The 63618-nt window shown below is 48.5% G+C and overlaps 1 protein-coding gene across 1 annotated transcript; it reads right to left on the reverse strand.

Annotated features, from left to right (window-relative positions):
- Positions 1 to 4615: 4615 nt before the first annotated feature.
- LOC141073459 (prostasin-like) lies at positions 4616 to 56636 on the reverse strand. Its single transcript, XM_073560691.1, has 5 exons — positions 56470 to 56636; positions 44766 to 44970; positions 32006 to 32286; positions 17407 to 17555; positions 4616 to 11610 (listed from the first exon to the last, which is right to left on the reverse strand). Exons 1-5 carry the CDS (start codon positions 56501 to 56503, stop codon positions 11380 to 11382), a joined length of 900 nt encoding a protein of 299 aa, XP_073416792.1. The 5' UTR covers positions 56504 to 56636; the 3' UTR covers positions 4616 to 11379.
- Positions 56637 to 63618: the final 6982 nt, after the last annotated feature.

Below are 63618 nucleotides of genomic sequence, written 5' to 3' on the forward strand. Positions count from 1 at the left end.
ACGTGCAGCAGCAGGTCCAAGTGTTCTGGGCTGCTGGCACGGGGAATGAAGAGAAGGAGACTGACAAGACTGACAACCTAACCTTCCAGAAGAGAGATAGAACAGATCGGAATGAAGGAGAATAGAAGGACGGTGGGAAGCAGGTTGAGAAAGAGAGCAAACCCTTCCAGTCCAGAGCGCAAAGGCCGGGATCCGGTCCCCGAGGTTGATTGGATCTTTATGTCTGACAACAGACACCGGAGGAGTAGTGAGCCGCTAACGCCTTGCTCACCTCTTAGACTTGGGACTCAACAGCACTTGGATAGTGAGCCGAGACGCAGAGTGGAGTCCCCGAAGCAGGCTACAGCTGTCTGTCATACAAGTAGAGACTAGGAACACCTAGAGAGAGGCATTCCAGGGTAACTAAGTACTGGAGTGCTTCGCACCTAAAGGCGCATTGGAGGAGTCGTTCAGTAAGGTACATGTTGGCGGAGTGTGGAAGGGAGAATCCTATCCTGCCTGGAGTTTGGCTGGAGCCCTGACCTGGAGAACACAGTACGGAGGAAGGTGGTTGTGTGAACTGCAAACAGTGAGTAAAGCTTTGGAACCGCACACCCTGGTGTCCTCCAGTTATTCCGCACCATTACATCAAGTACCTGTACCTAAACCATCTACGCCTCCCCCGCCATTACTTCATCTACACTGCCCTGGGACTACAGCTTCGCCTGTGGGGAGCTTTACCACCTCTGCTGCACACACCATCAGTCCCAGCGGATCTGCACGCAGTGTTGGTGTAACATCACACTTGCCAAACACCACAGGTGGCGTCACAAACTATTATAAACTTCCACCATTTACATTGGGCACCCAGGGCCACGGACCGGGTCACCGCTGCTGTGACACATTCCTCCCTTACGCCGGCCTGATACTGAGTACCCCACAGCCCTGGGACTGGGGGCGACCCAATTTTGGCGTCACGAACAGGATGACGAGATCCGATGCCATCGGGTTCTGTGTGCCTTGGATTTACAACTTCTGAAAATTTGCAAAAGACCAAATTTAATAGACTGTTACATGAATCTCAAATATGGCCGCGGGCGCGGAGAAGAAGGGCGTGAAGAGATGGGAGGTCCTAAGAAAAGACTGCGAACAGTATTGGGCCTTCCCTGCCTGAATTACTATGTGACGGATGTATGGCCCACCCCCCGAGGGGTTCGTATACTGGCTTGGTATGGCTGGAAGAAGACGCCACCCCCGGAATGAGGGGCAGAGGAAGCCAGTGGATAGCAGAAGGGCAGAGCAAGGAGAAGAACGACAGAACGCCATGATGAAAAAAGAGAAGTCAGCTGAACAGGAGGGGAAGAAGACACTCGCCTCCAGGCCGCCCCTGCGGAGGCTCCGGCCACTGATTCACCCGCAGCTGCGCCCGCCACCACCTCATCCCCGATATTGCCATTGGGTGAGTCCCGTTCGGAGAAGGTATATGAGGGCGCTGGAGCAGACGGGAGGCCCGAGACCGCGTTCCCGTCTGGACCGGACGCGGCTGCACCGGCCCCCACCGATGACCCCGGCCGAAGCCAGCCTCGCCCCGGCCCGGGCCCGGCGGAGGTCCATCCCTTCTACCTCTCCGGGAGCTGCAGCCGCAGCCATTCCCCAACAGATACCAGAGCCGGAACTGCGGCGGGAAGCGCCAGGTATGATTACTACCCCTGGTCTGACCCTGGTTTTGGGAGCAGAACCCACAGATCGAAACGGGCCCACTGACCTTCACCGAAGAGCCCCAGTTGCAGTACCCATGGGGGGGGATGATCAAGTTGTTCCTGGCTGGCAGCCTCAGGCTGAAGCACTATCCCCTGAACTTCCCATGGAACTGGAAGGACCCATATACCCGCAGACAGTAGAAATCTCCATGGCCCTTTCCCTGGGCCCCACCGATCCCTATCCCTCTCTATGGGAAGTTGAGTACATGCGCTTGGCAAGGAATCAGCGGGATCAGGAAGAACTCGATTTCTTGGTGGCAGAACAGCCAGCCCCAGTTAGCATGTCACTTCTACCCCAAGAAGAAGATACCCAAAGCGTTATATCTGGTGATGATTCCAGTACCAGAACCCCAGGAGGGGATCACCAGTAAACAAATAAATAGAAAGAAACATATAAATCTCGTTACCCAGGATGGTCATTTGCACCAGTTGTGCCTTTGCTATTTTTGTTATCATGTTGCCCAGTTTTTGATTGGCAGTGTTGTTTTGAAATAGTACTGTGGAGATCATAGATGCTGATTGGTCCCAAACTTTGTTTGTAAATAGTTTGCACCCCTTTGGGTGCTCTTTCTTGGTTTTACATTTGGAACCCTTTGCGAAGATAATGTTTTACATATAGACACTTTGCGAAGATGATGTTTTTGAATGGATACTTTTCGAAGAATGATGGCTTCCTCAAGGGACACTGCAAGAAATCCCGGCTGGGGGCAGTGTTCAACACCTTACAAGAATTTGTGAATGTTTTATGATAAAGTATTTGATAATATTGTGTCTTATGAAAAGTAAATGTCTTTTATAGAATATTTTGATACAGAGAATTAGAATAGAATGTTAAACTTGAATAAAGAATGTGAGAATTGAATAAAGAATAAAGAATTGAAAGTGACAGGTGACAGGTCAAGTGCAGATGGTCAGTGTCTTGCGTCCAGTAGAAAGAGAATAACAGTAGAGAGAAAGAGAAAGCGAATAATTGATAGAAAATGTGTTGAGTATAGCACTTTGAATCCAGAATTGCACTTAAGTAAATTGCTTGATACTAAGATAGGAAGTTAGCCTGTTTGTAACGTTTAAGAAATGTGCCTCCTACATTAGGAAGATTAGATAAGTATTGGTAAACAGCATTTAAAAATTTTTTGTGTGTTCCTGTATTGTACTTTTGTTGTCTTGCAGCCCGCAGACATGCTGTGTTTAACGGGGGGGTATGTGGTGCCCCTGAGGCTTCAGTCGCCACAAAGGTACTGCACCTTCTCCTAAGGTGTAGTGCCCCACCATCCAGGTAAGGTGGGAAATCCTGACCACACTCCACACCTGCATTCCACACACAGGAGAGTTCAGTGGAGCCACCTAACAGCTTCAGGCTGGGGGTTAGCAGAGCACCCCTTGTGGAACCCTGCTTCATAACACGAGATGTGCTGGGAGGCGGGTGGAGTAAGATGATACAAAAGAGTGGGGACAGTGAGGATTAGTAGGTCAGTTGGTGTAGAGAGAGAAGAGAGTAAGATGGATGTTTGAAGGACGTGCAGCAGCAGGTCCCAGTGATCTGGGCTGCTGGCACGGGGAAGGAAGAGAAGGAGACTGACAAGACTGATAACCTAACTTTCCAAAAGAGAGATAGAACAGATCGGAACAAAGTACAATAGAAGGACGGTGGGAAGCAGGTTGAGAAAGAGAGAAAACCCTTCCAGTCCAGAGCGCAAAGGCCGGGGCCTGGTCCCCGAGGTTGATTGGATCTTTATGTCCGGCAACAGACACCGGAGGAGTAGTGAGCCGCTAACGCCTTGCTCCCCTCATAGACTTGGAACACAACAGCACTTGGATAGTGAGCCGGGACGCAGTGAGGAGTCCCCGAAGCAGGCTACAGCTGTCTGTCATACAAGTAGAGACTAGGAACACCTAGAGAGAGGCATTCCAGGGTAACTAAGTACTGGAGTGCTTCGCACCTAAAGGCGCATTGGAGGAGTTGTTCAGTAAGGTACACGTTGGCGGAGTGTGGAAAGGAGAATCCTATCTTGCCTGGAGGTTGGCTGGAGCCCTGACCTGGAGAACACAGTACGGAGGCAGGCAGTTGTGTGAACTGCAAACAGTGAGTAAAGCTTTGGAACCGCATACTCTGGTGTTCTCCAGTTATTCCGCACCGTTACATCAAGTACCTGTACCTACACCATCTACGCCTCCCCCGCCATTACTTCATCTACACTGCCCTGGGACTACAGCTCCGCCTGTGGGGAACTTTACAACCTCTGCTGCACACACCATCAGTCCCAGTGGATCTGCATGCAGCATTGGCGTAACATCACACTTGCCAAACACCACAGGTGGCGTCACGAACTATTATAAACTTCCACCATTTACATTGGGCACCCAGGGCCATGGACCGGGTCACCGCTGCTGTGACACATTCCTCCCTGACGCCGGCCCGGTACCGAGTACCCCACAGCCCTGGGGCTGGGGGCGACCCAGATAATTTTTGGATTGTTTTAAAATTTACAAAAACATGGAATCCGGTTGATTTGCTATGTTTTCAAGTGGGTTGGTGAGCAGAACTGGGTTACCATCTTTTTCTATGGTGAGGCCACTTTATTAAAGTTGTGTTTTTATTAAAGGGTTTGAAATGGGTTTGATGCAGTTCCAGGAGACCTCAGATTGTTACACATGTTCTTTCAGGGCAATTGCAATTTGTGGCAATCTAATTTTTTTAATTGAGGCAGGCAAATGCAAATCTTAAGAGACATAATCACCTTCAATACTGGGATTTATCACTTACTAGTAGAGATATAGGTATTTTTGTTCTGTCCTCACTGAATAAGGCAGACTTTATTTGCAGTTATACAGATCAGCTAAACCGCTATACCGGGGTCCAATAAGGAGACTGTAGGTTGAGTCTGTGCTTTTATTGAACTTGATATATTGTAGCGGTGAAACTACAAGCAAAACATAATATATACAATCAGTCAGTATAGGGTACATCAGGAATACATATTATACATAGTACACGGTGAATGAACATTTATACACTAGTAGCTGACCAGGGGCAGGACTAACTAAACCAGGCTAATATAGGACAGGGATTAGCTACAGAAAGCATGATTACATACCGGCGATGCAATCGCAAGGGGAGAGGAAAAGATGAGATGCTTCCAGGATGCAGGCTGAGTGAAAATGGTGAGGAAGATGGGGGCTGAACTAACCATAATGCTTTGTAAATGCTACCAGAATGCACTGCAAAGCTACCAGGATGCACTGCAAAGCTTACCAGAATGCACTGCAAATGGAGGGAAAGATTCAGGCATCAAAGTGAAAGTAAAACACCACAATAAGACTGCTGTTATGACTCTGGTCACTAGAGGGAGCCAAAAACACTGCAAACAATACAGTCTATGTACATTTAGATTTCTCCATATTTTCACCAGTAATCACTGTGAATATAAACAAAGAGATGTTCAGAGATTAGGAATTAGATGTCGGAGATAGAACAATTTTATTGTCCTGCATATTTGCACGGTGACTCCGGAGGTCTCCTCTGGTATGAATGCTGTTTGGCTAGAACATGGCATTACTATCTGTGGTATGGTGGATGTGCAATGGCCCATTCTCCTGGTATTTACACCAGAGTCCAGTATTTCCAGTCCTAGGATTATCACATCATAGCCAGGAACTAATAGCGTAGGGTCCATAGAGCACAGCCAAGAGGTGGCACAATCTACCTCGATTGGGGGCGTCCTTGATGGTGGGGCTCATTTTTATGTCTGCTCTATTGTGATTCTCCATGTCCATTGCTCTCTCCATTAACCCTTCTGGTATGTGATCCCCGATGGCTACCCCTTCTCCTAGACTCATCTAAGTCTTCAGATAACCTATCTTTGCTCACAGTCTTCCCAGTCCTTGATGATGACCACTCTGCCGGATTTGGTTGTTTCACAGCATTTATGCGTTATTGCTTTTGGATCTTTATCAGAACTTTCTAGAGGTCTACATAAGACTCGGACCTTCTTTATTTTAAGGCAACGCTTATTACATGGATGAGGCAATCAGTGATACATTGCGTCTGTAGATCTGATAAAGAAACAGGATGTTTAGATAATAAGGAATCAGTCTCGTCTGCTGTAATAAAAAGGATTTCCTGGGACTGAGACATTGTTGGCCTTAGGACAGGTAGTCAATGTCAGATATGTGGGTGATCCACCCCTTGTACCTCCTACTAACCAGCTAGGATCGGGTCCCACAGCCACCAGAAGAACACAGTGTATAAAGTGGGAACATCACAGTGCCATCATTTATGTAGTGGCCATTCTCGGTACTGCACTGACCTCCTATTGAAGTGGTGCAGTACCAAGAATGGCCACTACACAGTATATGGCACTGTGCTGTTTCCACTCTGTAATAATAATAATAAATAATAATAAATTTTATTTCTATAGCGCTGACATATTCCGCAGCACTTTACATTTCAGAGGGGATTTGTACAGACAATAGACATTACAGCATAACAATAGTCACATAGATTATAACAAATACCAAGAGGAGTGAGGGCCCTGCTCGCAAGCTTACAGTCTATGAGGAAAGAGGGAGACACGAAAGGTGGGTGGTAACAGTTGCCCTGATTGTATGGACCAGCCATAATGTTAAGTGTGTAACAGTACAGACACAGAGGGCTAATGGATGCATAAAGCATGTGGGAACATGATGCGGGAAATCTGGTTATGGTAAAACTTTTGGCTGTGCCACACAGGGATAGATTAGGTTAATGTGTTGAGGTGATAGGCCAGTCTGAATAAATGCGTTTTCAGGGCACGCTTAAAATTGTGGGGATTGGGGACTAATCGTATTGACCTGGGAAGTGCATTCCAAAGAATTGGCACAGCACGTGTAAAGTCTTGGAGACTGGAGTGGGAGGTTCTGATTATTGAGGATGCTAACCTCAGGACATCAGCAGAACGGAGGGCGCGGGTAGGATGGTATACTGAAACAAGGGAGGAGATGTAGGGTGGTACTGAGCCATGGAGGGCTTTGTGGGTGAGGGTAATAAGTTTGTACTGGATTCTGGAGTGGATGGGTAGCCAGTGTAATGACTGGCACAAGGTAGAGGCATCGGTGTAACGATTGGTGAGGAATATGATCCTGGCTGCAGCATTCAGGACAGATTGGAGGGGGGAGAGTTTGGTAAGAGGGAGACCGATTAGAAGAGAGTTACAATCGTCGAGACGAGAATGAATAAGAGAAACAGTAAGAGTTCTTGCGGAGTCAAAAGTAAGAAAAGGTCGAATTCTAGAAATGTTTTTGAGGTGCAGATGACAAGAGCGAGCCAGTGATCGAATGTGGGGGGCAAAGGAAAGCTCGGAATCAAGTATGACCCCAAGACAACGGGCATGTTGCTGGGGAGTAATAGTGGAACCACACACAGAAATGGCAATGTCGGGTACAGGTACATTAGTAGAGGGAGGAAATACCAGGAGTTCAGTCTTTGACAGGTTCAGTTTCAGATATAGTGAGGACATGATGTTAGACACAGCGTTTAGACAATCACCGGTGTTTTCTAGAAAGGCTGGCGTGATGTCAGGAGAAGAAGCGTATAATTGGGTGTCGTCAGCATAGAGATGGTACTGGAAACCAAATCTGCTGATTGTTTGACCAATAGGGGCAGTGTACAAGGAGAAGAGGAGGGGGCCTAGAACCGATCCTTGAGGAAGCCCAACAGTAAGGGGAAGGTGAGAGGAGGAGGAACCGGCAAAAGAAACAGTAAAGAAGCGGTCGGAGAGATAGGAGGAGAACCAGGAGAGAACGGTGTCCTTGAGGCCAATGGAACGGAGCATAGTGAGGAGGAGCTGATGATCCACAGTGTCGAATGCTGCAGAGAGATCCAAGAGAATTAGCATGGAGGAATGACCGTTAGATTTAGCTGTTAGCAGATCATTAGAGACTTTAGTGAGGGCAGTTTCAGTAGAGTGTAAAGAGCGGAAACCAGATTGGAGAGGGTCAAGAAGAGAGTTATCAAAGAGATAAGCGGATAAGACGGGAGTGGACCAGGCGTTCCAGGAGTTTACAGATGAAGGGTAGATTAGAGACAGGTCTATAGTTAGCGGCACAGTTTTGGTCGAGGGATGGTTTTTTAAGTAGTGGATGTATGATGGCATGCTTAAATGAGGAGGGAAAGATACCAGAAGAGAGAGAGAGGTTAAATATTTTAGTTAGGTGAGGGGTGACAGCAGGAGAAAGGGACTGGAGGAGATGTGACGGAAATGGGTCACTGGTGCAAGTGGTTGGGCGAGAAGATGCAATGAGCCTGCTTACTTCTTCTTCTGTGACTGGTTCAAAATCAGAGAGTGAGTTAGATGCAGTGGGGGAGGGAGGACAGTGCATGGTATGAGAGGATTGGGAGATAATTTCCTGTCGGATCTGGTCAATTTTTTTCTTTGAAGTAATTAGCCAGATCGTCAGCTCGAAGCTCCGTGGTTGGGGCCTGTACTCTTGGGTTGAGTAGAGAATGAAAAGTGTCAAAGAGACGTTTCGGGTTATTGGACAGTGAGGTGATGAGGGTGTTGAAATAGGTTTGTTTGGAGAGGTGAAGGGCAGTGTTGTATGTTCGAAGCATAAACTTATAATGGACGAAATCTTCGGGTAGGTTGGATTTTCTCCAGAGACGTTCAGCACACCTAGAGCACCGCTGCAGGAAACGTGTTTGCACCATGTGCCAGGGTTGTCGCCGTCTGCGTTGTGGTGTTCTATTTATAGGGGGTGCAAATTCATCCAGGGCACTTTGAAGTGTTTCATTGTAATGCTTCAATGCGAATCCGGACATGAGAGGGAGGAGATAGGGGCCAATGAAGACCGCAAGTTCTTCATAAGTTTCTGGGTGTTAATGGCCTGTATGTTTCTATAAGTCTGGACAGTGGGGGTGACCTGAGCAGCCTGGCAGTTCTTGATAGAGAATGAAAGAAGGTTGTGGTCAGAGAGCGGGAGAGGGGAGTTTGCAAAATCATCCACTGCACAAAGCCGAGAGAAGACCAAGTCGAGGGAGTTTCCGTCTTCATGCGTTGGAGAATTAGTAAGCTGCGAAAGGCCAAACGAGGAGGTTAGAGATAAAAGGTGAGTAGCAGATGGGGAGAGGGGAAGAGCAATGGGGATGTTGAAATCGCCCATGATGTACAATGTGTACATGGGGGATGTCAGTTGTCGGACCCCCAACCAATGATAGGTCATCAATATCCCAGCCATGGACGACTCTTTAAGATTTAATCGTTATAAAATGAAACCTTTCTAATAAACTTTGGTGGAGATTTATCAAATGCTCAAGATATTTGTTGGCTATTGGTAAGTGGAAAAATTATTTAGATTGAGAGACTGAACCCGGCCCAGCTGGGGGTTTGTTACGTTGTATCTGGTTAATGGTGCAAAAGAGCGAAACAAATTGGGTTTTGTCGGTCCCTTATCTCACGTCTGTGGCCATTCTCACATGCTGATAACCCTCAGGACAGCAGGGATCGTACTTGTTGTTATTATTTGCGTGCGTTCGGTTACATCCACATTTTAGACTTTTTTTGACAAGAACTAAAATTTTCACCGTGTCCAACGGATAAATGTTTTATGCTAAAAAACAAAGAATCTTTCAGAGAAGATCCCTGCGCTGTTCCCATGAAGATCACCAGGGAGCGATACAACGTGTACCATAATAATGGCGCAATGGGCGTGAGGACACTGGGGTGACTACAACCTCCATCATTGTGCTAGAACTTGGAATAAAACTCTGTGAATCGGATTTATTTCTGTATTTAGGTTCTATATTCCGCCTGGAGTGACATCGTTATCATCAAACTGTTACATTGTATCAACTTCACGAAGAACAACGACGTCATAGAATGCTCATGCGTAAAAATGTGGCTAATCGACTCTCAGGATCGGCAGCGGTCACAGATTACTGATGTGACCGTGTGATCCTTACCTGACGGCACCCCTGGCTCTTCTACCGATTAGCCGGCCTGGCGCCATATGATCGATGTGGTGTGATGTACGTGTGATAGCACGCCAGGCTGGCTAATCAGCAGAAGAACCAAAGATACTGTCAGGTAGGAGGCGACTCTCAGGACCGGCAGTGGTCACAGATTACTGATGTGACCGTGTGATCCTTACCTGACGGCACCCCTGGCTCTTCTACTGATTAGCTGGCCTGGCGCCATATGATCGATGTGGTGTGATGTACGTGTGATAGGACGCCAGGCTGGCTAATCAGCAGAAGAACCACAGATACTGTCAGGTAGGAGGCGACTCTCAGGACCGGCAGTGGTCACAGATTACTGATGTCACCGTATGATCCTTACCTGACGGCATCCCTGGCTCTTCTACCGATTAGCCGGCCTGGCGCCATATGATCGATGTGGTGTGATGTACGTGTGCTAGCACGCCAGGCTGGCTAATCAGCAGAAGAACCACAGATACTGTCAGGTAGGAGGCGACTCTCAGGACCGGCAGTGGTCACAGATTACTGATGTCACCGTATGATCCTTACCTGACGGCACCCCTGGCTCTTCTACCAATTAGCCGGCCTGGCGCCATATGATCGATGTGGTGTGATGTACGTGTGCTAGCACGCCAGGCTGGCTAATCAGCAGAAGAACCACAGATACTGTCAGGTAGGAGGTGACTCTCAGGACCGGCAGTGGTCACAGATTACTGATGTCATCGTATGATCCTTACCTGATGGCACCCCTGGCTGTTCTACTGATTAGCCGGCTTGGCGCCATATGATCGATGTGGGGTTATGCACATGTGACATCACGCCACGTCGGCTAATCAGTAGAACCACAGATACCGGCAGGTAGGAGGCGATTCTCAGGGCTACTGCCCAATGGCCACAGATTATGGATGCAGACCGGGTCCTGCAACTCCTTCACACCATCTCTAATGAGGAGATGCAATGTTGACGAAGATGATGAGAAGATACAGAGATGGTGATGAGGAGGAAGACATATTTTAACGAAGCTGATGAGGACGATGATGATGCCAAGGAGACACGATGATGATGATGATCATGAGCAGATACAGAGATGGTGATGAGGAGGAACGGAAGACACACGATGAGGAAGATGAGGACGATGATGATAATGCCAAGGAGAGACAATGGTGAAGATCTATTGAGCTGAATGCACCAGGATTCTGGAATTTGCCTCCCAGAATTTTTCTTTTACAATTTGAACCACATTTATTATGGGATGTCTTTTAGATTCCTTTTGCTCCTTGGTAACGTGGCCTTGATAAAAAAAAAAATTGTGGCCATGTATAAAAGTGTAGTGCAAGACTGTGAGCCAATGATTGCACTAAAATGGTGGCGCACCTTCCTGACACAAATATCGGGAGGGCGCGGTGGTCTCCAGTCTCTTCATGGATGGGTCACATCTTGCAGCCGTCCGTCGACCGCATATTTTTGCACAACCTCATATTGTACATGAAATATTGGACTTTTTGCAGCGGTTTTGGCTCAGATTCTTGAATCTGCCCGCTGTTCGCACAGGATTGATAATTCGTCATGTAAGATTTTGTCTTCTTGTAAATCTTTACCGTCAGTCATTTGCCCGGAGTCGTTACTTAGGACTTTAGGGGGTCACACAGACACAGGTGATTTGTTTTTGGGGTCCTCGTCTAGAATGACTCAGCTGTGCAGTATCAGGGAGACCACGAGGAGCAGCACGGAGACCTCCAGACCGGGGGACGAGGACCTGACATTCTGCCCTAAGTGATGGCTGATCCACGGCTCATAGACTGGAACAGAAGCGTAGATCGACGGGTGGTTGGGAAGGGCGCAGACGGACCCAAAGCTCACGATGCCAACCTGGTACCAGTACCCATTCATTTTACACACCAGCGGACCCCCGGAGTCCCCCTGCAAAGGCAAAAGAAAACCGTGTCATTCACACATTGCATAAAAAGCCATCAGTGACGTAACATCCCAAGAAGAGGAATTAGGGAAAGTGACCACAAGCATATTCTCCGTCCGAGTGCCGTCCATGGCAAAATGGCCAACCCCGGACCGCACTCGGGGGAATGTTATCCAATGGGGCCGTGCAGATGACAGATTTCATTCACCTGCGCCAGTGTCCTCCATGTGTCACAAGAATCTCGCCCGTTCCACTCCGCAGTTATACTAAAGACAGTCAGTTTCCATCTGACGCCGTCTTGCCACCAGCCGTTGCTGCAATTCTTTGGCATTGGATATTGTATTTAATCTTGGACATTTTTGATACCTGAGACTGTATAATAATGGATGTAATACAGACCAAGGTGTATTTCTTGTATATGCTAGTGTCAATTTAGCCTTGGGGGCGGAGATTCTCATGAGAATACCAGAACTAAGAACGAGTCGGGGGAGTAACTGATCCGGGAGACACAGGGAGAATCTGCCGTGTGCCATCAGGTATAAAACACCTGATTACATGTTATACTCAGACCGGGTATAAAAGAAGCGAACACTCCAGCAAGTCCACGGAGATCACAGGAAATCACAAGTGCCGAGTCTGTTCTGTAAACGGAACCGCAGGAACGTCAGTGTCCAAAAGTTTCTAAAGAAATCAGATTTAACAGATTCGCTACAAATTAACTTCGTGAGTCGAATTTCTGATAAAAGCCATTTATTATGTTCTCCAGACCCCAGACCTTCCTCCTCCTGTACAATGACGCCACCTCACTATACAGCAGATAACACAGGATCCACCATTCACAATAGGTGATGTCACAGATCACCTCCTCCTCCTCGTGTACCATAACAGATAACACCTCTATATATAGTAGATAACACAGGATCCACCATTTACAATAGGTGATGTCACAGATCACCTCCTCCTCCTCCTGTACAATGACTGATAACACCTCACTATACAGTAGATAACACAGGATCCACCATTCACAATAGGTGATGTCACAGATCACCTCCTCCTCCTCCTGTACAATGACTGATAACACCTCACTTTACAGTAGATAACACAGGATCCACCATTCACAATAGGTGATGTCACAGATCACCTCCTCCTCCTCCTGTACAATGACTGATAACACCTCACTATACAGTAGATAACACAGGATCCACCATTCACAATAGGTGATGTCACAGATCACCTCCTCCTCCTCCTGTACAATGACTGATAACACCTCACTATACAGTAGATAACACAGGATCCACCATTCACAATAGGTGGTGTCACAGCTCACCTCCTCCTCCTGTACAATGACTGATAACACCTCACTATACAGTAGATAACACAGGATCCACCATTCACAATAGGTGATGTCACAGATCACCTCCTCCTCCTCCTGTACAATGACTGATAACACCTCACTATACAGTAGATAACACAGGATCCACCATTCACAATAGGTGGTGTCACAGCTCACCTCCTCCTCCTGTACAATGACTGATAACACCTCACTATACAGTAGATAACACAGGATCCACCATTCACAATAGGTGATGTCACAGATCACCTCCTCCTCCTCCTGTACAATGACTGATAACACCTCACTATACAGAAGATAACACAGGATCCACCATTCACAATAGGTGATGTCACAGATCACCTCCTCCTCCTCCTGTACAATGACTGATAACACCTCAATATACAGAAGATAACACAGGATCCACCATTCACAATAGGTGATGTCACAGATCACCTCCTCCTCCTCCTGTACAATGACTGATAACACCTCACTATACAGTAGATAACGCGGGATCCACCATTCACAATAGGTAATGTCACAGCTCACCTCCTCCTCCTCCTGTACCATAACAGATAACACCTCTATATATAGTAGATAACACAGGATCCACCATTCACAATAGGTGATGTCACAGCTCACCGCCTCCTCCTCCTGCAGGAAGACCTTGGCACATGCTCATTAGATATTTGCAGAATAACATTTATCATCCCTCCGGCTGGTCGCCCATGATCAGGAATAGCAGCGCATTCTACATGAGAAGCACAGTGGATGATTTATCGAGATCCCGCGCCACCTGTGCTTTTATGTAACGCTGTGTAAACGGTGTGGGATTACGAGCCTCAGAATGTCACGGTGTGGGATTATGAACCGCAGAATGTCACGGTGTGGGATCACGAGCCGCAGAATGTCACGGTGTGGGATAACGAGCTGCAGAATGTCACATGGTGGGTTCATGAGCCGCAGGATGTCACGGTGTGGGATAACGAGCCGCAGAATGTCACATGGTGGGTTTATGAGCCACAGAATGTCACGGTGTGGGATAACGAGCTGCAGAATGTCACGGTGTGGGATCACGAGCTGCAGAATGTCACGGTGCGGGATTATGAGCCGCAGAATGTCACAGTGTGGGATCATGAGCCGCAGAATGTCACGGTGTGGGATCATGAGCCGCAGAATGTCACGGTGTGGGATCACGAGCCGCAGAATGTCACAGTGTGGGATAACGAGCTGCAGAATGTCACGGTGTGGGATCACGAGCTGCAGAATGTCACGGTGTGGGATCATGAGCCGCAGAATGTCACAGTGTGGGATAACGAGCTGCAGAATGTCACGGTGTGGGATCACGAGCTGCAGAATGTCACGGTGTGGGATCACGAGCTGCAGAATGTCACAGTGTGGGATCACGAGCCGCAGAATGTCACAGTGTGGGATAACGAGCTGCAGAATGTCACGGTGTGGGATCACGAGCTGCAGAATGTCACGGTGTGGGATCATGAGCCGCAGAATGTCACGGTGTGGGATCACGAGCCGCAGAATGTCACAGTGTGGGATAACGAGCTGCAGAATGTCACAGTGTGGGATAACGAGCTGCAGAATGTCACGGTGTGGGATCACGAGCCGCAGAATGTCACGGTGTGGGATCATGAGCCGCAGAATGTCACGGTGTGGGATCACGAGGCGCAGAATGTCACAGTGCGGGATAACGAGCTGCAGAATGTCACGGTGTGGGATCACGAGCTGCAGAATGTCACGGTGCGGGATTATGAGCCGCAGAATGTCACAGTGTGGGATCATGAGCCGCAGAATGTCACGGTGTGGGATCATGAGCCGCAGAATGTCACGGTGTGGGATTATGAGCCGCAGAATGTCACGGTGTGGGATCACGAGCTGCAGAATGTCACGGTGTGGGATAACGAGCTGCAGAATGTCACGGTGCGGGATTATGAGCCGCAGAATGTCACAGTGTGGGATCATGAGCCGCAGAATGTCACGGTGTGGGATCACGAGCCGCAGAATGTCACGGTGTGGGATCATGAGCCGCAGAATGTCACAGTGTGGGATCACGAGCCGCAGAATGTCACAGTGTGGGATCACGAGCTGCAGAATGTCACGGTGCGGGATTATGAGCCGCAGAATGTCACGGTGCGGGATTATGAGCCGCAGAATGTCACAGTGTGGGATCATGAGCCGCAGAATGTCACAGTGTGGGTTCATGAGCCGCAGAATGTCACAGTGTGGGATCATGAGCCGCAGAATGTCACAGTGTGGGATCACGAGCTGCAGGATGTCACGGTGCTGGATCACGAGCTGCAGAATGTCACGGTGTGGGATCACGAGCTGCAGAATGTCACGGTGTGGGATAACGAGCTGCAGAATGTCACGGTGTGGGTTCATGAGCCGCAGAATGTCACAGTGTGGGATCATGAGCCGCAGAATGTCACGGTGTGGGATAACGAGCTGCAGAATATCACGGTGCGGGATTATGAGCCCCAGAATGTCACGGTGTGGGACCATGAGCCGCAGAATGTCACAGTGTGAGAATGTCACAGTGTGGGATCATGAGCCGCAGAATGTCACGGTGCGGGATCACGAGCTGCAGAATGTCACAGTGTGGGATAACGAGCTGCAGAATGTCACGGTGCGGGATTATGAACCGCAGAATGTCACAGTGTGGGATCACGAGCTGCAGAATGTCACGGTGTGGGTTCATGAGCCGCAGAATGTCACAGTGTGGGATCACGAGCTGCAGAATGTCACGGTGTGGGTTCATGAGCCGCAGAATGTCACAGTGTGGGATCATGAGCCGCAGAATGTCACGGTGCGGGATTATGAGCCGCAGAATGTCACGGTGTGGGATAACGAGCTGCAGAATGTCACGGTGTGGGTCCATGAGCCGCAGAATGTCACAGTGTGGGATCACGAGCTGCAGAATGTCATGGTATGGGTTCATGAGCCACAGAATGTCACAGTGTGGGATCACGAGCCGCAGAATGTCACGGTGTGGGATAACGAGCTGCAGAATGTCACGGTGTGGGTCCATGAGCCGCAGAATGTCACAGTGTGGGATCACGAGCTGCAGAATGTCATGGTATGGGTTCATGAGCCACAGAATGTCACAGTGTGGGATCACGAGCCGCAGAATGTCACGGTGTGGGATAACGAGCTGCAGAATGACACGGTGCGGGATTATGAACCGCAGAATGTCACGGTGCGGGATCATGAGCCGCAGAATGTCACAGTGTGGGATCACGAGCCGCAGAATGTCACAGTGTGGGATAACGAGCTGCAGAATGTCACGGTGCGGGATTATGAGCCGCAGAATGTCACGGTGTGGGATAACGAGCTGCAGAATGTCACGGTGTGGGATAACGAGCTGCAGAATGTCACTGTGTGGGATCATGAGCCACAGAATGTCACAGTGTGGGATCAAGAGCCGCAGAATGTCACGGTGCGGGAATATGAGCCGCAGAATGTCACAGTGTGGGATCATGAGCCGCAGAATGTCACGGTGTGGGATAACGAGCTGCAGAATGTCACGGTGTGGGATTACGAGCCGCAGAATGTCACAGTGTGGGATCATGAGCCGCAGAATGTCACGGTGTGGGATAACGAGCTGCAGAATGTCACGGTGTGGGATTACGAGACGCAGAATGTCACGGTGCTAGATCACGAGGCGCAGAATTTCGATTACAAGCCACAGCATGTCTCAGTGCGGGATTAAGAACCGCAGAATGTCACGGTGTGGGATCATGAGCCGCAGAATGTCACGGTGCTGGATCACAAGCCGCAGAATGTCACAGTGCGGGATTACGAGTCGCAGAATGTCACGGTGCGGGATCACGAGCCGCAGAATGTCACGGTGCGGGATTACGAGTCGCAGAATGTCACGGTGCGGGATCACGAGCCGCAGAATGTCACGGTGCGGGATCACGAGCCGCAGAATGTCACAGTGCGGGATTACGAGCCGCAGAATGTCACGGTGCGGGATTACGAGTCGCAGAATGTCACGGTGCGGGATCACGAGCCGCAGAATGTCACAGTGTGGGATTACGAGCCGCAGAATGTCACGGTGCGGGATCACGAGCCGCAGAATGTCACAGTGCGGGATTACGAGCCGCAGAATGTCACGGTGCGGGATCACGAGCCGCAGAATGTCACAGTGCGGGATTACGAGCCGCAGAATGTCACGGTGCGGGATTACGAGTCGCAGAATGTCACGGTGCGGGATTACGAGCCGCAGAATGTCACAGTGCGGGATCACGAGCCGCAGAATTTCGATTATGAGCCGCAGAATGTCAGTCTCTGTAGTGGAGGTGCTAATTAGAGTTTTGGAAGCAATAAAAATACACTGACAACAAAAATGGCCACTTTGTTTGAGACATAAAATACAATAAACACAAACAGAAAATAGAGAAGGTTCCAGTGTCCAGAATTTCCCCCCAGGATAAGGACAGATTCTCGGACTCACCGGGCAGGCGTCCCTCTGTCCAGCCGGGTACCCAGCACAGATGTGGTCGCTCTGGAGGATGATACCGGGGTGATAGATCTGGTAACAGGACTCCCTGCTGATCAGCGGAAGCATCACCTGCTGGAGGGTCCTAGGGAACGGCAGACGTCCTACAGGGACACAAATGGTGTATAAAGCACTGATCCGGTGACCCTGGCCAAGACTCGGGTTAGGGATGAAACGCTTCCTAGAACATGGTGCTGTGATGTACAATGTCTGCAAGATATGTTTTCTGTTGCAATGTGCTAACAAATCCTCCATCCTAGGACATTGTAAACTGTCAGTAGTAGGAATTCCTTCCCCCCAGGTTTTATCAACCCTGCCACTTCCTCTGGAAGAGCAGGAATGTTAATTAGCTAGACCATCTTCCTCACACCATTTGGCTTCTCTCAGCTGAAAGAGAAAAAATGCGGGAAAAAGGTCTTTGTTTGAAATAAAACTTTAAGAGCCTGCCCTGCGAAAACCGTACCAAGTAGAGATATGAAAATCATATTTCTGCGATCCGAGCAGACCCAGCTTTGCTGTGGTGCCTGTTGCAAAACTCTCGGATGTCCAGAACCTGAGATATGATTTGCGCCCAAATGGACGGTCATATCGCATAGATGTTTGATGTTTTCTTGATAGGCTCATTACGCTGGGAAACATGATACCACTGATGAGTCCATACCAGCTTCTCCCATAAAGTTATAGCTAATCTAAGTTTTGTAGCCAAAACATAACTCGGATGAGAGAGGAGGGATCAACCCAGAATGCATCTCTCCGTGATGTCACAAAGCAAAGCCTATAAGGCCTTCCCTGGGCAAACCAGCACAGAACAGCTGCAGAGTCCGTGCTGACAAGAACTCAGATGAGTGGAGACGCGCAGCTCCGCCTCCACCCCCCTTAAAGCCACATGGGATGCCAACTGACCACATGTGAGTGTGACTTTCTACCCTTTTAATCCTTTTATTTTATATCTGTACTGTACCTATCTCATGTCTCAATTTTATAGCAACTTTTATCTGTAATCACTGTCCTCTTTCGGAAAATAAATGAAATAATTATTTAGATCTGTCTCCATGCTCTAAGAATCGAACTATACGCCTTTGTTAGATAATCGCTACTAATTCAAGGGGTTTGCCACGGACCCTCTTAATTTAACACTGTGAATTAAGTAACCGTGACTGGTGGCAGTGCGTTGTGCACGGCTATTGCGGCTTGCTGGCAGTCTAGAAGGGTCTTATATTGCTGAATGAGGGGCTGCGGCCACGGCATTGATAATTCCCTTACTGCAGAAGCCTGATTGCCGGTTCACAACAGGCAGCCCGTCCGGCGACCAATTATCCTAGGTGCAGTTCCCTGACTGACCTGAGGGTAAGGGGGGCGCCGGAGAGCTGCGAGTTCCAAAGTGGAACTGAGAAAGTGGGATATACATAAATCCCCGCAGTACTTGGAAGATTGATAGCAGTGGTGGGGCATCCAAATTAAACTCCCCCTGCGGCAAATTGTAGAGCGAGATTAGCTTGCTGGATATTTTTGGTCACATGGTGCCAGTGGTGGGATAACTAAGATAAGCCCCAACGGTGCCTGTGATAGCCGTGTGCCGGCAGTGTGTCTCGTCCCTCCGTCCGCTGATACACCCGTGTCAGTGGTGGGACTGTGACATAGTGGTGACACAGGGTCCGCTGTCCGTCGCGTTTTGGTGGCAGCGGGACCCCCGTTAGTCGCCTCCGTAAGTGGACGAATGGCTGTGGGCTGTTCGTCACATATTGGTGGCAGCGCGGTGGGATAATCCTAGAGCATTAGTGATTTGGTTTGAGCAATCATTCCTCTCACTAAAAACCTGCACGGTTCCTGCGGGAATCCTGCATCATAGGTTTTGGAGAACAGACTTAGTGGTTACTAGTTCTGAGAAATTTGTGTGTACGTACAAGTGTTCCCTCCCATTTCTTTGTTTTTCTTTTCTATCTTTTATTTGGCAACCATGGCTATGTGGGGAGAGTCTTATTATAAGCAGCTTAATAAGGACATCCTGAGGTCCCTGTGCACGTCAAAGCAGATTGATGTCGCCGACAAGACCAAAGCCCAGTTGGTCGCGGCTCTAGTGCAATGGGAAGAGAGCCAGGGCGCAGAAGGCAGCACCAATGCCGATGGTGCAGCCGCAGGGGTCCAGATGGTGCAGACCGCCAGCCGGGAAGTCCTGGACCCCTATCTGTAATTGGCTCTACAGCAACTCCCTGCCGAAGACCATGTTGGACGTCTGCAGCTGATCCAGCAAGCTCAGGAGAGAGCCGAGCGCCAAGCAGAAGCTCAGAGAGCCCATGAGCTGGAGATGCTCCGGGGGGGTGGAATGCCCCCACAGCTCGACGCAGTGAGCCCATCAGCGTCCAGACTCCTAAACCCCGGCCAGAGCATTTTCCCGTGATGGAAAAGGATGGGGACTTGGACACGTTTCTGCGAGCCTTTGAGAAAGCCTGCAGACAGTACCAGCTGCCTAGAGACCAACGGGCAAGGTACTTGACCCCAGGGCTAAAAGGCAAAGCCCTGGAGGCATTTGCTTCTCTTCAGCCAGAAGCCGATGACGACTATGACGCCATAAAGCAGGCGCTGATCGCCAAATACCGGCTGACACCTGAGGTATACCGAAAGAAGTTCCGGCACCTCCAACGTGGCCCACACGATAGCTACAGTGATGTGGTGCAAGGACTCAGGACCCACTTTGACCAGTGGATCCATGGACTGTCCGTTGAAACCTTTGAGCAGCTACGGGACCTGATGATCAAAGACCAGTTCCTGCATCTCTGCCCAGCTGAGGTCCGACAGTTCATCCTGGACCGCGAACCAACGAACGCGGACAAAGCGGCGCAGATCGCCGACAACTACGAGGCCAACCGGAAGCCCGAGACGCGGAGGCCAGTCGCCACCAGCTGGAAAGGGGGTAAGCCAGCAACCAACCCCAATGCCCCAGCTAGCCGTCCCTCCGGAGGCCCTGTCCCTGTTGCCAACAACAGGCCGGCTACTGACAGTCGCCTGTGTCACCACTGCCAGCGGCCTGGTCACTTCTTTTACGCCTGTCCGAATAGGCCGAAGAACCCCCCAGCCAAGGGCCCCGGGCCCAACGCCTCTGTTCTTTTGGTGGGAGGTGTGGTTGGGAGGGCTGACGACAACGTTCAACCTGTTCAGGTGGGGGACCGTCTTGCTACAGGCCTCAAGGACACCGGGGCTGAACATACCCTCATCCGTCCTGGACTGGCGGCCCCTGAAGAGTTTGTTGAGGGGAAAACCCTGACTGTCACCGGGATTGGAGGCACCCGTTGTCCCTTGCCAGTGGCACGAGTTTTTCTTGACTGGGGTGCCGGGAGCGGGTTGAGGGAGGTGGGAGTGTCTGAAAACCTGCCCAATGATGTTTTATTGGGGACTGACTTGGGGAGGATGGTTGCATACTACGTCCCTGACACCCTTCCCCAATCTGATAATAAGGGTAACGTTAACCCTGATGATGAAGAGTTTGTTGAGGGGAAACTGAATGTGTTACCTGCTAATGCCTTGATGAGTAATGATGCAACTAACAACCATTCCTTCCCCAGGTATGATGCTGATGCTGATGTGAATGTACCAAAGCAAACTGATAACCATTCTTCTCCTAGGAAGGATGATGATGATGTTGATGTATCTGTGCCGACTGAACCCGTTAACCCTTTCTTTGAAGCGGTAGATGTGTCCACAGGTACCGAAGTGCTCAGCTCCATCACTCTGCGGAGTGAGACGGCTGAGGAACCCCTGGCAGGAGTAAGCAACGGTGCTCAAGGAAATGGGGAGGTGCATGGGGACCATGAGGAAGGTAATGCCATGTAGCTGACCAGTGCCACCGATGAAGGTAACTGGCCCATAAGTAGCACTGCTCCTGAAGTGTTGGGGGTGGATGGGGAGGTAGAGCCCAAGCCAGCACCGGCTGGTGGGTCTGTAGAAATCCCCAGGGAGACAGCATACCTAGCAGCTGTCACACGCAGTCAGAGTGCCCAGATCGCAGGTAACGCACTGTCTTCTGGACCCTCTGCTGCTACAGGAGAGACTGAACCAGAGGTGAACCCAGAGCCGGTTCCAGAGGGTCCCAGTAAAGGAGGTACCCTGACGTCACTTCTGGCAGCCTCCAGCATGGAATTCCAGGCTGCTCTGCACTCAGATGCCAGCCTGGAGAAATTGAGAGGTCTCGCCGAGACGCCCACCTCCAAGTCTGATAAGGAGAGGGTGTTCTGGGAACGAGGAAGGTTGTACCGGGAGACAGTACCCGGAGATCCTAAAAAGGAGTGGTTGAGGGAAAGACAGCTGCTCGTACCCTATCAGTTCAGAACTGAGTTGTTGCGGATTGCCCATGAGATTCCACTCGCTGGACACTTGGGGATCGGCAAAACAAAGGCACGGCTGTCTCAACACTTCTATTGGCCCAAGATGGGGACAGATGTAACACACTACTGCCGCTCCTGTGCCACCTGTCAAAAAGTTGGTAAGGCGGGGCCTGCTCTTAAGGCTCCCCTTATTCCTTTGCCGGTGATAAAGGAGCCTTTCCAGAGAATCGCGGTGGACATCGTAGGCCCGCTGGCCGTCCCCAGCAGCTCCGGAAAGCGATACATTCTCACAGTGGTAGACTACGCTACCCGGTACCCAGAGGCAGTAGCTCTGTCTTCAACCAGGGCAGATAAGGTGGCTGATGCACTGGTGACCATCTTTTCAAGAGTAGGATTTCCCAGGGAGATGCTTACCGATCAAGGGCCCCAATTCATGTCTCGCCTAATGGAGGCTCTCTGTGAGAAAATGCAGGTGACGCAGCTGGTATCGAGTCCGTATCACCCACAGACTAATGGTTTGTGTGAACGTTTCAACGGTACCCTGCTCCGCATACTGGTTGAGACCCAAGGGCGCGACTGGGAGCGGTACCTCCCACACCTGCTGTTTGCTTACAGAGAAGTTCCGCAGGCCACGACCGGGTTCTCCCCCTTCGAGCTCCTGTATGGCAGGCGAGTCCGGGGACCCCTTGGGTTGATAAGAGAATCCTGGGAAGATGAGCAAAACCCAACAGAAGTGTCCATCGTGGATTATGTCATGTGCTTCCGTGACAAGATGCAGACCTTGACGCAGTTGGTGCATGACAACATGACGCAGGCTCAGGCTGACCAGAAGCGCTGGTACGACCAGAACGCCCGGGAGCGGACCTACCAGGTGGGTCAAAAGGTGTGGGCGCTGGTCCCTGTACCAGCAGATAAGCTTCAGGCAGCCTGGGAAGGCCCATACGTCGTCCACCAACAGCTCAACCCGGTCACCTACGTGGTCACGCTTGACCATGCTCAGGGTAGGCGCAAGGCCTTTCACGTCAACATGCTGAAGGCGCACTACGAACGTGAAGCTTGCGTCCTACCGGTCTGCAATCTGCCAGAGGATGGGGAGGAAGATCCCCTCCTGGACATGCTGGCCCAGGCCAAGGCCAATGGGTCCATTGCGGACATGGAGATAAGTGGTTCGCTCACCGTGTCCCAGCGGTTGCAGTTGATGGCCACCCTGGAACTCTTCCGGCCCGTGTTCACCAACCGTCCTGGGAGGACGGAGTTAGCGGTTCATGAGGTGGACACCGGGAATCACGCCCCATTACGGCGAACACCTTATCGGATCTCTGAAAAGGTGCAACAAGTCATGCGCCAAGAGATCAATGAGATGTTAAGGCTGGGGGTGATTCGACGGTCAAAAAGCGCGTGGGCTTCACCTGTAGTCCTCGTGCCTAAAAAGGATCGAACCACCAGGTTCTGCGTGGACTACAGGGGGCTCAACGCCATCACAACCTCTGATGCCCACCCGATGCCGCGCATCAAGGATCTGCTCGAGCGGTTGACAAACGCCAACTACATATCCATCATGGATTTGAGTCGGGGATACTGGCAGATTCCCCTGAGCCCTGAGGCGCAGGAGAAATCCGCCTTTATCACCCCCTTTGGACTGTACGAGTCCACGGTCATGCCCTTCGGCATGAAGAATGCCCCTGCCACTTTCCAGCGGATGGTCAACCACCTGCTTCGGGGACTGGAGGAGTACGCGGTGGCGTACTTAGACGATATTGCCGTCTTCAGTTCCACCTGGGAGGAACACCTTCAGCACCTCCAGGAGGTGCTCAAGCGTCTTCACCAGGCAGGCCTGACCATCAAGCCGGGGAAGTGCCAGATAGGCATGCACAAGGTCCACTACCTGGGGCACCGGGTAGGCGGGGGTTCCATGAGTCCGGAGCCAGAAAAAGTGGACGCAATCGTGTCCTGGCCCACCCCCAGGACCAAGAAACAGGTGAAGTCCTTCTTGGGCACTGCAGGGTACTATAGGCGGTTCGTACAGGACTATAGCGCCCTTGCCAAACCCTTGACTGACCTCAACAAGCAGAGGCTACCCCAAACAGTCAACTGGACAGATGACTGTGAGGCGGCTTTCCAAGCTTTGAAAGCAGCCCTGTGCAACTCTCCAGTGTTGAGAGCAGTCGACAGCAGTCGCCCGTTTCTGGTACAGACCGACGCCAGCGAGTTTGGCCTCGGTGCTGTGCTTAGCCAGGTCGACTCGGGGGACCAAGAGCACCCCGTGTTGTACCTGAGCCGGAAACTTTTGCCGAGGGAAGTGGCATACTCGACCATCGAGAAGGAGTGTCTGGCCATGGTGTGGGCACTGCAGCGTTTGCAGCCCTACCTGTACGGGCGTGCCTTCACGGTGGTAACTGACCACAACCCTCTGAGCTGGTTGCACACAGTGTCCGGAACCAATGGAAGATTGCTCCGCTGGAGCCTTGCCCTTCAACAGTACGATTTTACTGTAAAACACAGGAAGGGCAGTGAAAACGGCAATGCCGATGGGTTGTCCCGCCGGGGCGAACCCGCTGAGGTGCGCATGGCCGATTACCGAGAGGTAATGCCTCCTTAGCGCCCTCTTAAGGGGGGAGGTGTGATGTACAATGTCTGCAAGATATGTTTTCTGTTGCAATGTGCTAACAAATCCTCCATCCTAGGACATTGTAAACTGTCAGTAGTAGGAATTCCTTCCCCCCAGGTTTTATCAACCCTGCCACTTCCTCTGGAAGAGCAGGAATGTTAATTAGCTAGACCATCTTCCTCACACCATTTGGCTTCTCTCAGCTGAAAGAGAAAAAATGCGGGAAAAAGGTCTTTGTTTGAAATAAAACTTTAAGAGCCTGCCCTGTGAAAACCGTACCAAGTAGAGATATGAAAATCATATTTCTGCGATCCGAGCAGACCCAGCTTCGCTGTGGTGCCTGTTGCAAAACTCTCGGATGTCCAGAACCTGAGATATGATTTGCGCCCAAATGGACGGTCATATCGCATAGATGTTTGATGTTTTCTTGATAGGCTCATTACGCTGGGAAACATGATACCACTGATGAGTCCATACCAGCTTCTCCCATAAAGTTATAGCTAATCTAAGTTTTGTAGCCAAAACATAACTCGGATGAGAGAGGAGGGATCAACCCAGAATGCATCTCTCCGTGATGTCACAAAGCAAAGCCTATAAGGCCTTCCCTGGGCAAACCAGCACAGAACAGCTGCAGAGTCCATGCTGACAAGAACTCAGATGAGTGGAGACGCGCAGCTCCGCCTCCACCCCCCTTAAAGCCACATGGGATGCCAACTGACCACATGTGAGTGTGACTTTCTACCCTTTTAATCCTTTTATTTTATATCTGTACTGTACCTATCTCATGTCTCAATTTTATAGCAACTTTTATCTGTAATCACTGTCCTCTTTCGGAAAATAAATGAAATAATTATTTAGATCTGTCTCCATGCTCTAAGAATCGAACTATACGCCTTTGTTAGATAATCGCTACTAATTCAAGGGGTTTGCCACGGACCCTCTTAATTTAACACTGTGAATTAAGTAACCGTGACTGGTGGCAGCGCGTTGTGCACGGCTATTGCGGCTTGCTGGCAGTCTAGAAGGGTCTTATATTGCTGAATGAGGGGCTGCGGCCACGGCATTGATAATTCCCTTACTGCAGAAGCCTGATTGCCGGTTCACAACAGGCAGCCCGTCCGGTGACCAATTATCCTAGGTGCAGTTCCCTGACTGACCTGAGGGTAAGGGGGGCGCCGGAGAGCTGTGAGTTCCAAAGTGGAACTGAGAAAGTGGGATATACATAAATCCCCGCAGTACTTGGAAGATTGATCGCAGTGGTGGGGCATCCAAATTAAACTCCCCCTGCGGCAAATTGTAGAGCGAGATTAGCTTGCTGGATATTTTTGGTCACATGGTGCCAGTGGTGGGATAACTAAGATAAGCCCCAACGGTGCCTGTGATAGCCGTGTGCCGGCAGTGTGTCTCGTCCCTCCGTCCGCTGATACACCCGTGTCAGTGGTGGGACTGTGACATAGTGGTGACACAGGGTCCGCTGTCCGTCGCGTTTTGGTGGCAGCGGGACCCCCGTTAGTCGCCTCCGTAAGTGGACGAACGGCTGTGGGCTGTTCGTCACAGGTGCCACTGGCTATAGAGAGCTTTGTAAGGCCGGGTGCAAACAATCCGGACGTGGCAGTGATGACGTTTCTGGACGTATAGTGGACATGGGATTTCTGTAACATCTGGATGCCGCAGCAGAACACAACGCTCATCTCCCAATCATGGACCCTTATAAGGTGAGCGGGGAACGGCGAAAAGTAGGACTTAGTGATAAAACTAACGGCGGAGGACCCCCAACCTCCCTAACGTTTACTGTCATAGAGGAATACGTAAGGCGGATGGTGGTGATTGACCGGGTGAGGTGACACAAGCACCATCATAACGTTGTGTTCAGATGTGATAAGGCCGGATGGTGTCTGGTGGTGGAAGCCGGCCGGCTGGCCAGATACAAGGTCTGAGAGGTCAGACGGGCCCCGATCAAGGACTCGTCGGCTCTACTTTACATTGTTCTCTGTGGCACACTGTTTATGCCGGAGTCTGTCTGATGATCGGACCGTTTCGGTTTTGGAGGCTGTGAGTTGAGTTCAGCAAATTTTTCAATATTCGGCTCCAATTTTGATCGGCAGAGAATATTGGTTCTCCAATATTCATTGAACACAGCGAATGTCATTGGAGTCAATGGGAGTAGAAACTACTGAATATGCTGGGAACCGATCATCAAACAGAAATTTGGCAGGAATAGGATAACAATATGGCAAATTCAGATTCAGTGACCGATTCCAAAAATACTCGCTCAACTCTAAGGGCCCCGTCTCACTTAGCGACGCACCAGCGATCCCGAGAACGATACGACCTTGTCAGGATCGCTGGTGCCTCGCTACATGATCGCTGGTGAGCGGCCAAACAGGCAGACTCACCAGCGATCAGGACCAGCGAGGATGCGGGTATCCACGTACACAGCGGGTAACTAAGTGCCGCGCACGCTTAATTACCCGATATTTACCTTAGATACCAGCTCCCAGTGTCTGCTTACAGCGCTGGGAGCTCGCTGATTGTTGGTCTCCCGCTGTCACACGCAGCGATACACGCTGGCCAGCAGGAGACCAACGATCAAGAAATGGCCCAGGACCATCCTGCACGATCAGCGATACCCGGCGGGGGCGGTCGCTGATGCGTGCCACACACAGCGAGATCGCAAAATCGGTGATCTCACTGTGTGTGAAGTAACCCTTACTGTGAGACCCTAGAGGATAAGGAAAAGCGCCTGTTATTAGGGATAGATAGATAGATAGATAGATAGATAGATACAGGGGTTGGACAAAATAATGGAAACACCTAACGTTTTGGCCTCATAATCTTCGAACATGTTATAAACATGCAAACCGTGACATATGGTGATGTTTTGTAGTTGATTATTTATGTTATGTGATATGTGTATGTAAATTAACTGTTTGCTTTGCAGAATTGTAAGAACATTGATGAGAACCTGATACCAATGGCAGACCTCTCGGATTTTCAAAGAGGCCAAATTGTTGGTGCTCGTATGGCAGGTGCTAGTGTAACAGAAAGTGCCCGAATGCTTGGCGTGTCACGAGGTACTGTCTCCAAAGTAATGACTGTGTTTCAAAGAGAAGGAAAACGTCCGCAGCAAAGCACAGGTCCGGCCGAAAGTCGAAGTTGACTGAGAGAGACCGTCGGACTCTAAAGCGAATTGGGAGAGAGGATCGCAAGACCACGGCTCCGAAAATCAATGATGAGCTCAATGAACACCGACAGAACCCAGTGTCCACGAAAACTGTTCGTCGGGAGCTGCACAAATCTGGATTCCACGGAAGAGCTGCAATTCGAAAACCGCTGCTCTCAACGACAAATGTTTCCAAGCATTTAGAGTGGTGTAGAAAACTCCAGAATTGGTCTGTGGCGCCCCTGAGGATTCAGTTGCGACACAGGTACTGCACCTCCTCCTGAGCTGTGGTGCCCCACCATCCAGGTGAGTTGGAGGCTCCTAACCACGCTCCAACACTCGCATCCCACACAACATTGTAGTTCAGCAAAGCCACATTGTGGCTCTTTGCTTAGAGAGTAGCAGAGCACCTTTGGTGGCTCCCTGCTTGGAACATGAAATGTGCTGGGAGGCAGGTGGAGTTGAGAATACATAAAGAGCGGGGAGGGTTTAGGTAGTCAGTCAGTCAGAGAGTGGAAGAGACAGAGTCACTCGAGAGGAGTGAGGATCCCTGGAAGAGGGATGGAGGAAGGAGTGCTGCAGCTGCCTCAGTGACCTGAGCCAGCTGGCACGGGAAAGGAGAGAAGGAGAAAGACATTAGACTGAAACCTGATCTTCTATGAGAGAGAGGGATTAGTACGGAACTTAGGAGTAAAAGGGAACAGAGGACATTGGTTAGAGGAAGAACCCTGCCTAGAAGTTCTAAGCGCAAGGCCGGGGCCCGGTCCCCGAGGTTGTATGGACACTAATGGTTCTGCAGCAGACACCGGTGGAGTAGTGGGCTGTAAATGCACTACTCCCATCTAAGACTTGGGGGCACAACAGCAACGTGAATACTGAGCCGGGACCTAGTAGCAAGGAGTCCCCGAAGCAGGCTACAGCTGTCTGCCGTACAAGTAGAGTTCTTGGGAACATCTGTCAGGAGGAACTCCAGTGTAACTCAGTACTAGGAGTACTTCACACTTAAAGGTGCGATAAGAAGAGACGTTCAGAAAGGCACATGTTGGCGGAGTGTTGGAAGGGAGCATTCCATCTGACCTGGAGGTTGACTGAGTCCCTGACCTGGAGGCAGGCATCTGTGTGTGCTACAGACTGTGAGTAAAGCTTTGGAACTGCACGCCCTGGTGTCCTCCAATTATTCCTGCGCCAACACACCCTGTACCACTACATCTAGGTATCAGCTTCTACACCGCCTGCACCTCTCCTCTGCCCCTACATCTACACTGCCCTGGGGCTACAGCTCCACCTGTGGGGAGCTCCACCATCTTGGCTGCAACACACCACCAGCCCCAGAGGATCTGCATGCAGCGTCGGCCCAACATCCCACTTGCCGAACACCACAGGTGGCGTCACAAACTATTCCATTAACTACAAACCACCATTCAACACCCCTGATTGCTTGGGCGCCCAGGGCCACGGACCGGGTCACCGCTGCTGCGACACATCCCCCTGACACCGGCCCGGTACCGAGTACCCCACGGCCCTGGGAGGGCGACCCAGGTCCCTTGAGCAGTGGAAACATGTGATATTCTCAGACGAATCATCGTTTACCCTATTTCCGACCTCCGGCCGAGTGTACGTTTGGAGACAGCCGAAAGAAGCATTCCTTCCAGACTGCCTTCTCCCAACCGTAAAACATGGCGGAGGTTCTGTGATGATCTGGGGTGCTATTTCGTGGAGATCCGCCGGGCCAATGATATCCCTTCATGGAAGAATTAACAGTCGAGATTATTTAGGCATTTTGGGCGACCAAGTGCATCCTATGGCTCAAGTGTGGCGCCCCCAGGAGTATGGTTGCCACACTGGCTTTGCCTTCCTGCAGGGGAGGGTAATGCCAGGCTTGGAGTCAATGATGGATCTCTCTCACAGTCAATCCATACATGCAAGACAGTTCCACTCCAGGCCAGCAGGGGGAACTCTGAACCAGGAAGAGGGGGAGGAGTGCTCCCTGAGGGCCAGAAGGAGGGGGAGTTAGTTAGTCTGCGGGGGGTGAAGTGTGCAGACGTGGAGAATGAAGCTGGAGGTTGAGCTGCAGAAGGCGAGCTCCCTCAGCTTGAGAGCGCACGAACTGGAGCCTGGTCTCCATAGTGGTACGGATACTAATTGTCCTGCCACAGATACCCGAGGAGTAGGAGGCTGTAAATGCCCTGCTCCCAGCTAAGACTTGAGGCACAACAGCAGCTAGGATAGAGAGCCGGGACTTAGAAGAGTTTGGAGTCCCAGAGATAGGCTACAGCTGTCTGACGTGCAAGTGAGGTTCTTGAGAACAACTGACAGGAGGAACTCCAGAGTAACTAAATACTGGAGTGCTTCACTCTTCAAAGCGCTAGGAAGGAGATTGCACAGCCCTTCTGCTGAGAGAGAATCCTGATCTGTTTCCAGGCTGACCTGCTCAATACCATCTGTAATCAGGACCCTGGACTGCAGTTATCAAGTAAAGGTACATAAATTGCACCCCGCTGTGTCTTGTCTTCTTCCTATCCTTCCGGCACTGCTACATCCCTGTGCCAACCACCTCTACACTGTCCTGGGACTACAGCTTCACCTGTGGGGACCTTTACCATCTATGCTGCGCACACCTTCAGTACCAGTGGATCTGCACACAGCGTTGGCTTAACATCTTACTTGCCAAACACCACAGGTGGCGTCACGAACTATCCATATAAACTACATCACAACCCACCATTGATTTGGGCGCCCGGGGCCACGGACCGGTTCATAGCTGCTGACACATCCCCCTGACACCGGCCCGGTACTGAGTACCCCACAGCCCTGGGATGGGGCGACCCACAAGCACTATTCCCGGAGGGGAACGCCATCTTTCAGGATGATAATGCACCAATTCATACAGCTAGAATCATTAAAGCATGGCACGAGGAGCATTGTAATGAAGTGAAGCATCTCATCTGGCCCCCACAGTCCCCAGACCTCAGCATTATTGAGCATTTATGGCTGATTTTAGAGATTCAAGTTAGACGTCGATTTCTGCCTCCATCGTCGCTCAAAGAACTGGAGGGTGTTTTACCCAAAGACTGGGCTACAGTTCCTTTGGAAACAATTCACACCTTGTATGAATCCATACCTCGGAGAATTGAGGCTGTAATCGCCGCAAAAGGTGGACATACACCATATTAAACTAACTTTTGTCGATGTTTCCAGGTGTTTCCATTATTTTGTCCAGCCCCTGTAGATAGATATATAATAGATAGATAGATAATAGCTAGATAGATAATAGCTAGATAGATAATAGATGATAGATAGATAGATAGATAATAGATAGATAGCTAATAGATAACAAACAGATACATAGATAATAGATAGATAATAGATAGATAGATAATAGATAGAAAATAGATAGATAATAGATAACTGATAGATATAGATATATAATAGATAGATAATAGATGATAGATAGATCGATAATAGATAGATAATAGATAACTGATAGATAGATAGATATAGATATATAATAGATAGATAATAGATGATTGATAGATAGATAATAGATAGATAATAGATAACAGATAGATAGATAGATAGATGATAGATAGATATAGATATATAATAGATAGATAATAGATGATAGATAGATATAGATAGATAATAGATAGATAATAGATGATAGATAATAGATGATAGAAATTAAAGTTCAGAGCTTATTTTAATGTCATTCTTTTTTATTGAGATGAGGATGTGGGAGCTTTGAGGCAATCAGGAGTGACTGACAGACAACTTTTTAGGTAAAATTATCACCGAATATAATAAATGCTGTAATTATTCTGTGGCCATGTACTGGAGTGTAATATAACAGCCTACGAGGAGATCCATCACCAGAGCTGTGGAGAGTGTAAACCATTATCTTTAGTGAATACCTATAGAAACATCATGATGGGAAGGGGGAATATCATCCACAGACGCATTCCAAGCAATAAAGGTATCAAGTAGTGACAGGTTCTTAGCAGGAGCTTTGTATAGAGGTCACGGCGCTACAGGTCAGCCATTATTCCTGGCTCCTCTAGGTCTTCAGGACCTGCTCATTAGATACTTGGTGAATACTTATAGGCTGAGGACCTCACAGTGTGAACAGCGCACTACCATTCTAGGTCCGAGCAGAGTGCAGTGGTTGTGGTGAGCGCGGCCCTCACACCAGGGTCACATCCCTGACGCACGTTTCCTATATATTCTAGTTGTTGTTGTCTTTATCTGTGGATGACATCCCCCTCTCCCCCCTCGTTATGTTTTTTATTCCATTGAAATGATCATTCAGATTGTGAATAGCCCTTGTGATGTCTCAGTGTCGGCTGTTACCCTCTCAGGTAAAGTAAGGAGGGCAGACAAGCTACAATGGAGAGTGGAGGGGAGTCCATACAAAGAAAGAAGGGGTCTGGAGTAAGGCAGCGCCAGGGGGACACGGTGGATACTCACGATCAGGCTGCGTCTGGCCCCATCCGGTAACATAGCAGTTGGCTCCAGGTGGGAAGTCCATGTGGACTGATGGGATGCACACTGGTCGAATGTACCTGGTGAAGGTGACCAGTCTGGAGAGGCGGACTAGAGCGACGTCTCCACTGCTACTGTTGTGTGAAATGCCATTGTACTGCAGGTGGATAAACACATTGCTCACCCCAACCTCCACCTCATGAGAATTAGGCATGTCCAGCTTGTGGGCCCCGAGGTGCACTCTGTACAGTTCAAGGGAGAGGGATCTGGAAAATGTAAAATCTCAATGTTACCTCCGACCTCCAAACTCTGCATCCAGCCAAATGTAACGCCTCAATTCCATCACCACTGACTTCCAAACTCCAGACTTATGCATTCTAGGTGTTCTGATACAATGTAACTAACATTCAATGGTGTGACACACAGAGCTCACATCCAGCCTGTATTACTGGGAGAGACACATAACCTCACATCCAGCCTATATTACTGGGAGAGACACACAGACCTCACATTCAGCCTATATTACTGGGAGAGACACACAGAGCTCACATCCAGCCTGTATTACTGGGAGAGACACATAACCTCACATCCAGCCTATATTACTGGGAGAGACACACAGACCTCACATCCAGCCTATATTACTGAGAGAGACACACAGACCTCACATCCAGCCTATATTACTGGGAGAGACACACAGACCTCACATTCAGCCTATATTACTGGGAGAGACACATAACCTCACATCCAGCCTATATTACTGGGAGAGACACACAGACCTCACATTCAGCCTATATTACTGGGAGAGACACATAACCTCACATCCAGCCTATATTACTGGGAGATGCACATAACCTCACATCCAGCCTATATTACTGGGAGAGACACACAGACCTCACATCCAGCCTATATTACTGGGAGACACACAGAGCTCACATCCAGCCTGTATTACTGGGAGAGACACTGTGGTGCTAATAAAAATATGGATATCTCATAGCCTACATATTGTAATATATTGTTTATATGCTTTGATATAGTGTGGTCATTAGACCAAGGATGGAAAGTATTGCAAATATGAAATATGGTTGTTTGAATCCAAACACTATATTGCAATATACTATGGTGTAATATCATTAATGCTGAACTTTGACACTGAGCCACAAAGCGTTTGCTCTGTGTCAATACCGTAAGACAAGGAATTGTTCTGTGGTCTTTGAAGCTCTGTAGTTTCAAAGATTCATTATCCTGATTTGCACGCAAGTGACCCCTGTTGACAAACAGTGATAGATACTGAATACTTTCACTTGGGGGGTGGTTGATGGGAAGGAGCTTTCCAACTAATTCTATGTGGTGTATCCTTTACATATGTGCTAGGACAATAGGAATAACAACTGTATAGATAATGAATATTTATGCTGCTTGAACAAGGAAGTCTTGTGCTCGGTAATAGTATGATTCTCGATTGACAAGAGAGACCAAAATGTTATGGTCTCATGTAGCAATGATCATGCATGACATCCATAATCGAGGACCGATTGTGATACATATCTGACATGTATGCGTGTGTTTCTGGGTTACGATAGGTATCCAGTTTTCAGAATAGGGGATTATGGAAGTCATGCTGCCCATATGTTACCATTTTAGAGCGTTATGCTATGAGCATGAAGAGTTAACTTTGTAACAAGCAACATATGTTGAGCTTTGAACAGTGATAGACAACTTTGACAAGTTGACCAGAGGCAAACAGAGCCTGGGTTATAATCAGTAGCAAAACATTGTGCTATTGTTAAGAGACATGCTAATGGCAAACAAATCTCTGGTTGGTGCAAACAAACTAAGAGGCTATAACAAACAGACCTTGAAGTCTTATGCTGTTATCAAGACAACAAGGTACTGTGCAGAGTCAAGATTCTGATGCAGACTAAACATACTGCACAGTTGTAATGTGGGAGTGTTGTGTATAAAAAGGTGGACCCTATGTCAGTGAGGAGAGGGGACATTTCGAGAGGGGACATTTCCAGAAGGTATCGTGGGTGCATGGTTTCTGTAATGAAAAGACCAGAGTATTTTCCTTCTCGACACTGTGGTCCCTTCAGTAGGGAAGTGATGCTACAATGCTTGGTAATGTATAGTATGGATGCTTATTTCTCTATGTACTATAATTCATAATAATTGTATGATTCACATGAAATTAATTAACAAGACAGGGTAATATTATATCTGCCATTCCATTAACTTGGTGTTCTATCATTTAAATTAATCATTGTATAATAAAATTGTGTCATATCCAAGTAGTAGCCTTCTTTAAAGCCGTATCCGAACCTTATTGCTGAACAGTTGGCAATACAGACACACAGTCCTCACATCCAGCCTATATTACTGGGAGAGACACACAGTCCTCACATCCAGCCTATATTACTGGGAGAGAGACACACAGACCTCACATCCAGCCTATATTACTGGGAGAGACACACAGACTTCACATCCAGCCTATATTACTGGGAGAGACACACAGACATCACATCCAGCCTATATTACTGGGAGATGCACACAACCTCGCATCCAGCCTATATTACTGGGAGAGACACACAGTCCTCACATCCAGCCTATATTACTGGGAGAGAGACACACAGACCTCACATCCAGCCTATATTACTGGGAGACACACACAGACCTCACATCCAGCCTATATTACTGGGAGAGACACACAGTCCTCACATCCAGCCTATATTACTGGGAGAGACACACAGACCTCACATCCAGCCTATATTACTGGGAGAGACACACAGACCTCACATCCAGCCTATATTACTGGGAGATACACACAACCTCGCATCCAGCCTATATTACTGGGAGAGACACACAGACCTCACATCCAGCCTATATTACTGGGAGAGACACACAGACCTCACATCCAACCTACATTACTGGGAGACACACAGACCTCACATCCAGCCTATATTACTGGGAGAGACAAACAGACCTCGCATCCAGCCTATATTACTGGGAGAGACACACAGACCTCACATCCAGCCTATATTTCTGGGAGAAACACGCAGACCTCACATCCAACCTATATAACTGGGAGACACACAGACCTCACATCCAACCTATATTACTGGGAGAGACACACAGACCTCACATCCAACCTATATTACTTGGAGAGACACACAGACCTCACATCCAGCCTATATTACTGGGAGAGAGACACAGACCTCACATCCAACCTATATTAGTTGAAGAGACACACAGACCTCACATCCAGCCTATATTACTGGTAGAGACACACATACCTCACATCCAGCCTATATGACTGGGAGACACACAGACCTGACATCCAGCCTATATCACTGTGAGACACACAGACCTCACATCCAGTCTATATTACTGGGAGAGACACACAGACCTCACATCCAGCCTATATTACTTTTAGAGAAACAGACCTCACATCCAGGCTAAATTACTGGGAGAGACACACAGACCTCACATCCAGCCTATATTACTGGGAGAGACACAGACCTCACATCCAGCCTAGATTACTGGGAGAGACACAGACCTAACATCCAGCCTATATTACTGGGAGATGCACACAACCTCGCATCCAGCCTATATTACTGGGAGAGACACACAGTCCTCACATCCAGCCTATATTACTGGGAGAGAGACACACAGACCTCACATCCAGCCTATATTACTGGGAGACACACACAGACCTCACATCCAGCCTATATTACTGGGAGAGACACACAGTCCTCACATCCAGCCTATATTACTGGGAGAGACACACAGACCTCACATCCAGCCTATATTACTGGGAGAGACACACAGACCTCACATCCAGCCTATATTACTGGGAGATACACACAACCTCGCATCCAGCCTATATTACTGGGAGAGACACACAGACCTCACATCCAGCCTATATTACTGGGAGAGACACACAGACCTCACATCCAACCTACATTACTGGGAGACACACAGACCTCACATCCAGCCTATATTACTGGGAGAGACAAACAGACCTCGCATCCAGCCTATATTACTGGGAGAGACACACAGACCTCACATCCAGCCTATATTTCTGGGAGAAACACGCAGACCTCACATCCAACCTATATAACTGGGAGACACACAGACCTCACATCCAACCTATATTACTGGGAGAGACACACAGACCTCACATCCAACCTATATTACTTGGAGAGACACACAGACCTCACATCCAGCCTATATTACTGGGAGAGAGACACAGACCTCACATCCAACCTATATTAGTTGAAGAGACACACAGACCTCACATCCAGCCTATATTACTGGTAGAGACACACATACCTCACATCCAGCCTATATGACTGGGAGACACACAGACCTGACATCCAGCCTATATCACTGTGAGACACACAGACCTCACATCCAGTCTATATTACTGGGAGAGACACACAGACCTCACATCCAGCCTATATTACTTTTAGAGACACAGACCTCACATCCAGGCTAAATTACTGGGAGAGACACACAGACCTCACATCCAGCCTATATTACTGGGAGAGACACAGACCTCACATCCAGCCTAGATTACTGGGAGAGACACAGACCTAACATCCAGCCTATATTACTGGGAGAGACACACAGAGCTCACATCCAGGCTAAATTACTGGGAGAGACACACAGACCTCACATCCAGCCTATTTTACTGGGAGAGACAAACAGACCTCACATCCAGCCTATATTACTGGGAGAGACATGCAGACCTCACATCCAACCTATATTACTGGGAGAGACACAGATCTCACATCCAGCCTATATTACTGGGAGAGACACACAGACCTCACATCCAGCCTATATTACTGGGAGAGACACACAGACCTCACATCCAGCCTATATTACTGGGAGAGACACATACCTCACATCCAGCCTATATTACTGAGAGAGACACAGACCTCACATCCAGCCTTTATTACTGGGAGAGACACAGACCTCACATCCAGCCTATATTACTGGGAGAGACACAGACCTCACATCCAGCCTATATTACTGGGAGAGACACAGACCTCACATCCAGCCTATATTACTGGGAGAGACACACAGACCTCACATCCAGCCTATATTACTGGGAGAGACACACAGACCTCACATCCAGCCTATATTACTGGGAGAGACACATACCTCACATCCAGCCTATATTACTGAGAGAGACACAGACCTCACATCCAGCCTTTATTACTGGGAGAGACACAGACCTCACATCCAGCCTATATTGCTGGGAGAGACACAGACCTCACATCCAGCCTATATTACTGTGAGACACACAGACATCACATCCAGCCTATATTACTGGGAGAGACACAGACCTCACATCCAGCCTATATTACTGGGAGAGACACAGACCTCACATCCAACCTACATTACTGGGAGAGACACAGACCTCACATCCAGCCTATATTACTGGGAGAGACACAGACCTCACATCCAGCCTATATTACTGGGAGAGACACAGACCTCACATCCAGCCTATATTACTGGGAGAGACACAGACCTCACATCCAGCCTATATTACTGTGAGACACACAGACATCACATCCAGCCTATATTACTGGGAGAGACACAGACCTCACATCCAGCCTATATTACTGGGAGAGAGACACAGACCTCACATCCAGCCTATATTACTGGGAGAGACACAGACCTCACATCCAGCCTATATTACTGGGAGAGACACAGACCTCACATCCAGCCTATATTACTGGGAGAGACACAGACCTCACATCCAGCCTATATTACTGGGAGAGACACACAGAGCTCTTAGATGCTGCTGCAAATTGAGTATCAATATTTTAAAATGAAGATTGCAGCCTGAAACTCACCTTTAGCCAATAAGATAGCATTAACCACTAACATTTGCAAAAATCATTTTAATGTCACAAAAATTCTATTCTGTAATTCTCTAACACTAAGAGCACACAATAGTATACTAGTATTAGATAATGAAAACAGGATTTATGTGGTAGAAAAGCCCATGGGAACTTATGTGCCACATGATACTTTGTGTGTCAGGTGATGGAACTTTGGATAGTAACAATAATTTAAGCATAAAGGAATAACGAGATACTCAGCGCTGCGCTCGTCATTCCATTCACCTATGTCATAGCCGCGAGCAGGTTTGTGCATTCTGCAATATAGGGTAGATGTGAGGGAACAGATTTATGTCGCAGCTTCATAGGAGAGTGATCGTTTGTAGAAATATCACTGAGTGACACATCTACATTCCGGCATCGATGGTGAGAAGATTTTATAGCTCAGAGTTTATATGTGCCACAATCTGGGCGTAGCACTTAGTCATTGTTCTGCCCACACCCAGAGCATCGGGCACTTCCCAAACATTTACTGCTGGGGTCTATTACTTCCCACTAAGTATGCAAATGAGCAGCCTTAATTCCAAAGAAAAGAAAAATATGGAATCCGGCACTCTAAAAAAAGACTGAATTTTATTGAAATCAACAAATGTTCCATCAAATACATTGTCATTTGGTCTAATCGACCTTCATCGGATATTCACTAGTAGCGTATCATTTCGTAAATGCCTGAAGATTCCGCTCCGGCTGCTTAAATTTCAAATAGCAGCCCCTGTGCTTAAGAACCCAGGAACGCCTGGTGCAGTATTACGGTTGCTACATTATTTGCAATGGTTGCCATCTTGCAACCATTGCGACGGACGTCTCAACCAACGTACTGGCAAGGGCTCTGTCTTCCGTCGTGCTATGGCCGTATCCAACATTGTTCCCGGGCTGTGTCCACCATTATGCTATGGCCATATCTCCCACTGTGCCCCTGCAGTTTACACCACTGTGCTATGGCCGTATCTGCCATTGTGCCTGGGTCGTGTCCATCATTGTGCCCGGGCTGTGTCCACCATTGTGCCCGGGCTGTGTCAACCATCGTGCTATGGCTCTATCCACCATTGTGCCCGGAATGTGTCCAACATCATGCTATGGTCATATCTACCATTGTGCCTGGGCCATGTCCACCATTGTGACCAGAATGTGTCCAACATCATGCTATGGCCGTATCTACCATTGTGCCTGGGTCGTGTCCATCATTGTGCCCGGGCTATGTCAACCATCGTGCTATGGCTCTATCCACCATTGTGCCTGGGCCATGTCCACCATTGTGCCCGGGCTGTGTCCAACATCATGCTATGGCTGTATCTACCATTGTGCCTGGGTCGTGTCCATCATTGTGCCCGGGCTATGTCAACCATCGTGCTATGGCTCTATCCACCATTGTGCCTGGGCCATGTCCACCATTGTGCCCGGGCTGTGTCCAACATCATGCTATGGTCATATCTACCATTGTGCCTGGGCCATGTCCATCGTTGTGCCCAGGCTGTGTCCACCATTGTGCCTGGCCATGTCCACCATTGTGCCCAGAATGTGTCCAACATCATGCTATGGCCGTATCTACCATTGTGCCTGGGTCGTGTCCATCATTGTGCCCGGGCTATGTCAACCATCGTGCTATGGCTCTATCCACCATTGTGCCTGGGCCATGTCCACCATTGTGCCCGGAATGTGTCCAACATCATGCTATGGCCGTATCTACCATTGTGCCTGGGCAGTGTCCATCATTGTGCCCGGGCTGTGTCCAACATCATGCTATGGTCATATCTACCATTGTGCCTGGGCCATGTCCATCGTTGTGCCCAGGCTGTGTCCACCATTGTGCCTGGCCATGTCCACCATTGTGCCCAGAATGTGTCCAACATCATGCTATGGCCGTATCTACCATTGTGCCCGGGCCATGACCATCATTGTGCCCGGGCTGTGTCCACCATTGTGCTTGGCCATGTCCACCATTGTGCCCGGAATGTGTCCAACATCATGCTATGGCCGTATCTACCATTGTGCCTGGGCCATGTCCATCATTGTACCTGGGCCTTGTCCACCATTGTGACCAGACTGTGTCCACCCTTGTGCTATGGCCATATCTACCAATGTGGCCGGACCATGTCCACCATTGTGCCCAGGTTGTGTCCATCATCCTGCTGTGACCGCATCATCTACCATTTTTCCTGGGCCGTGTCCACTGTTATGCCTAGACTGTGTCCACCATCGTGCGATGGCCGTATCTACCATTTGTAGTGCAGCAGTGACAGTGACAGATCAGGCAGTGACCCAGGAAAGTTCACAACAAAGTCTCTTTTAATGATCAGCGTACTCACAATAAGAAAGTAAACATGATCCTCCGGATCACAGCCGGGAAACAAAGATAGTGCGTGTCCGAGACCCATTGTCGTGAGCGACTGCTCCGTCGTGTACGCTGAGGGGTTCCAGGCCTTTTGGCTCTGCTTGGCTCGGTGTTGCCTCAAACAGCTAGAGATCTGCAGAGCCTTCTGCTCTGCATGCTTGCAAAACCAAACTGACACATCCAATCCTCTGCTGCAGGGTTATTTTCACAAGGAACCTGTGTAGGCCGCACAGAAAACCCATCCGAGAAGAAAACGGACCACCCCACTGCCTTCCTGTAGGCCTCAATACGCTTATGTGTGCATCCTGGCGGACACATAGCGACCCTCACATATAGCATCGGTCAATGCCTCACATACCCCCCCAGGCCGTGTCCACCGTTGTGCCTGGGCTGTGTCCACCATCATGCTATGGCTGTGTCCACCTTTGTGCCCAGGCTGTGTCCACCATAATGCTATGGCCATGTCTACCATTATGCCCGGGCCGTGTCCTCGATTGTGTAGTGTGTCCCCTCTTCATACAACAGTCTGTACATGCTGGGGTTGTGAGAAGACCATTGCTGGAGCTGTGGGATAGGCATGTCGTCCACTTCTTATCTGATGTCATATTCTCGCTGATCCACAATTTGGGGACCTTTGCTGCATTCTTAGTTTCACAATTAACTAAATGTTTTCTGTTGGTGAAAGGTCTGAACTGCAGGTGGCTGGTTGGCTTTAATAGAGGCAATGTGAGGTTTAGCATCATAATACTGAAATATGGAAGATGTTCCTTTAAATTGAAGTTGTCTGGATGGAGATGTTGTCCTTTCACCTTTATATAGTGCTCAGTATTAATTATTATTATTATTTATTATTATAGCGCCATTTATTCCATGGCGCTTTGCATGTGAGGAGGGGTATACATAATACATACAAGTACAGTAATCTTAAACAATACAAGTCACGACTGGTCCAGGATTACCTCATGTTACCTATGTATTACCTCACGTTACCTATGTATTACCTCATGGCACCTATGTATTACCTCACAGTACCTATGTATTACCTCACGTTACCTATGTATTACCTCACAGTACCTATGTATTACCTCATGTTACCTATGTATTACCTCATAGTACCTATGTATTACCTCACGTTACCTATGTATTACCTCACAGTACCTATGTATTACCTCACGGTACCTATGTATTACCTCACGGTACCTATGTATTACCTCACATTACCTATGTATTGCCTCATGGTACCTATGTATTACCTCACATTACCTATGTATTACCTCATGGTACCTATGTATTACCTCACGTTACCTATGTATTACCTCATGGTACCTATGTATTACCTCACGTTACCTATGTATTACCTCAAGGAACCTATGTATTACCTCACGTTACCTACGTATTACCTCATGGTACCTATGTATTACCTCACGGTACCTATGTATTACCTCATGGCACCTATGTATTACCTCACAGTACCTATGTATTACCTCATGGCACCTATGTATTACCTCACGGTACCTATGTATTACCTCACGTTACCTATGTATTACCTCACGGTACCTATGTATTACCTCATGGAACCTATGTATTACCTCATGGTACCTATGTATTACCTCATGGAACCTATGTATTACCTCATGGTACCTATGTATTACCTCATGTTACTGTGTATTACCTCATGTTACCTATGTATTACCTCATGGCACCTATGTATTACCTCATAGTACATATGTATTACCTCATGGTACCTATGTATTACCTCATAGTACCTATGTATTACCTCATGGCACCTATGTATTACCTCACGGTACCTATGTATTGCCTCACGTTACCTATGTATTACCTCATGTTACCTATGTATTACCTCATGAAACCTATGTATTACCTCATGGCACCTATGTATTAGCTCATGTTACCTATGTATTACCTCAAGGTACCTATGCATTACCTCATGTTACCTATGTATTACCTCACGGTACCTATGTATTACCTCATGGCACCTATGTATTACCTCATGTTACCTATGTATTACCTCATAGTACCTATGTATTACCTCATGTTACCTATGTATTACCTCATAGTACCTATGTATTACCTCACGGTACCTATGTATTACCTCATGGTATCTATGTATTACCTCACGGTACCTATGTATTACCTCATGACACCTATGTATTAGCTCATGTTACCTATGTATTACCTCAAGGTACCTATGTATTACCTCATGTTACCTATGTATTACCTCACGGTACCTATGTATTACCTCATGGCACCTATGTATTACCTCATGTTACCTATGTATTACCTCATAGTACCTATGTATTACCTCATGTTACCTATGTATTACCTCATGGAACCTATGTATTACCTCATGGCACCTATGTATTACCTCATGTTACCTATGTATTACCTCATGGAACCTATGTATTACCTCATGGCACCTATGTATTACCTCATGGCACCTATGTATTACCTCATGTTACCTTTGTATTACCTCATGGAACCTATGTATTACCTCATAGCACCTATGAATTACCTCATGGTACCTATGTATTACCTCATAGCACCTATGTATTACCTCATGTTACCTATGTATTACCTCATGTTACTGTGTATTGCAGATTATCTGTATTTTATGTTCTGTGCAGTTATATATTCTGAAATGCTCCTGTTATTGCATCCTATAGTTTCACCCTTTCCTGTCACATCTGCAATCAATAAAAGAAGGTCACAATTTTACAGCCTCTTTTCGTAAAGAAGACAGGGGGTTTAGCTACATGTCTCAGTGTATGAGGACAGTGTATGGTCCGGCTCCTTGATAAGGTGGATGTTCCCTCTCCGAATGAGAATGCCGGACACGGTGTCCTAAGTTTCCACAAAGAAATTCACATTCTGATTCGTGTGACTACAGAACAGTTTTGCATTTTGCCTCAATCCATTAGAAATGAGCTTTGGCTCAGACAAGATGGCAGAATTCTGAATTCTGAGGATTTATGGCTTTATCTTAACATAATAGCACTGAAAAATGCACGGCGACCAGTGATCAGAGATAATGATTTCTGGACTCATTCCAGAGCCCATGCAGTGATTCGTATGACCAATACTCTCGTATTTAAGGCAGTGCTGCCAGAAGGCTCCGAGGTCACGAGCGTCCAAAATTGCCTTGGTGTTGTCCCTTGTGCACATGGATTTCCAGGATGAGATACACGGCTCAGCAGTCAGTATCACACAGGATAGGATTAGATACACGGCTCAGCAGTCAGTATCATACAGGAGAGGATTAGATACACGACTCAGCAGTCAGAATCACACAGGAGAGGATTAGATACATGACTCAGCAGTCAGTATCACACAGGAGAGGATTAGATACACGGCTCAGCAGTCAGTATCACACAGGATAGGATTAGATACACGACTCAGCAGTCAGTGTCACACAGGAGAGGATTAGATACACGGCTCAGCAGTCAGTATCACACAGGATAGGATTAGATACACGACTCAGCAGTCAGAATCACACAGGAGAGGATTAGATACATGACTCAGCAGTCAGTATCACACAGGAGAGGATTAGATACACGGCTCAGCAGTCAGTATCACACAGGATAGGATTAGATACACGGCTCAGCAGTCAGTATCACACAGGATAGGATTAGATACACGACTCAGCAGTCAGAATCACACAGGAGAGGATTAGATACATGACTCAGCAGTCAGTATCACACAGGAGAGGATTAGATACACGGCTCAGCAGTCAGTATTACACAGGAGAGGATTAGATACACGGCTCAGCAGTCAGTATCACACAGGAGAGGATTAGATACACAGCTCAGCAGTCAGTATCACACAGGAGAGGATTAGATACACGGCTCAGCAGTCAGTATCACACAGGAGAGGATTAGATACACGACTCAGCAGTCAGTAACACACAGGATAGGATTAGATACACAGCTCAGCAGACAGTGTCACACAGGAGAGGATTAGATACACGGATCAGCAGTCAGTATCACACAGTAGAGGATTAGATACACGGCTCAGCAGTCAGTATCACACAGGAGAGGATTAGATACACAGCTCAGCAGTCAGTATCACACAGGAGAGGATTAGATACACGGTTCAGCAGTCAGTATCACACAGGAGAGTATTAGATACACAGCTCAGCAGTCAGTATCACACAGGATAGGATTAGATACACGGCTCAGCAGTCAGTATTACACAGGAGATGATTAGATACACAGCTCAGCAGTCAGTATCACACAGGAGAGGATTAGATACACGGCTCAGCAGTCAGTATCACACAGGATAGGATTAGATACACGGCTCAGCAGTCAGTATCACACAGGAGAGTATTAGATACACGGCTCAGCAGTCAGTATCACACAGGATAGGATTAGATACACGGCTCAGCAGTCAGTATCACACAGGATAGGATTAGATACACGGCTCAGCAGAACATTGTCCCCTGCATGACTGATGATGACTTCTATAAAACACAGTGTGTGGCACTCACTGGGTGAAACAATGTGCGGCACTCAGCACCCATTGGTCAGAGATCAGGGATCCTCCGCACACCGGTCCCCCGCGGTACAATACACTGACTTGCCAGGGCCAGGCTCCTTCTGCTGCATCCGTTCCTCCGGCTATCCTTCTCATGCCAGCGGGGGAGCCACAGGTCGGGGGAAGCAGCGGGTTGAGGAAAACCACTGCTGGGAGGACTGGGAAGAACAATACAAAAAAAGAGTGACGCAACAGAGAAATGCACACTGGAAATAAAACTGGTAGTGGTACAGATTTAACTGGACAGGTACAGGGACCTGATAACAAGCTAGCAGCTTAAAGGCTTATTAACTACAATTATTGCTCAGGCACCTCCCAACAAGTGGAGTTGCCTTAAGTATGAAGTGCTTCCCAGCTATTGGCTGGAGAAAAACTAGGAGTGTGCACGCTGTCTCTTTAAGACATGGGACATGGGAGTCAAAGCAGAAGACACAGCAGGGTGGCCTGGCCAGTGTGTAACTTAGCGTCCTTGGTGGACGGAGAAGAGGCATGCAGTAATGCTAGTGTTACAAAATATACCCTGACACGGTCACTGCCAGCTCCACAATAACAAAAGGAGGCACCATCTGCCACCACCAATCATTTATACAAGCCGAATGGACAAGCGTTATACATAGTGTATGACTTCAGGGGTGCGGCATACATAGCAATCCAGAAAGGTAGGCAGTGTTTATAAAAAATATACAAAGATGATGCAAAATGGGAACAAAACAATATGTTATATACAATTACAAAAAATAAAAAGGATAACAAAAGGAAAATACTAAACCTGACCAACCCCAAATACTGGTTTTTATTACCTGAAGGTTATGTGCACATACCTACCCTTGATAAGCTCAAATGGAGGCTGGTGTGGGATGTACTGGGTCCTTTAGCTTTTTATGAGATTGCAAATTTATAGGATATTTTCACCCCTAGAGGTCCTAGGTGGTAGATATTGTCATTGTGTTTATTATCGCAATTTTACCTTTATATAAAGATGAAATATGGCATGGATAGCATCATCCATTTGACCGATATTAAGTTTGAGGTGTTAGAATGGCCTTACGGTGATGTGAGTGAATGTGTTATATTCGTTTCTTCATATGACGCCAAAGATATATCTTCCATAAATATCGAATCAATGCAAACCTCAATTTTCATTACTGACCACTGGCTCCAAAAAGTCTGCTTTGATCAGAGAAAGCTTACAGTAGTGTTCATAATAATAGCAGTTGATTATCATTAACTAGATTAGTCAGTGTCTTTGGTGTAAATTATTTCACCACATGTCACACAATTTACCAGTTGGTGCATTGGATTCTAAGAAAACCCCCAGACTCCGCATTCCTGATCTGCAGGATCCTGAGTCTGTGTATTAGAATCATTAATTGACATGCGGTGATCACAATAATATCAGTGTGGAGATCAATCAGTGAGGTCAATCATACTGAGAAGAGGCAGGGGGGAATGCGGTGCCACTTATATAAGGGTGAGGCCAGGACATGGTGTACATGCATTTCTCCTGGAAAGCCTGAGAAATATGGTTCATTCGAGACGACCATTATAATGGATGGAAGAATGGAAAAGGCTCAGTCAATGATCGGCTCCAGGATGATCACAGTCTCACGTTACCAGTGATCGGCTCCAGGATGATCACAGACAGTCTCACATTACCAGTGATCGGCTCCAGGATGATCAGAGACAGTCTCACGTTACCTGTGATCGGCTCCAGGATGATCACAGACAGTCTCATGTTACCTGTGATCGGCTCCAGGATGATCACAGACAGTCTCACATTACCTGTGATCAGCTCCAGGATGATTACAGACAGTCTCACGTTACCTGTGATCAGCTTCAGGATGATCACAGACAGTCTCACGTTACCAGTGATCGGCTCCAGGATGATCACAGACAGTCTCACGTTACCAGTGATCGGCTCCAGGATGATCACAGACAGTCTCACGTTACCAGTGATCGGCTCCAGGATGATCACAGACAGTCTCAGGTTACCAATGATCGGCTCCAGGATGATCACAGACAGTCTCACGTTACCAGTGATCGGCTCCAGGATGATTACAGTCTCACGTTACCTGTGATCGGCTCCAGGATGATTACAGACAGTCTCATGTCACCAGTGATCAGCTTCAGGATGATCACAGACAGTCTCACATTACCTGTGATCGGCTCCAGGATGATTACAGACAGTCTCACGTTACCTGTGATCGGCTCCAGGATGATCACAGACAGTCTCACGTTACCTGTGATCAGCTTCAGAATGATCACAGACAGTCTCACGTTACCAGTGATCGGCTCCAGGATGATTACAGACAGTCTCACGTTACCTGTGATCGGCTCCAGGATGATCACAGTCTCACGTTACCAGTGATCGGCTCCAGGATGATCACAGACAGTCTCACGTTACCTGTGATCGGCTCCAGGATGATCACAGTCTCACGTTAGCAGTGATCGGCTCCAGGATGATTAAAGACAGTCTCATGTTACCTGTGATCGGCTCCAGGATGATCACAGACAGTCTCACGTTACCTGTGATCGGCTCCAGGATGATTACAGACAGTCTCACGTTACCAATGATCGGCTCCAAGATGATCACAGACAGTCTCACGTTACCGGTGATCGGCTCCAGGATGATCACAGACAGTCTCACGTTACCTGTGATCGGCTCCAGGATGATCACAGACAGTCTCACGTTACCAATGATCGGCTCCAAGATGATCACAGACAGTCTCACGTTACCTGTGATCGGCTCCAGGATGATTACAGACAGTCTCACGTTACCAATGATCGGCTCCAAGATGATCACAGACAGTCTCACGTTACCTGTGACCGGCTCCAGGATGATCACAGACAGTCTCACGTTACCTGTGATCAGCTCCAGGATGATCACAGACAGTCTCACGTTACCTGTGATCGGCTCCAGGATGATCACAGTCTCACGTTACCAGTGATCGGCTCCAGGATGATCACAGACAGTCTCACGTTACCTGTGATCGGCTCCAGGATGATCACAGTCTCACGTTACCAGTGATCGGCTCCAGGATGATTACAGACAGTCTCATGTTACCTGTGATCGGCTCCAGGATGATCACAGACAGTCTCACGTTACCTGTGATCGGCTCCAGGATGATTACAGACAGTCTCACGTTACCAATGATCGGCTCCAAGATGATCACAGACAGTCTCACGCTACCGGTGATCGGCTCCAGGATGATCACAGACAGTCTCACGTTACCTGTGATCGGCTCCAGGATGATCACAGACAGTCTCACGTTACCAATGATCGGCTCCAAGATGATCACAGACAGTCTCACGTTACCTGTGATCGGCTCCAGGATGATTACAGACAGTCTCACGTTACCAATGATCGGCTCCAAGATGATCACAGACAGTCTCACGTTACCTGTGATCGGCTCCAGGATGATCACAGACAGTCTCACGTTACCTGTGATCGGCTACAGGATGATCACAGACAGTCTCACGTTACCAATGATCGGCTCCAAGATGATCACAGACAGTCTCACGTTACCAATGATCGGCTCCAAGATGATCACAGACAGTCTCACGTTACCTGTGATCGGCTCCAGGATGATCACATACAGTCTCACGTTACCTGTGATTGGCTCCAGGATGATCACAGACAGTCTCACGCTACCTGTGATCGGCTCCAGGATGATCACAGACAGTCTCACGTTACCAGTGATCGGCTCCAGGATGATCACAGACAGTCTCACGTTACCTGTGATCGGCTCCAGGATGATCACAGACAGTCTCACGTTACCTGTGATCGGCTCCAGGATGATCACAGACAGTCTCACGTTATAAATGATCGGCTCCAGGATGATCACAGTCTCACGTTACCTGTGATCGGTTCGAGGATGATCACAGACAGTCTCACGTTACCAATGATCAACTCCAGGATGATAACAGACAGTCTCACGTTACCTGTGATCGGCTACAGGATGATAACAGACAGTCTCACGTTATCAATGATCAGCTCCAGGGTGATCACAGACAGTCTCATGTTACCAATGATCAGCTCCAGGATGATCACAGACAGTTTCACGTTACCAGTGATCGGCTCGAGGATGATCACAGACAGTCTCACGTTACCAATGATCGGCTCCAGGATGATAACAGACAGTCTCACGTTACCTGTGATCGGCTCCAGGATGATCACAGACAGTCTCACGTTACCAATGATCGGCTCCAAGATGATCACAGACAGTCTCACGTTACCTGTGATCGGCTCCAGGATGATTACAGACAGTCTCACGTTACCAATGATCGGCTCCAAGATGATCACAGACAGTCTCACGTTACCTGTGATCGGCTCCAGGATGATCACAGACAGTCTCACGTTACCTGTGATCGGCTACAGGATGATCACAGACAGTCTCACGTTACCAATGATCGGCTCCAAGATGATCACAGACAGTCTCACGTTACCAATGATCGGCTCCAAGATGATCACAGACAGTCTCACGTTACCTGTGATCGGCTCCAGGATGATCACATACAGTCTCACGTTACCTGTGATTGGCTCCAGGATGATCACAGACAGTCTCACGCTACCTGTGATCGGCTCCAGGATGATCACAGACAGTCTCACGTTACCAGTGATCGGCTCCAGGATGATCACAGACAGTCTCACGTTACCTGTGATCGGCTCCAGGATGATCACAGACAGTCTCACGTTACCTGTGATCGGCTCCAGGATGATCACAGACAGTCTCACGTTACAAATGATCGGCTCCAGGATGATCACAGTCTCACGTTACCTGTGATCGGTTCGAGGATGATCACAGACAGTCTCACGTTACCAATGATCAACTCCAGGATGATAACAGACAGTCTCACGTTACCTGTGATCGGCTACAGGATGATAACAGACAGTCTCACGTTATCAATGATCAGCTCCAGGGTGATCACAGACAGTCTCATGTTACCAATGATCAGCTCCAGGATGATCACAGACAGTTTCACGTTACCAGTGATCGGCTCGAGGATGATCACAGACAGTCTCACGTTACCAATGATCGGCTCCAGGATGATAACAGACAGTCTCACGTTACCTGTGATCGGCTCCAGGATGATCACAGACAGTCTCACGTTACCAGTGATCAGCTCCAGGATGATCACAGTCTCACGTTACCAGTGATCGGCTCCAGGATGATCACAGACAGTCTCACGTTACCAATGATCGGCTCCAGGATGATCACAGACAGTCTCACATTACCAGTGATCGGCTCCAGGATGATCACAGACAGTCTCACAAGACCTGTGATTGGCTCCAGGATGATCACAGACAGTCTCACGTTACCTGTGATCGGCTCCAGGATGATCACAGACAGTCACACGTTACCTGTGATCGGCTCCAGGATGATCACAGACAGTCTCAAGCTACCTGTGATCGGCTCCAGGATGATCACAGACAGTCTCACATTACCAATGACCGGCTCCAGGATGATCACAGTCTCACATTACCAATGATCGGCTCCAGGATGATCACAGACAGTCTCACGTTACCAATGTTCGGCTCCAGGATGATCACAGACAGTCTCACGTTACCAATGATGGGCTCCAGGATGATCACAGACAGTCTCACGTTACCAGTGATCGGCTCCAGGATGATCACAGTCTCACGTTACCAGTGATCGGCTCCAGGATGATCACAGACAGTCTCACGTTACCAATGATCGGCTCCAGGATGATCACAGACAGTCTCACGAGACCTGTGATTGGCTCCAGGATGATCACAGACAGTCTCACGTTACCAATGATCGGCTACAGGATGATCACAGACAGACTCACGTTACCAATGATCGGCTCCAGGATGATCACAGACAGTCTCACGAGACCTGTGATTGGCTCCAGGATGATCAAAGACAGTCTCACATTACCAAAGATCGGCTCCAGGATGATCACAGACAGTCTCACGAGACCTGTGATTGGCTCCAGGATGATCACAGACAGTCTCACGTTACCAGTGATCGGCTCCAGGATGATCACAGACAGTCTCACGTTACCAATGATCGGCTCCAGGATGATCACAGACAGTCTCACGTTACCTGTGATCGGCTCCAGGATGATCACAGACAGTCTCACGTTACCAGTGATCGGCTCCAGGATGGTCAGAGACAGTCTCACGTTACCTGTGATCGGCTCCAGGATGATCACAGACAGTCTCATGTTACCTGTGATCGGCTCCAGGATGATCACAGACAGTCTCACATTACCTGTGATCAGCTCCAGGATGATTACAGACAGTCTCACGTTACCTGTGATCAGCTTCAGGATGATCACAGACAGTCTCACGTTACCAGTGATCGGCTCCAGGATGATCACAGACAGTCTCACGTTACCAATGATCGGCTCCAGGATGATCACAGACAGTCTCACGTTACCAGTGATCGGCTCCAGGATGATTACAGTCTCACGTTACCTGTGATCGGCTCCAGGATGATTACAGACAGTCTCATGTCACCAGTGATCAGCTTCAGGATGATCACAGACAGTCTCACATTACCTGTGATCGGCTCCAGGATGACTACAGACAGTCTCACGTTACCTGTGATCGGCTCCAGGATGATCACAGACAGTCTCACGTTACCTGTGATCAGCTTCAGGATGATCACAGACAGTCTCACGTTACCAGTGATCGGCTCCAGGATGATTACAGACAGTCTCACGTTACCTGTGATCGGCTCCAGGATGATCACAGTCTCACGTTACCAGTGATCGGCTCCAGGATGATCACAGACAGTCTCATGTTACCTGTGATCGGCTCCAGGATGATCACAGTCTCACGTTACCAGTGATCGGCTCCAGGATGATTACAGACAGTCTCATGTTACCTGTGATCGGCTCCAGGATGATCACAGACAGTCTCACGTTACCTGTGATCGGCTCCAGGATGATTACAGACAGTCTCACGTTACCAATGATCGGCTCCAAGATGATCACAGACAGTCTCACGTTACCGGTGATCGGCTCCAGGATGATCACAGACAGTCTCACGTTACCAATGATCGGCTCCAAGATGATCACAGACAGTCCCACGTTACCTGTGTTCGGCTCCAGGATGATTACAGACAGTCTCACGTTACCAATGATCGGCTCCAAGATGATCACAGACAGTCTCACGTTACCTGTGATCAGCTCCAGGATGATCACCGACAGTCTCACGTTACCTGTGATCGGCTCCAGGATGATCACAGACAGTCTCACGTTACCTGTGATCGGCTCCAGGATGATCACAGTCTCACGTTACCAGTGATCGGCTCCAGGATGATCACAGACAGTCTCACGTTACCTGTGATCGGCTCCAGGATGATCACAGTCTCACGTTACCAGTGATCGGCTCCAGGATGATTACAGACAGTCTCATGTTACCTGTGATCGGCTCCAGGATGATCACAGACAGTCTCACGTTACCAATGATCGGCTCCAAGATGATCACAGACAGTCTCACGTTACCGGTGATCGGCTCCAGGATGATCACAGACAGTCTCACGTTACCAATGATCGGCTCCAAGATGATCACAGACAGTCTCACGTTACCTGTGATCGGCTCCAGGATGATTACAGACAGTCTCACGTTACCAATGATCGGCTCCAAGATGATCACAGACAGTCTCACGTTACCTGTGATCGGCTCCAGGATGATCACAGACAGTCTCACGTTACCTGTGATCGGCTCCAGGATGATCACAGACAGTCTCACGTTACCAATGATCGGCTCCAAGATGATCACAGACTGTCTCACGTTACCTGTGATCGGCTCCAGGATGATCACAGACAGTCTCACGTTACCTGTGATCGGCTCCAGGATGATCACAGACCGTCTCACGCTACCAGTGATCGGCTCCAGGATGATCACAGACAGTCTCACGTTACCTGTGATCGGCTCCAGGATGATTACAGACAGTCTCATGTTACCTGTGATCGGCTCCAGGATGATCACAGACAGTCTCACATTACCTGTGATCGGCTCCAGGATGATTACAGACAGTCTCACGTTACCTGTGGTCGGCTCCAGGATGATCACAGACAGTCTCACGTTACCAATGATCGGCTCCAAGATGATCACAGACAGTCTCACGTTACCTGTGATCGGCTCCAGGATGATCACAGACAGTCTCACGTTACCAATGATCGGCTCCAAGATGATTACAGACAGTCTCACGTTACCTGTGATCGGCTCCAGGATGATCACATACAGTCTCACGTTACCTGTGATTGGCTCCAGGATGATCACAGACTGTCTCACATTACCTGTGATCGGCTCCAGGATGATCACAGACAGTCTCACGTTACCAGTGATCGGCTCCAGGATGATCACAGACAGTCTCACGTTACCTGTGATCGGCTCCAGGATGATCACAGACAGTCTCACGTTACCTGTGATCGGCTTCAGGATGATCACAGACAGTCTCACGTTACAAATGATCGGCTCCAGGATGATCACAGTCTCACGTTACCTGTGATCGGTTCGAGGATGATCACAGACAGTCTCACGTTACCAGTGATCGGCTCCAGGATGATAACAGACAGTCTCACGTTACCTGTGATCGGCTCCAGGATGATAACAGAGAGTCTCACGTTATCAATGATCAGCTCCAGGGTGATCACAGACAGTCTCATGTTACCAATGATCAGCTCCAGGATGATCACAGACAGTCTCACGTTACCAGTGATCGGCTCGAGGATGATCACAGTCTCACGTTACCTGTGATCGGCTCCAGGATGATCACAGACAGTCTCACGTTACCAGTGATCGGCTCCAGGATGATCACAGTCTCACGTTACCAGTGATCGGCTCCAGGATGATCACAGACAGTCTCACGTTACCAATGATCGGCTCCAGGATGATCACAGACAGTCTCACGTTACCAATGATCGGCTCCAGGATGATTACAGACAGTCTCACGAGACCTGTGATTGGCTCCAGGATGATCACAGACAGTCTCACGTTACCAGTGATCGGCTCCAGGATGATCACAGTCTCACGTTACCAGTGATCGGCTCCAGGATGATCACAGACAGTCTCACGTTACCAATGATCGGCTCCAGGATGATCACAGACAGTCTCACGAGACCTGTGATTGGCTCCAGGATGATCACAGACAGTCTCACGTTACCTGTGATCGGCTCCAGGATGATCACAGACAGTCTCAAGCTACCTGTGATCGGCTCCAGGATGATCACAGACAGTCTCACATTACCAATGACCGGCTCCAGGATGATCACAGTCTCACGTTACCAATGATCGGCTCCAGGATGATCACAGACAGTCTCACGTTACCAATGTTCGGCTCCAGGATGATCACAGACAGTCTCACGTTACCAATGATGGGCTCCAGGATGATCACAGACAGTCTCACGTTACCAGTGATCGGCTCCAGGATGATCACAGTCTCATGGTACCAGTGATCGGCTCCAGGATGATCACAGACAGTCTCACGTTACCAATGATCGGCTCCAGGATGATCACAGACAGTCTCACGAGACCTGTGATTGGCTCCAGGATGATCACAGACAGTCTCACGTTACCAATGATCGGCTCCAGGATGATCACAGACAGACTCACGTTACCAATGATCGGCTCCAGGATGCTCACAGACAGTCTCACGAGACCTGTGATTGGCTCCAGGATGATCACAGACAGTCTCACGTTACCAATGATCGGCTCCAGGATGATCACAGACAGTCTCACGAGACCTGTGATTGGCTCCAGGATGATCACAGACAGTCTCACGTTACCAGTGATCGGCTCCAGGATGATCACAGACAGTCTCACGTTACCAATGATCGGCTCCAGGATGATCACAGACAGTCTCACGTTACCTGTGATCGTCTCCAGGATGATCACAGACAGTCTCACGTTACCTGTGATCGGCTCCAGGATGATCACAGACAGTCTCACGTTACCTGTGATTGGCTCCAGGATGATCACAGACAGTCTCATGTTACCAATGATTGGCTCCAGGGTTATCACAGACAGTCTCACATTACCAGTGATCGGCTCCAGGATGATCACAGATAGTCTCACATTACCTGTGATTGGCTCCAGGATGATAGCAGACAGTCTCACGTTACCAGTGATCGGCTCCAGGATGATCACAGTCTCACGTTAACAATGATCGGCTCCAGGATGATCACAGACAGTCTCACGTTACCAGTGATCGGCTCCAGGATGATCACAGACAGTCTCACGTTACCAATGATCGGCTCCAGGATGATCACAGACAGTCTGACGTTACCTGTGCTCGGCTCCAGGATGATCACAGACAGTCTCACGTTACCAGTGATCGGCTCCAGGATGATCACAGACAGTCTCACGTTACCAATGATCGGCTCCAGGATGATCACAGACAGTCTGACGTTACCTGTGCTCGGCTCCAGGATGATCACAGACAGTCTCACGTTACCAATGATCGGCTCCAGGATGATCACAGACAGTCTGACGTTACCTGTGATTGGCTCCAGGATGATAACAGACAGTCTCACGTTAACTTTGATCGGCTCCAGGATGATCACAGACAGTCTCACGTTACCTGTGAGGACTGTGACAGAAGACGCCTGTGTGACAATAATGTCTGATCTCTAAGCAAGATGTCCCCGCAAAGTCCCACTGGTAAAAAATAGATGTACTGAAGTGTATGGAGAAACATTCTGTGGCCTGAGGAAAGTAAAATTGTTCTTTTTGGGTCCAAGGGCAGCAGACAGTTCATCAGACGAACCCAAACTCTGCATACAAGCCACAGTACACTCTGCAGACAATGAAGCATGGCGGAAGTATCATTTGGGCATGTTTTTCTTACTATGGGGCTGGACCTGTTTACCGCACACCAGGGATCATGGACCAGTTTGCATATATTAAAATACTTGAAGAGGTCACATTGCCTTACACTGAAGAGGATATGCCCTTCAAATGGGGGTTTCAACAAGACAACGACCATAATCACATCAGTAAATGAGCAAAATCTTGATTCTAGCCCAACCACATTGAGGTTATGGAGTAGCCAGCCCAGTCCCCGGACCTTAACCCTGTATGTCTGGTAAGTGTACTTCTCCGCCTCTACCTACACAAATCTCAGTCTTTGTGTCTTTTTCCCAGAACAAACCTTCTGTTGTAATTACCCGGACACTGCAGGAGACCCCTACCTCAATGAAGGTTGAAGTCTCCGCACTCTCTCACTCCCCCAATTATTATTAGTTTCTCTCTTCCTCAGCCACAATTAATCCCATATGATCGATGTGAGGGTGATATGTCCCCTCTCTCGAGTTGACTTTATGATTTTTTTTAATTTTTCTCTATCACAGACAAAGATCAGGGGGACGTTACCTTTTAACACACATGGCTATGGCTTATGTATGGAAATTTGAGAAAAGAAACTGAAGGGCTAAAACAAGCTGCAGAAGAGCAGACGATGTGAATAAACGCCGTAATAGCCAGGATAGAAAAGTATTGTGACGATGGCAGGTGCAGAATGTGCAAGGAATCAGGTGATTCATTGTCTTGTATTCAACACTTTGTTGGTAAGACCCCCGATATATAATGAAGACTGTGATTTATAAACAATAACATTATACCATATAAATGTATCAATAATCTTAAAATAACATTACTTTTTATATGATCATCATTAACTCACCAGACAGCAGAAGGCTGAACAGGAGTCTCCTCATCTTCTCCGCGGTGCAGCTGTGAGAAGATCTGCAGAGGTTGGACCTTGTCTTTGTCCTCTTTCTACTGACCTATTTAGTTCTTTGGACGTGCAGTATCCTGGAATGTGGCTCAACCTGCCCTTGGTGCCAGAGGATAGGATGTCTCCTCTTAACTTACTCAGTATAAGTGTAAGGAAATGAACTTGTTGGCATCACAGAGCAGCAGAGACGTTACAGAGTCACCTGTGCTCATGACCCGAGCGTCATCTCTACAGTCACCGATCCAGGTCTCAACACACAAAAATTAGTCATAGCAGAAAGGAATGTGCCGAGAGTCTGACCCGAATAACCCGAGTATAAAGAGCGTCTCCTCAGTCTTTGTAAGAGCGATTATTTGGTAGTTACAATTCTGATACAAATTATCCCTCCCCGCCCTCTCAATTGCAAATTTGGCAAAGTTGACAAACTTTAAAACTTTTTGCAATGAACAAGAATAATGTAAATAAATGAACAGAACAAAAAAATCAAGTGGTTTCTCCAAATTCACAAAATGTGACTTCTTCCTGGCCTAACCTCGCCATGATGACAATTTCTTCTGCCTGTTTCGCCCCAGACTTGAAATCACCCGCCACCCGGTTTGGCTGACTCTGGAAAAGCATCCGACCCGTCTGTACGGTTCCCTGCAAAGCTCAGCATCCTTCTGTTCCTCACTCCAACCGACTTTTTGCAATGAACAAGAATAATGTAAATAAATGACCACAACAAATAAATCGTGGTTTCTCCAAATTCACAAAATGTGACTTTTATGACACCTGCAGTCTCAAGATTATTCACCACTGAATAGAATTCCACATAATAGTGTAAGGGTTGGCCAGGACTATAGTCGTGGCCAGAGACACTAAAGCATCAGTGTCCCGGCCTTCCCTCACAGAGAATTGCATTTCACTGTTCAGTGTACCTGCGTCTCTATTTTCAGGTCCTCCTGGGCACTTCCCAAGTGGCGATAGTCCTTCTCCGAGGTGACTCCCAGTGATTGAGACACAGTCCACAGTAACTTGAACAGTTTCTTTACTGATAACTTCACCCACAGTTGGCACATCGTAGGATGCACATTCATCTTTACTTGCTTCCTCAGCTTTCCCTACTTTGCCGACGCTTCTATACGGCACATGTCTGGACCGGACCGTCTTAGACTGCTTCCCAGCTTCTTCCTGGCCTAACCTCGCCATGATGGCAATTCCTCCTGCCTGGTTCGCCCCAGACTTGAAATCACCTGCCACCCGGTTTGGCTGACTCTGGAAAAGCATCCGATCCATCTGTACGGTTCCCTGCGAAGCTTCAGCATCCATCTGTTCCTCACTCCAACCGACTCCCGCCCTAAAGGCATTTGTGGCGCCCCTGAGGATTCAGTTGCCACAGAGGTACTGCACCTCCTCCTGAGGTGTGATACCCCACCATCCAGGTAGGTTGAAGGCTCCTGACCACGCTTCAACACCTGCATCCCACACAACACAGTAGTTCAGCAAAGCCACATTGCGGCTCCCTGCTTGGAGTGTAGCAGAGCACCTTTGGTGGCTCCCTGCTTGGAACACGAAACGTGCTGGGAGGCGGGTGGAGATAGAATACATAAAAGAGCGGGAAGGTTTAGGAGTCAGTCAGTCAGTCAGTCAGTGAGTGAAGTGGAGTGAGTGAGGAGTGAAGATCCCTGGAAGAGGGATGGAGGAAGGAGGTGCTGCAGCAGATCTCAGTGACCTTGGTCTGCTGGCACGGGAAAGGAAAGAAGGAGAAAGACATTGAACCGAAACCTGATCTTCCATAAGAAGGAGAGACGAGTACGGAACGTAGGAGTAAAAGGGAACAGAGGACGTGGGTTAGAAGAGAGCCCTGCCTAGAAATTCTAAGCGCAAGACCGGGGCCCGGTCCCCGAGGTTGTATGGATACTAATGGTCCTGCAGCAGACACCGGTGGAGTAGTGAGCTGTAAATGCACTACTCCCATCTAAGACTTGGGGGTACAACAGCAACTTGGATAGTGAGCCGGGACTCAGGAGTAGGGAGTCCCCGAAGCAGGCTAGAGCTGTCTGCCATACAAGTATAGATCTTGGGAACATCTGTCAGGAGGAACTCCACTGTAACTCAGTACTAGGAGTACTTCACACCAAAGGCGCTATAAGAGGAGACGTTCAGAAAGGTACATGTTGGCGGAGCGTGGGAAGGGAGCATTCCATCTTACCTGGAGGTTGACTGAGTCCCTGACCCGGAGGACACAGCACGGAGGCAGGCACCTGTGTGTACTACGGACTGTGAGTAAAGCTTTGGAACTACATGCCCTGGTGTCCTCCAATTATTCCTGCGCTAACACACCCTGTACCACTACCTCGGGGTCCCAGCTTCTACACCGCCTTTGCCTCTCCTCTTCCTCTACATCTACACTGCCCTGGGACTACAGCTCCACCTGTGGGGAGCTTCACCATCTTGGCTGCAACACACCACCAGTCCCAGAGGATCTGCATGCAGCGTCGGCTTTACATGTCACTTGCCGAACACCACAGGTGGCGTCACGAACTATTCATTTAATAAACTACATTCCACCATTTCAATTCCCCCATTACTTGGGCGCCCAGGGCCACGGACCGGGTCACTGCTGCTGTGATACATCCCGCTGACACCGGCCCGGTACCGAGTACCCCACAGCCCTGGGAGGGCGATCCACATTTGTCCAGGCTATGATTCGCCACATGTTCTCTCTACTGAACTGGCCCATTACATTGATGTCCAGTGGCCGTGGATAACGTGGGCTATTGCTGCTTAACGTTGCGTGGCTGCCAAGCCTTCCTGGGCCTATAGCCCATGTGGACACTTCTGGCACCCTGGCCCCATCTGAACTAACTTCCCTTTTCCTCTAACCTTAACTCCCGGCAGCCCCTCCTACACTTAACCCTATCCTAGTATGAGTTCTATACACTAGAGTGCAACACTCTCGTATCCAAAAAAGAGCACTATGCTTTTCCTACACTTTAAATGACAAACCATGAAATGCAGTCAACATTATCACAACTATGTGCAAATAAAAGCAATAATACAATAAAACGTAAAGACAAAACAATGGTAACACCCAGAAGTGGTAGTAGTACCATTTCATACATGCAGTAATACATGTAAACACGCAGCAGTACCGGTTAGCAAAGAGCAATAAGTACAACAATGAACATTCTTACTTAACCCCCTTTACAATTGCATCAGATATACCGCATATACTCGAATATAAGCCGAGATTTTCAGCCCATTTTTTTGGGCTGAAAGTCCCCCTCTCGGCTTATATTCGCGAGTCATATACACCAGGGGGTTGGAGGGGGAGGGGGGGCGGGGGTGTCAGGTCATACTTACCCATCCTGGCATGGTCTCTGCAGCCTCCAGCTTCTCCGTGATCTCTCTTCCTTCAGCGGTCACATGGTACCGCTCATTAAACTCATGAATATGCGCATATTCATGAGTTTAATGAGCGGTACCATGTGACCGCTGAAGGCAGGAAGGGAGATCGTGGAGAAGCTGGGGGCTGCAGAGACCGTGCCAGGATGTGTAAGTATAGCAATATTCACCTGTCCGCCGGTCCATCGCTGCTTGCTGCTGTCTGGCACGTCATCTGTCAGTGACGTTCAGATAGCAGAGGGCACCGTGACGTGGTTAGTGCGCGCCGCGTCCCCTGCAGTCTGAACGTCACTGATGGATGACGTGCCAGACAGCAGCAAGCAGCGATGGACCGGGGGACAGGTGAATATCTCAGGTGCCAGCAGTGACACCGGCACCTGGCCCCAGCGACGGAGAGGTGGGTATGTCATTTTTTTATTTTTAAATGCAGCGGCAGCACGTGGGGGCACAATCTATGGAGTATCTTATGGGAGCAGCATATGGGGGCATAATGTATGGAGCATCTTATGGGGGCAGCATATGTGGGCATAATCTATGGGCAGCAGGTCATAACAGCCAGAGGGGCTCTATTAAGTACTATAGAGTAGATGCTGGTCATTAAAGGATTGAATAATTGTGAAACTACTGAAGTCAATGAAAGTTGCATTTTGTGCTGAATGTAAGGATACCTCCTGGTATATTAGTTGTATTCAGCTTTGTACATTGTTCTTGTTTCATTGACTTTTTACAAACAGCAGAACGTTTGTGGGATGCCCTCACACCCAGGGCTGTGGGGTACTCGGTACCGGGCCCGGTGGATCGCAATGGGAGTTGTCACGGTAGCTGTAACCCGGCCCGTCGTCCTGGGCGCCCATTGTAAATGTTCAATGTCAATGAATAAGTCGTGACGCCACTCGTGGTGTTCGGCAATGTAGATGTTAGGCCGACGCTGCAGACAGATCCTCTGGGACAGATGGTGTGGTGCAGCAGTGATGGCATAGCCCTCCACAGGCAGGGTTGTTGTCCCAGGGCAGAGTAGATATGGTGACACTTAGGTGGTGTAGTGTCAGGCACAGGGGATGTAGCAGTGCCGGGCAGGTTGACGTGGGAATAAGTGGAGGACACCAGGGCATGTAGTTCCAAAGCTTTACTCACAGTCTGTGGTACAAACAGGTGCCCGCTTCTGTGCCGTGTCCTCTGGGTCTGGGACTCAGTCAACCCCCAGGCTAGATGGAATACTCCTTTCCAACACTCCGCCAACTTGTGCCTTTCTGAACGTCTCCTCTTATAGCGCCTTTAGATGAGGTACTCCTAGTACTGAGTTACACTGGAGTTCCTCTTGTCTGATGTTCCTTTGAACTCTACTTGTACGGCAGACAGCTGTAGCCTGCTTCGGGGACTCCTTGCTACTAAGCCCCAGCTCACTATCCAGTTGCTGTTGTGCCCCCAAGTCTTGTGTGGGAATAAAGCATTTACAGCTTCCTATTCCTCCAGTGTCTGCTCCAGGACCATTAGTATCCGTACAACCTCGGGGACCGGGCCCCGGCCTTGCACTTAGAACTTCTAGGAAGGGCTTTCTTCTCACCCACGTCCTCTGTTCTCTTTTACTCCTCACGTTCCGTACTAATCCTTTCTTTCTATGGAGAGTCAAGCTTTCAGTCTCTGTTGCTCTCTCTTTCTCCTTCCCGTGCCAGCAGACCCAGATCACTGGGATCTGCTGCACTTCCATCCATCTATCCCTCTTTCTAGGGATCTTCTTCTCTCTCCTTCCAACTACTGACTAACCGACTTAAACTCTTCCCGCTCCTTGAAATGTAATCTAACTCCACCCACCTCCCAGCATGTTTCGTGTTCCAAGCAGGGAGCTGCCGAAGGTGCTTTGCTACACTACTTTGTGGTGTAGGGTGCAGGTGTTGGAGCGTGGTCAGGAGTTTCCACCTTACCTGGATGGTGGGTTACCACACCTCAGGAAGAGGTGCAGTACCTCTGTGGCGACTGAGCCTCAGGGGCGCCACATTTGCAATTTTGCTAATTAACTGAATTTACAATGGGGGATAGCTTTGATTGACACTGTACATACGGCTCCTCTGACGGATTTAGGAGCACTCACTGGATCTTACCATTGGGCAGAAGGACCTGAGACCTCCTAGCATCTGACCACTTTTGTACTTTCTTTCTGACCGATTACTTTACACTTTCATGTCAATTATTCATTTGCTTTTTTTTGGTTCAGACTATGATTACAGATCGTCCACCATATTTTGCACATGATTTTCTTCACAATCCAGGGGTCTCCACGGGGCAGGGTTTGGCTCAGCTTCCATCCAGGATTCCTTCCGAGTCCCAGCTGTTCCACTACTGAATGACATTCCAGGACAGTAAGTCACAAATAGTACGGAGATATATTTCATCATGTAGTTATTAAATATTGCAACAAAGGATAATGAGTGGAGAAGGTTGTAGGAATGTGAAGACATAGACAAAATATAGGAAACACCGATACATTAAAACCAATCATAAGCCAAACAATGTATTTAATGATTACATTTAAACACAATTCCTAAGGGTCCGGAGTAATGGAAGCCCACCACTGTTCTGCCGTGCGAGGCATCGCTCATCCCTGCACTTGGACTCCTGTAGCTGTGTTCACTTTTTGGTTTTGGAGTCTTCTGGGGTTTTTCATTGACCATTCATAGGACTGTTTCCATAACTTTGTTAGGAGTCCTTCCTTTCCTCTATCATCTCCTTGCAGAAAGCTTTGTTTAGTTGATGACGGGTGGCTTGGAGTTACTACGGATTAGTAAAATCTAAATTATAAGGCTTAATGATAACCCAACGTGTCCACACGACAATGGTCTCGATAATGAAGACGAGATCACGTAAAGACTCAATGGCAGAAATATACAATTAGTGTCCACAGGGTGTGAGATTTATATATATATTTTGTTACATTACTTTTACAATAGGGTAAAAATCACGGCGAGGACCCAACATCAATCAATGTAGTCAAACATCAAATAATAAAAAGTGAAGACCATAGAAGCCCAAATTAAGAAAGGTACCTAAAATTAAGACTCTAGAAAGACCACCTCAGAGAATGGACCAGGGAACCATAACAGTGTGAGCACATCCGATAGCTTGGACTACATTTCACTCATTTACTAATTCTGACCCCTTGTACAGAGTGTACACTCACCAAGAATGCATGTGTTTTGTATGGGAAGTAGGGAGCAATTCGCAGCCACACTTCACTATTTTGTCTAGGCTCATACCTCCTCCAGACATCTGTGTCCTCTCCAGACCCCTCATTCACCTCCAGACACCTGTGTCCCCTCCAGGCCCCTCATTCTCCTCCAGAGACCTGTGTCCTCTCCAGGCCCCTCTGTTTCTTTCATGTCCCTTTTTTTCCTCCAGACTCCTACGTCCCTCCAGGCCTCTCTGTTTCCTTCAGGCCCTTCTTTCCTCTCCAGACTTCACTGTCTTCTCCAGGATTTTATACCCCTCCAGACAACTGTGTCCCCTCCGTTTCCTTCAGGCCCTTCTTTCCCTTCTAGACACCTGTGTCCCCTCCAGGCCCCTCTGTTTCCTTCAGATCCGTTTTTCTCCTCCAGACTCCCCTGTCTCCTCCAGAACCTTGTTTCCTTCAGGCCCCTCTTTCCTCTCCAGACTCCTCTGTCCCTCCAAGCCCCTCTTTTTCCTCCAGACACCTGTGTCCCCTCCAGGCCTTTC

This window comes from Dendrobates tinctorius, unplaced genomic scaffold (assembly GCF_039654945.1).
Source record: "Dendrobates tinctorius isolate UK_male_01 unplaced genomic scaffold, ASM3965494v1 ptg000301l, whole genome shotgun sequence".
Taxonomy (NCBI): domain Eukaryota; kingdom Metazoa; phylum Chordata; class Amphibia; order Anura; family Dendrobatidae; genus Dendrobates; species Dendrobates tinctorius.

Coding starts and splice junctions, on each gene's coding strand:
- LOC141073459 (XM_073560691.1), bottom strand. CDS start 56,503: ATGAGGAGACTCCTGTTCAGCCTTCTGCTGTCTG. Junction 32,287..44,765: donor GCCGCACATTGTTTCACCCA/GTGAGTGCCACA, acceptor TACATTTTCCAG/ATCCCTCTCCCTTGAACTGT. Junction 11,611..17,406: donor GACAGAGGGACGCCTGCCCG/GTGAGTCCGAGA, acceptor TTGCCTTTGCAG/GGGGACTCCGGGGGTCCGCT.